At 44.2% G+C, this 72,089-nt stretch overlaps 1 protein-coding gene across 1 annotated transcript; it reads left to right on the forward strand.

Annotated features, from left to right (window-relative positions):
• The first annotated feature begins 12,955 nt into the window (after positions 1–12,955).
• Positions 12,956–52,660, forward strand: LOC126210103 (gamma-interferon-inducible lysosomal thiol reductase-like). Its single transcript, XM_049939238.1, has 6 exons — positions 12,956–13,104; positions 19,171–19,320; positions 31,369–31,539; positions 45,114–45,260; positions 49,906–49,965; positions 52,518–52,660. Exons 1-6 carry the CDS (start codon positions 13,045–13,047, stop codon positions 52,542–52,544), a joined length of 615 nt encoding a protein of 204 aa, XP_049795195.1. The 5' UTR covers positions 12,956–13,044; the 3' UTR covers positions 52,545–52,660.
• Positions 52,661–72,089: the final 19,429 nt, after the last annotated feature.

The following is a 72,089-nucleotide window of genomic DNA, read 5'->3' on the forward strand; positions in this document are numbered from 1 at the left end:
TTTTTTTTTGCGTCAAACAAATCTCGCGCAGAAAAATAGACCTTTGTTTAAGTTTGGAACTTTTATCGTTTCTAGCAGGAACGAGAGCATCTTATGGTCTCCGTCTGGTCCTCTAGGAAGCGTGCAGTATTACTGGAGTTTTGCCGAATATTATTTCATTCTGTTTAAAAATTAAATGACATTCGAAGCTATACTGTTTCTGTGCTAGTGTCTTTTTACGTCGTAACTGCAGCTGCAGGTCACGTGGACCTGTTAGCTGACCTTTGCTAGTGTCTTTTTACGTCGTAACTGCAGCTGCAGGTCACGTGGACCTGTTAGCTGACCTTTGCTCTCCAAGTTACATACGCCCGTAAAGCTGCTGTCCCGTCGATGTGCGCATAACGCACACCAAAAAACTTATCCTCATTATAGTACTTGACTGTGTACTCGAGACAGCGTGGCTTCCGCTTCACGTGAAACGAAATCCAATGAGTTTCTAGATAACGCGGAATAATACACGGTGTAATGTTTACATCAGGTCTATTCTTATGGTTAACACAATATACAAGAAAACAGCCATATAGTCACAAATACATCTTTGAACTTTCATGTCTGCAGGAAAAAATTTCAACTGGCAAAGTTTTTTCCAAAGGCAGATAACCCTGAAGATCATTACTGAAGACAGACCGGTTTTCCTCAATTATATAATGTCAGTTTAAAGTGGTGTTATCGCCATTAACCGAATGGAAGGTCCCTGCGTGATTTCTTTTTCAGGGCACAAACTTCGTTTTTCAGTTTTCTAGTTTTTCCTTTTACAATTTCCTATAATTTAGCTGCTTACTGGCTAATTAGTTAGCTTCATATTCCATGGACCATTTGCACGTTAAATCGTAATGAAGTGCAACGAGTCGTTCTACATTCACATCGCAATTTAGTTCTTAAATATTGCTGCATGCTGAATGGTTGGTTCAACTGGCTCTGAGCACTATGGGACTTAACATCTGAGGTCATCAGTCCCCTAGAACTTAGAACTACTTAAACCTAACTAACCTAAGGACGACACACACATCCATGCCCGAGGCAGGATTCGAACCTGCGACCGTAGCGATCACGCGGTTCCAAACTGAAGCGCCTAGAACCGCTCGGCCGCTGCATGCTGAATATTTACAATTTTTTTTAACATACAGATGTGAGGTACTGATCACTACCAAGCACCTTCTTCTATACATTACAATAACAGAAATTCATCTGCGAAATACGAGCTGTCAAGGAGAAACATTTTCAGTTTGTTTTCAAATTTTAATTTGCTGTCTGTTGTCACTGTATAAGTTACCAAAAATTTTGTTTTCAGCATTGTACATCCCTTTCTGAGACAAAGACAGCGTTAATGTGGAGTAATGTATGTCATTTCTCCTTCTGATGTTGTAATTATGTACATCACTGTTTATTTTGAACTATTGTGTATTATTTATAACAAGCAGTACTCAGAATACCAACTCCTTTAAAAGATGTCTACAAGATGATCCTGGGTGAGCACCTTTTTCATGATTCGAAAAGCAAATGGCGCTGAACTAAGTTGTTTTACGAGTTGCAAAATGTGCTTTTTCCAGTTTAGATTATCATAAATGTGGACACCTAAGAATTTTGAAGTTTCCATGAAATTTATTATTCGCTCGCCAGCTCTTACACTTACCACTGAGTAGGCAGGACTGCATATGTTGTCTTTTTAAAAATGAGACTAAGACTATTCGCAGAAAAACGATCGGTGGCGGTATTAAGAACAATGTTTACCATTTCTTTTGTTTCTGTATCTATGCCTCGATTGATTACAATACTAATGTCATCTACAAAAAGAAATAATTCTGCTTTTTTCTATATATTTAACTTAAGATCGTTAAATCCATATGTGATTGTTCCCCAGTCAGAATAACGTCCCTAGATCACACAAGTTGTATTACTAAGTACAGATTTGTGCATTATCTTGGTTACATATGACATTATCCATTGGTTAACTGTACCATCAATCCCATTAAACCAAAATTTATACTGATGAGCGCTGTGATACACACAGCCCAGTGCCTTAGATAACACCCTAGAAAATACCGACTGGCGCTATTTATTATTAATTGTTTGTAAAGTTTGGTGACTCATGTAAATGGCGTTCTCAGTAAAACAATCCTTCATAAATCCAAACTGTGATTTGCCAAAGATATTATTGTTGCTTAGGTGAGATACTAATCTAAAGCACATCACCTCAGAAATTTTGGAAAATATCAGTGGTGACACAGGTCGGTAGTTATTCACTTCTTTCTCATAACTTTTGTTAATGAGGGGTTTGACAAGGGTACATTTCAGTACCTCTTGAAAAATGCCTAAGTCAGTGATACATTGCATATTTAAGATAAGACAGGGCTTATTGTACAGGGACAAATGTTTAGTACCCTATAGAAAACACCACCAAACCCAGATGAGACTTCATTGTTGAGCGTATATACAACGTTCTTAAATGCAGAAGGAGAACTTGGTGATAGATTCACATTACTGAATTTTGTGAGAGTTGCTTTTACAACACAGTGATTTTTCTCTTGAACTGTGTTTCCCTATACTTTCTAATATATTTACGAAATGATAATTAGTTACATTTCCTACCTGTGACTCATCATTTATAGCCCTTCCATTCAGTTTGGTAGTGACGTTACACCATTCTGTGGCTGGTTGTCCTGTTAGTCATTTCCTTACATTCCATACAGCCTTAACTCTGTCGTCAGATTAATGATTCCTGACATTATGTATGTATTCCTTGATTTCTTAATGACTTATCTTAGTAATTTTGATTTGTTTTCGTAGTTTGCAACTACCATAGGATCTCTACTTGTTCTTGCCAACACATACATTTCCCTTTTCCTTTCATAAGCTGCTTTAATCGCTTTAATGATCCACAGTTTTTTTATGTGGTTGTTTAATGTCTTTCCTGATCAGCTTATGTGGAAAGCTAATTTCAAACTATATGTAGTTATCATTAAATAGGTTAAATTTTATGTTATTATTTGGTTAATTATAAAGATAATCTCTTGCAAAGTATTTTCAAGGACATTTGTCCTAGGGTCATTAATTATTCTGATTTCCACTGAGGAGTATCTATACTTCAAGGCATTATCTTACTTATACTAACTGCGAATCATAATCAGAGAGAGTGTTTATTACTGAATAAACAATAATTTTCTTACTTTGAGCTTTAATGAAGAAAACATAACACTTAAGGCCCTACTGTCTTTATCCATCGGTTGGAAAGCTAATTACTGAGCTTAATTTTTAGGACCCAAATAAGGTTTCCATATCACTTTTCCTATCAGAGCCCTTTAGAAGATCTACACTGAAGTCACCACAGACTATTAACTTCTTGCTGTTGTCTGACAGACAGCGTAGTAAAGAATCTAGATTCCTCATAAACTGTTCAAAATTTCCCAGTGGGGATCGACATGCAGTTACAATCAAAAGTGAATTATTTTTCAGTATTAATTCACAAGTACACACTTATATGTCCTGATCACCACAAAATCTACTTTTCTCTACGTTTCTGAACTTGTGTTCTATGTAAATATGTAACATCACTTCCTTCTCCCACATTAGTTCTGCGTGAGTACACCGCTACAGTGTAATCTTTTATGTGTAAACCCATGATTATGTGTTGCTCAGATAGGCATAGGATTTCTATTTTTCAGAGATCTCTAAATTTTCCTAGTAGACAAAAAGCTCTTCTTACCCAATCTTCTAATATTTTGACGAAATAAACTAACCTTACTTCTCTGTACATTCTTAAGCATTTTTGGAGCTCCCCTGCTATTCTGAATTATTTTAAAACATAATGCCTAAATACTGATTCTAACCTAAAAGGTAGCTCTCTGGCACCAGTCATTTTAGATTCACGTCGCAAATTAATTCGTAAATATGGCTATTTGCTGAAAATTTTAGTTTTTTAATATACGGATTTGAGTTAGTAATAGTCTCCCATATTAAATTTCAAGCATCACTAAAATAGAAAGTCTTTTACAAAATAGCAGTTGTCAAGGAGAAACTTAACTCCGAGTATACCTTACTATTTAGGCAATTAAACAGTAACTTATGTGTAATATATCGTCATAAAATTGGATTATTTTCATTTTTGTCCCCCTTTGTCAGATACAAAATCAAATAATTTGAAACTTACTGGATTAAAAGGCTCCATTATTAAACTCAAAAGTAACACAATTTTCCTTCCAGAAAGTTTAATAGACAGCACATTTTTTATTGAATAGGTCTGCTTCTACCTGCTTCGACTAAAAGCTTTTAGAGCACGCAGATATTATGGTGGAGGGGAATATATTGCTTCTTCTTACACTATTTTGCACTAGAATAAGTTTCAGCAATTTATTTTCGTTATGAAAGTACCTACGTAGAACTTATTTTACAATACATTTCCCCTGTTCTACAAAAAAAACTTAACTTGTTTCCATTCTGTACAAAAAACAGTCAACTCGAACCTCACTGAGGTGGAAGGACAAGCATCTATTGATCTATTGTTGCCTCTTGGTTGAAAGCTGTACATACAAACACATATACAGGGTGATCAAAAAGTCAGTATAAATTTGAAAACTGAATAAATCACGGAATAATGTAGATAGAGAGGTACAAATTGACACACATGCTTGGAATGACATGGGGTTTTATTAGAACCAAAAAAATACAAAAGTTCAAAAAATGTCTGACAGATGGCGCTACATCTCATCAGAATAGCAATAATTAGCATAACAAAGTAAGACAAAGCAAAGATGATGTTCTTTACAGGAAATGCTCAATATGTCCACCATCATTCCTCAACAACAGCTGTAGTCGAGGAATAACGTTGTGAACAGCACTGTAAAGCATGGCCGGAGTTATGGTGAGGCATTGGCGTCAGATGTTGCATTCAGCATCCCTAGAGATGTCGGTCGATAACGATACACTTACGACTTCAGGTAACCCCTAAGCCAATAATCACACGGACTGAGGTCTGGAGACCTGGGAGGCCAAGCATGACGAAAGTGGCGGCTAAGCACACGATCATCGCCAAACGCGCGCGCAAGAGATCTTTCACACGTTTAACAATAATTTTTTATTTTTTTTTTTGTTCTAATAAAACCCCATGTCATTCCAAGCACGTGTGTCAATTTTTACCTCTGTCTACATTATTCCGTGGTTTATTAAGTTTTCAAATTTATACTGACTTTTTGATCACCATGTATATCCACTGAGGTGACAAAAGACGCGAGATAGCTATATGCACGTATACAGATGGCAGTAGTATCGCGAACACAAGGTATAAAACGGCAGTGCACTGGCGGAGCTGTCATTTGGACTTGGGTGATGCATGTGAAAAGATGTCCCACGTAGTTAATGGCCACTCAGCGGGAATTAACAGACTTTGAATGCTGAATGGTGGTTGGAGCTAGCTAGACCCATGGGAATTCGGAAATCGTTAGGGAATTCAATATCCCAGATCCACAGTGTCCATAGTGTGTGCGAATTACTGCAGATTTCAATGCTGCGCCATCCACAGGCGTCGGCGTGCGAAACATTCAACGAAACATCATCTATATAGGCTTTTGGAGTCGAAGGCCCACTCGTGTACCCTTGATGACTGCACGACACAAAGCTTTACGCCTCGCCTGGGCTCGTCAACACAGACATTGGACAGTTGATGACTGAAAATATGCTGCCTGGTCGAATGAGTCTCGTTTCAAATTGTATCGAGCAGATGGACGTGTACGGGTATGGAGACAACTTCATGAATCCATGGACACCGCAGATCAGCGGGGGACTGTTCAAGCTGGTGGGGGCTCTGTAATGGTGTGGGGCGTGTGCATTTGGAGTGATGTGAGACCCTTGATACGTCTAGATACGTCTCTGAGAGGTGACACGTACGTAAGCATGTCTGATCATCTGTATCCATTTGTGTCCATTGTGCTTTCCGACGGACTTGGACAATTCCGACAGGACAATGCGACATGACACACGTCCAGAATTGCTACACAGTGGCTCCAGGAACATTCTTCTGAGTTTAAACACTTCCGCTGGCCACCAAACTCCCCAGACATGAACACTATTGAGCATATCTGGGATGCCTGGCAACGTGCTGTTCACGAGAGATGTCCACCCACTTGTACTCTTACGAAGGACAGCCCTTTAGGATTCATGGTGTCAGTTCTCTCCAGCATTACTCCAGAGATTTGTCGAGTCCATGCCACGCCGCGTTGTGGCACTTCTGTGTGCTCTCGGGGGCACCATACGATATTAGGTAGGTGTACCACTTTCTTTCGCTCTTGAGTGTATTATGTAACATAATAATTCAGAAATATAATGGGGATGACACAGAAAACTACGACGTTACGCAAGGACGCCGGCCGTTGTGGCCGAGCGGTTCTAGGCGCTTCAGTCCGGAACCGCGCTGCTGCTACAATCGCAGGTTCGAATCCTGCCTCGGGCATGGATGTGTGCGATGTCCTTAGGTTAAGTTAGGTTCTAAGTCTGGGGGATTGATGACCTCAGATGTTAAGTCCCATAGTGCTTAGAGCCATTTGAACCATTTGATGTTACGCTAGGTATTAGGTCTGCAACTTCGCTTCCGCCGTTTTTCAATAGACGGCAGTGGCGGCAAGTTGGGTTCGGGTGGTTGGTCATAGGTGTAATACAGTAAGCTTAGGCATCTGCAAACATAATGCCATAAAACATCAGTCGATTTGTGATTGCATCATAAGGTTATTCTCGATTAAGTACGTCAATTTACGTGCCAATTTGTCGCCATTTGCGGGAATTTTTAAATTTCTGCTTTAACATGAAGAAATAAGCGGCTGTGGGTCGTAAAATGCTGGGTAAGACCAATGGTGATGGAACTATCAGTGGAAGAACGTGCAGAGAATGTTTTCAACGCCTTAAGAACAGTGATTTTGATGTCCAAGACCAGCATGACGGTGGAACACAGAACGTTTTCGTAGCTACTGAAACAGACGAAGACAGTCACAGGACATAATTATCGAGAGCAATTGATGCGTTCGAGCCCAGAACTGAAACACAAACGGCCACAATACAGCGATAGACACGTACAGGTAATTTTTCAGTAGGTCGTGCACGACCCCATGTCGCAAAACACGTCAAAATTTACACGGAAACGTTGAAATGAGAAGTCCTATCCCTCCCGCCGTATTCTCCATATGTTGCTGTCTCAGACCTTTTTCGGTCAGTGACATAAAGTCTGGCTGACCAGCACTTCCGATCATATGAACAAGTGCAAAATTGAATCGATTCATGGATCCCTACAAAACACGCCCAGTTCCTCCGCCACGGGATTCGTATGCTATCCGAAAGATGGGAGAATGTAGTGGCCAGCGATGGGCAATACCATGAATCATAAATTTGTTGTACGGTTTTCACAATAAAGCCCCGAACTTCGAGAAAAAACTGCGGAAGCAAAGTTGTAGATCTAGTAGATACACTGATTTTGAAGGACAGATGGAAGCTGAATCTGGTGGTCGGTGTTCAAGCAGACAAGACGTTCGTCTCCAGAGCAACACGGAGAGTCCGGTCAAAGTGAGTACAAACAGTCTCCTCCCAAACAGTCGAGGCCCAGTGTTTTAGAAGATACTGATGACAGCGTACTAGAGAACATTCATATAGACTGTTGAATCGTAGTTTTAAATTCCTATAGCCAACTAATGAGGCACTACAAGTCCTTTAAAAGTAAATCAAATTGCAGATTATTTTTAAATTATGCGGCTAGCAAAAGGCGAGCAGGAGATCGTTTCAAAGGAAACTAACTGTGACTATTACAAACCGTAAAATAGCGTGTAATATCCAAATTTGATAGAGCAAGATGGTATGCATCTACAATATTGGCATCTGCAAATGTGGGCACTAGAAGCGTCTAAAATGATTGGCTTGGACAATTTCAAAGCTTCAGTTTGTTTTGTCGTCAGCCTTAAAGCTGAATATGGCAATTGATCAGGCATTTTACTACCTTTGGCACCCGCAAGGACATAGAACACAATGATAGCATACGTCAGAAGTCACAACAGTCTGTAGAGGCAGTGATCACGTTTCTGACAGAGCAGAGTGTCGAGAAAGGAAATGTTTGGAATGATGACCCGAGTCATCATTCCAGTACGAAAGATCATCATCAGCACTGTCTCATAGAGGAGGGGAAACTGCAGCTAGTTAGTTGCAGTCTGTGCGTAACTCTGAACACAACTACACAATTGGAGTGATAGAAAAACTGACAGACAAGGCGTACATCCGCTTTCAGGAGGGATAAGGCACTTTGCCCGAATGTTTCAAACAAACTTCAAACAACCTGCCCGTGAAACATTCATGTGGCGGCAGGCAAAATTGGGAAAATGAATAAAGAACACAGTAAATGTTTTCTAACTTCATTCCTTGGCGACCATGCCACAAGTTAAAAGTGCCTGTTGTTGTGTGATTCCTGGTCGGATACAAATTTTACGAACAAACGTGTTACGCTGAAGATACTGCCACCGAAAACAACAAAATATTGCCAACACTGACGTTTACTTCTTTCGCCAATATAAGATCTATATCAGGAGGACTGCTGATTTTGTAACGCTACAACGCGCCAAACCACAAGTGAAAATACATGATCGTTATTTCATAATCAAACTTTACTCTCTGATTTACAGTCCATTTTTTGCAGCAAAGAATTCGCAATACGTCTGTCGAAAGGCTGGTAATGACATTGACATACCCGTATCATGATTTGAAAATGTAATTAGTCTGGCTCTTGCTATCGGACTACTTGCTTGCGAAATTAACCTCAAATGTAAAAAATGTGGCTTTAGTGAGTTGTGGACATTGTTCTCTTCCACTTCATCGAAATTCCACATATGCTCCACGAGGACTAATATAAGCACTATCAGGTGTGTAGGATATGTGTGTTTCGTGCTATTATAATTACTTCAAGCAAAGATCTTAAAGTCAGCGACAGCTTGTAATGGTACTTAAATTACGTAACCATTACGGCACCTCAACTCAACCTCTCGATACCAGCAATATTCTACTGTGTTTCTGTAAAATAGTTAACATATTTCTGTGACAACATTCAGATTCGATTTCATTAATGTAGAGGTACTTCGATACATCGATATGTATGTATTGCAATGGTATTATTCTTACGTGTATTCTTTCTTTTATCACTACGATCACTGACGTACTTGTAACTCTGACTTTTGGGCGCGTAAGCGGTTATTAGAGAGTCAAGTTTTGGTCGTCATGTTAAAAAGACGCAATTTGTAGTCAGTTTATGAAATGTGAACTTTAACAGTGAGGAAGATATTTTCAATTATGTTTCATATTGTGAAGTGATATTTTGGAGCGAGTTACGTGATATTGCAACAAAAGTAATAAAAAAAGAAGTGTAACTTAAGTTCGGAGTGCTGATTACTTTTTTACATCACCATTGTCCTAACTTGCAAAAGTTTAATCTTCAAGAATGGTTTATGAAACACATCTATAAAACTTTTGAAAGTCGCAGAATAGCACCTAGGCCTCTTTGCATCCGAGCTTGGAATCATCACTACCTAGATTTTCGACGATTGAGCCATGAGTTCACAACGAGACCAGCGTGGGAAACACGAAAAGATGAGTGCCTAGTTTATCCATTATTTCAAGAAATGACTTTATTAACTGTGCTCTAATGACACCTGCCACATAATATAACTTTGTTGTTGCCCGAAAATGCAATATTTAGCAGCGTGAGCAACAGTACAATTATAATTAATTTTTGACCTTTGTTATGGTAGGGTCTTTAGAAGTTGCAATGTAAAGTTAAAGCAATAAACATCCCTCGGTGGCAAAATGAAGTCTTTTTAACCTAGGTTTCGGCCACTTCTAAGAGTGCCTTCATCAGAAATAAAACATTGAAACTGGCCTGTAACATAAGTACAAAGTTCTAGGGAAAAAAATGTTTTTTACAAGTTTAAATACTGACTAGCAGTATAAAAAGAAAAGGCATATTACTTACATGTCACGTATAACTATCAAGCGATAAAGCTTTAGTCACAGAATTTTAAAATAGAAAACATAGAAGGCAACCAACTGTGCGCTGCTCACAGCTGTCGAGCTCCGGTAGCATCATACTTAGGCGCCAGGCAGGTGAACATTACACCAAAAGTGCCATTAGGAGCCGCAAATACAAACAGGCTACTTAACAGTCAAAATATAGACAGGCGAATATTGTGATGAACATTATCTGATAGATGAAGTAAGAGGCAATACTTGATCTGTCAGCAGCAGACATGGTAACAATTTGTCTACATAATAGCTTACAAGTACTGTTCAAAGGCTGAAATCGCCATTACAGAATTACAAAGGGAGCTGAATAACTCAGCGAGTAGAAATAACGATATAATATGGAATGTAGATAAGATAAACCATTTAATGAACAAGAAATTATAAATCTACTTAGAAAAAACATTTCGGTAACTGCACGAAGGAACACGAAATCAAATATCAAGCAACAGCTTCATACCGTTGAAGAAGCTTCTATTATGTAGTTGTAGCTGCTCATTAAGAAGGAGGCCATCATTTCGAGAAAGATGTTTTAAAATTTTCATTAACTCTCTAAAAGTAAAACTCTTCAACCGTTTCTCAGCTACAGCGATAGGCATTCTCTCTTATTTCAGATATGTCGATGATATTTTAGTCATCTACAAAGGAGTTTTTGATGGCATTAACCGTATTTTCAATCTCTTCAAAGAACGAGAAAATATCCTTCACCAGCGAATTCGAAAACGAGGCCCTTCAGTTGAATTTTCTTGACTTAACGCTTACGGTAGAAGAAAATAAAATCTCAGTTAATATTTTTCATAAAGAAACAATCACCGATCGGATCGTGCCTGAGTCTTCTATGCACCCACGATTTCATAAGAACGCTTTCTTTGACCCGGCTATTCACGGAGCTGCTTCTGTTCTATTGTAGAAAGAAAAATTCGAGGAAGGAATTAATTTAATCAAAACGATAGCAGTTAATAACGAATACGAACCTGCCATAGTGAATAGCATTCTTAAAAAGAAAACTGTTAAAAGAGTTACTACACTCAGCACCTCTATCACTGAGTCCAGTCTAAAGAAGAAATTTTTTTCTATTCCTTTCTTGGGGTCCATCTTCTGTCAGATACAACTCCTTCTTCGTAATAAATACAACTGTAATGTTGCCTTTTCAACCAAAAATAGTTTGAAAAAAATGTGTTCATAATTTAAAATCGACCGGTTCCCCTTTGAAAGACTCTGGTGTCTATAAAATTCTTTGCGACACCTGCTCTTCTTACTACGTGGGACAAACAAGACGTGCTTTTACAGTCAGATACAAATATCTTTAAAGAAAAAATGGTACTAGCACTCAGAATTAGTCTTTTGCCGACCACGTTCTGATTACAGGTCACTCGCCTAAGCTGTTCACGATATCAACATTCTGCACACTGAGAAGAAAGGCGTAGATTAAATGTTCTCGAAGAATTAGAAAGTTTTCAAACATCTTTCTCGAAATGGCTTCCTTCTTAATGAGCAGCTACAACTACGTAATAGAAGCTTCTTCAATGGTATAAAGCCGTTGCTTGATATTTGATTTCGTGTTCAAATGGTTCAAATGGCTCTGAGCACTATGGGACTCAACTGCTGAGGTCATTAGTCCCCTAGAACTTAGAACTAGTTAAACCTAACTAACCTAAGGACATCACAAACACCCATGCCCGAGGCAGGATTCGAACCTGCGACCGTAGCGGTCTTGCGGTTCCAGACTGCAGCGCCTTTAACCGCACGGCCACTTAGGCCGGCTGATTTCGTGTTCCTTCGTGCAGTTACCGAAATATTTTTTCTAAGTCGATTTATAATTTCTTTTTCATTAAATGGTTTATATTATCTACATTCCATATTACATCGTTATTTCTACTCGCTGAGTTATTCGCTGAGTTATTCTTTAATGGCGTTTTCAGCCTTTAAACTGTACTTCTAAGCTCTTATGTAGACAAATTGTTACCACGTCTGCTGCAGACAGATAAAATATTGCCTCTTACTTCATATATTAAATAATGTTCATCACAATATTCGCCTGTCTATATTTCGAATGTTAAGAAGCCTGTTTGTATTTGCGGCTACTAGATGGCACTTTTGGCGTAATGTTCACCTGCCTGGCGCCTAAGTATGATGCTACTGCAGCTCGATACGTGTGAGCAGCCTACAGTGGGTTGCCTTCTATGTTTTCTATTTTAGAATTCTGTGACTAAAGCTTTATCGCTTAATATTTACTTTTTACATGACATGTAAGTACTGTGCCTTTTCTTTTTATACTGCTAGTCAGTACTTAAACTTATAAAAACATGTCTTTCCTAAAACTTTGCGCTCATGTTATAGGCCAGTTTCAATGTTTCATTTCTGATGAAGGCACTCTTAGAAGCAGCCGAAACCTAGGTCAAATAATTTTGCGACCGAGCGCTGTTTACTGGTTTAATTTTAAGGAGAGGGTTTTTTGGCACCGTTGATTGGAAAATGTAATGATACACTGACGTCATTGAGTAATGCATAATTTTCCTCGTCTGGTACTGATATATTGTTACTTTGTTTGTCTCTGCTAAGATGTCACCCGTGGCAGAATGCAAACTTTTCTATGCAAATGACACAGACCAGTGTCTTTTTATGATCGGGTGTTATTCTGTGGTTTTTTCGAGCTTCCGTTCTGGCTTGCCTAAAGGACGGTGCGGTCTTTGATCGCGTGAGTCTGCCGGTTATCCGCTCCGCAATGGAATAAGTCTGCTGACCGCTGTAGCGGGGTATGCTATTGCCTCGCGAGACATTACAGGTTTTCCTGCTTGACCCGGAGTCACCTCGTCGCACCTGCGAGTCGCGGGTCAGGGTCTGCACCCGCGTTACTGCGCAACACCCGTCGGTGACGTTTTGTTTCCTTTCCGACGCACACCAGCCGGCGGGCAGCGTATAAATGGACAGAGCTGCCGTCCCCTGGACTGTCACCACCGCCACACCGCCAAGATGTTTCTGCCACGGGGTGTTCTCTCTGCGTTCGGTCTCGCCATCTTGTTTCACGCACAAGTAAGTACCTCCCAATGTCTTCCTTCGTTCCTTAGCAGGAAATTCGAGGATCACTATAAAAGTGATGGGCGCTTGTTTCTCCATACAATTTTATCAAGACAATGAAAAAAAAATTTACAAGATACTTGATGCCTAACAAATGGGTCCTCATGGAATCGCATAATCAAATTTACTTCCTACAGAATTAGATTAGTGCCCATACATCTATTTTCTAATGCAGTATGCAACAGATCTCAAATGAAAAAGAACACTACTGGCCATTAAAATTGCTACACGAAGAAGAAATGCAGATGATAAACGGGTATTCACTGGACAAAAATATTATACTAGAACTGACATGTGATTATATTTTCACGCAATTTGGGTGCATAGATCCTGAGAAATCAGTACCCAGAACAACCACCTCTGGCCGTAATAACGGCCTTGATACGCCTGGGCATTGAGTCAAACAGAGCTTGGATGGCGTGTACAGGTACAGCTGCCCATGCAGCTTCAACGCGGTACCACAGTTCATCAAGAGTAGCGACTGGCGTATTGTGACGAGCCAATTGCTCGGCCACCATTGACCAGACGTTTCCAGTTGGTGAGAGATCTGGAGAATGTGCTGGCCAGGGCAGCAGTCGAACATTTTCTGTATCCAGAAAGGCCCGTACAGGACCTGCAACATGAGGTCGTGCATTATCCTGCCGAAATGTAGGGTGTCACAGGGATCGAATGAAGGGTACAGCCACGGGTCGTAACACATCTGAAATCTGACGAACAGTGTTCAAAGTACCGTCACTGCGAACAAGAGGTGACCGAGACGTGTAACCAATGGCACCCCATACCATCACGCCAGGTGATACGCCAGTATGGCGATGACGAATACACGCTTCCAATGTGCGTTCACTGCGATGTCGCCAAACACGGATGCGACCATCGTGATGCTGTAAACAGAACCTGGATTCATTCGAAAAAATGACGTTTTGCCATTCGTGCACCCTGGTTCGTCGTTGAGTACACCACCACAGGCGCTCCTGTCTGGGATGCAGCGTCAAGGGTAACCGCAGCCGTGGTCTCCGAGCTGATAGTCCATGGTGCTGCAAACGACGTCGAACTGTTCGTGCAGATGGCTGTTGTCTTGCAAACGTCCCCATCTGTAGACTCAGGGATCGAGACGTCGCCGCACGATCCGTTAAAGCCATGCGGATAAGATGCCTGTCATCTCGACTGCTAGTGATACGAGGCCGTTGGGATCCAGCACGGCGTTCCGAATTACCCTCCTGAACCCACCGATTCCATATTCTGCTAACAGTCATTTTATCTCGACCAACGCGAGCAGCAATGTCGCGATACGGTAAACTGCAATCGCGATAGGCTACAATCCGACCTTTATCAAAGTCGGAAACGTGGTGGTACGCATTTCTCCTCCTTACACCAGGCATCACAACAACGTTTCACCAGGCAACGCCGGTCAACTGGTGTTTGTGTATGAGAAATCGGTTGGAAACTTTTCTCATGTCAGCACGTTGCAGGTGTTGCCACCGGCTCCAACCTTGTGTGAATGCTCTGAAAAGCTAATCATTTGCATATCACAGCGTCTTCTTCCTGTCGGTTAAATTTCGCGTCTGTAGCACGTCATCTTCGTGGTGTAGCAATTTTAATAGCCAGTAGTGTAAATAAAATGAAGTAAAATGAAAGTATGGAAAAGTCGGAATTGAAGATTAAAAGATTTCCTATCACTGCTAAGTATCCAGCAACCAAAATTGGCGATTGGTTTCCTGATCAGAAATAAAGAAATACGTGTTTTAGCAATTGTGGAAATTTAACTCCTATGGAGGTAAATGGAACCGTCGTGTGACTAGGGCCTCCCGTGGGGTAGACCGGTCGCCTGGTTTAAGTCTTTTGAGTTGACGCCGGTTCGGCGATTTGCGCGTCGATGGGGATTAGATGACGATGATAGAGACAACATAACACCCAGTCCCTGAGCGGACAAAATCTCCGACCCAGGCGGGAATCGAACCCAGGCCCCTTGGTATGACAGTCCGTTGCGCTGACCACCCAGCTAACGGGGCGGATTTGCTGTGGAGGTCTAACAGTGAATGAAAGCTTTCTTGAAATTAAATCATTATTAAAGAAGTACTACAGCAATTTAAATCAATGAAAATTGGAGTTTGACTTGTAAGTTAGAACTAAAAAATAAGTCTGTCGAGAAGGTATTAGTAAGAGAGAACTTAAACACATGCACTCTTAAGGCTATAAGGTTCTGCATTTAAAACAAGCTATAACGTCAGATCGTTGCGGTATCCGACCTATTACTCGTATGGAATGCAACGCTATTACTATCTCCTTGTAAGAAACGTATTTCCAGCGCATGACATACGTTCTCCTTGCAGGTTTCTCTAAGCTAAACTACGGTGAAAAACTATGAAATGAAAAACTGCTTCCTTAAAACTTCGATTCTTTGTGATACGTGTACAATATAGCTTTCCATAGTGTATAGCGTCCACTGTTCTCGTCCGATCACGAATCAGAAACTGCACTACGCTCGCCAAAATGTTCAAATGTGTCTAAATTCCTAAGGGACCAAGCTGCTGAGGTCATCGGTCCGTACACTTACACATTACTTAAACTAACTTACGCTAGGAGCAACACACACACCCATGCCCCAGGTCGGACTCGAACCTCCGGCGGGAGGTGCCGTGCAATGCGTGACAAAGCGCCTCAAACCGCATGACCACTCCTCGCGGCTACTGTGCTCGTATAAAATGATCGTTAGTAACGGAGAACACCTCACACAAAGAATGAGATGATGCGCGTTCATGTTACGGCGCGCCAAACGGCAATTTTTTCATAATGGAGTGGTTGCGCCGGCCGGTGTTGCCGAGCGGTTCTAGGCGCTTCAGTGTGGGACCGCGCGACCGCTACTGTGGTGTGCATACTGTAAGACCTTCAGTACACACACCAGCAGATTATTTGAGTTGTCGCTCTAACGAAGTAGGCGAGTGTCAGAAATATGTCTCGTGGTCTTATCGTGGCGTGTTTATCTTCCGCCGTTAGGTCAGACGATTGAAATGCCACTTGCAGCTTAGAGTAGCAGATTGATGGTGACCAACTTTAAACAGAACTTGATTAATTTTCACACACATTTATTAAAATAATAAAAAGGCATAGATATTACGTAACTTGATTCTGGATGCTGTTTACAATGGACAATCTGAAGTTCCTTTGGTCTTGGTACGTTAATCTTATCCTCACATATATCTCTGATAATTGACAAAAGTGTCTATACATTTATCTTCATGGCTATGTGCAGGAATATGGTAATCTTATTAGGCACAAACTGAAACTTGACTATAGACTGGTACAGACAAATGTAGAACTCGTACAGACTGGTACAGACTAATGCAGAGTGGTACAAACAAATGCAGACTCACTAATCACTAATCGGAGGTCTGTACACTCGTTATAATACCTCGGGCGTTCATGTATCACTCCGCGAGTGTGATCCACGAGGAGAAAAGGTTCTACGTTAGCAGTAATCTCATTGGCTGCATTACATATTAATACGCAGATCGGCGGAAGCAGAATTCGGTCCGTCTCTATGGCAGTGCCATCTCGTAGCGCGGAGACGGACGAGCGCCGCACCTGCGCTGTTGTGCTTAGCGGGGCGCGCTCTAGTGGGAAAGTTGTGTACGCGCTGACTACGCGCAACTATGTACACAACAGCTACGTTCGCAGGTTCGAATCCTGTTCAGAGTAATTGGAACCATTTTGGAGAGGTTGCTGACACACAATGTTACGGCTCTCTGTTGGTCAGTACCTCGTGTCCTGTGAATTCACATCACTGGAAATATGAAACCACGATTTGTCGCTGATGATGTAATGAAATGAAATGAGCGTTTGGCGTCACTGACCGGGAGGCCCCTTTTGGGGCAGGTCCAGCCGCCTTGGCGCAGGTCTTACTACATTCGACGCCACATTGGGCGACGGGAGAGCAAGATCGGGATGAAATGATGAAGACAGCACAACACACAGTCCCTGAGCGGAGAAATTCCCCGACCTAGGCGGGAATCGGGCCCGGACCCGTAGGATAGCAATCCGTCACGCTGACCACTCGGCTATCGGAGCGGACACTGATGATGTAATAGAAAGGGTCTGACAAACCATCGATGATGTTGTTCAAAAGCCACGTGCATTAATCTACACGTTTCTGACTCGTCCTCCCGTAACTGCTGCACAAGCGTCACAGGAGCTGGCTTCAGATTAAGACTTTTCAACATCTGCTGGCAAACGATCCTAGTTACATGCGTCAGTTGCGCCAATTTACGTGTCGACTGCTTTGGACTCTGGACAATTCTTCTGCGAATATCTGCAATAACTTCTGGTGTGCAAACTGAAGGAATTCTTTGTCGTTTTACATTTTGCACAGATCTGTAGGTGCACCAGTTTCTACACGGACTCTGTATTGCTCTCTTTGCTGGTGGTCCTTCATCCGGATAGCATACCATGAAAATTTCGCGAGTTTCCTTAACCGAATTTGTTTTCGCACATGCTTCCACAGTTCTTCATTCTATCGAGAAAGTCATTTTGCAGACCGCAAAGAGGAATTTCCAGTGTCGCTAATGAAAAAGCTGAAATGCTGAGAGAAGAATAGTAGCAGTCGATTATTGCATAAAACAATCCATTGTTGTAGCTCTTTGCTCTGTTTCAGAATTCGAAATGCTGCATTCGCGTCTCATACCTAATGTCGCTAATGAAAAAGCTGAAATGCTGACAGAAGCATAGTAACAGTCGATTCTTGCATAAAACTGTCCATTGTTGTAGATCTTTGCTCTGTTTCAGAATTCGAAATGCCGCATTCGCGTTTCATATCTAATGTCGCTAATCAAAAAGCTGAAATGCTGACAGAAGAATAGTATCAGTTGATTATTGCATAACACTGTCCATTGTTGTAGCTCTTTGCTCTGTTCCAGAAGTCGAAATACTGCATTCACAAATCCGGGGAGGACCGCTTTTAACTGCACTGCCCTGTAAATGGGGTGCCGTGTCTTCGGTGACACACCTGGCATGTAATATGGCGAAAAATATAAGCCTCTCATCAACACTCCCTTAGTGTGTGTGTGTGTGTGTTGTGTGTGTGTACTGTGCCGCGCGGGATTAGCCGAGCGGTCTAAGGCGCTGCAGTCATGGACTGTGTGGCTGGTCCCGGCGGAGGTTCGAGTCCTCCCTCGGGCATGGGTGTGTGTGTTTGTCCTTAGGAGAATATAGGTTAAGTAGTGTGTAAGCTTAGGGACTGATGACCTTAGCAATTAAGTCCCATAAAATTTCACACACATTTGAACATTTGTGTGTATTGTGTCTGTTGAACAGGGACCTAGAAACAACGGAGAGGCTCCGTCCCACCATAACCCTCAGTGGTCCACAACCCCACAACAGTCCACCCACCCTACTGCCGCCCTACACCAAACCGAGGGTTATTGTGTGGTTCCACCTTCGGCCCCCACTGGACAACCCATTCCCGGGAACGTTACATACCAGACGAGTGTAGCCCCAAATGTTTGCTTGGTAGTGTACATATGGTGTGCGCATACGTGGAGACAGTGTTTGCGCAACAATCGCCGACATAGTTTAACTGCGGCGGGATAACGTGAACCAGCCCGCATTCGCCGCAGATGGAAAACCGGCTTAAAAACCATCCACAGGCTGGCCGGCGCACCGGACCTCGACACAAATCCGCCGGGCGGATTCGTACCGGGGACCGGCATGCCTTCCCGCTTGGGAAGCAGCGCAATAGACCGCGTGGCTACCCGGGCGGGCTCCCTTAGGGTACTTCCACATCTAATAATTTTGCTCCGTTTAGAGCGCCGTGCAAAGTTGTATCCGCTAATAAGTCCTGAATCCATCACAACTCTGGCCGACATTATTATTTTGTTCACTAAGCGACTGCTGTACACGGCTTTTACCTATGCCAGGGAATTCACAACCAGACCCTTGCCTTTGACCGTCTTCAGTGCGTTTTATCGTGTAAGGCAGCTTCATCATGTATCTGTACTGCCAGTCGTTACGGAAGATATTATGTTACAGGTATTTGCTGATAACACAGCCACAGTTGGCGTCTACTATGAAACGCTAAGCCCAGAGTGCAGAGAATTCTTCATAAACCAGCTGCTTCCGACTTATAGACATGCTCCAGAACGTATCACCGTTACACTGGTCCCATTTGGCAACACTGTGGTAAGTAACACTTCCTCTCTACTTTCTACTGTTTAAGACGATTGAAATACAGTAAACTACACATAAAGCTTTATTTCACACCATTCATCAGTGTTATATTACACACACACATACACACACACACACACACACACACTCGCACACGCACACACACACACACACACACACACACACCTGCTGCAGAGCACATTCTACTCTATACATCTACATCTACATTTACATCTACATACGTAGCCCGCCAACCACCCTACGGTGCATGGCGGAGGGTATCTTGTACCACTAGTACTCGTTTCCTTTGCTGTTCCACCCGCAGACAGAGCGCTAGAAAAACGATGCCTATATGCCTTATAGTATTCCCAAAATGAAAAAATTCGACACATTTCAGTCTTAGCATCATAGAAAGAGCTCATTCCTTATCAAGATCAAGCTTACGCCAGAAACAGACATCTTAAATAACAGTTGCTAGGAAATCAGCTGGAACGTTTTGTATTTCCTTTTCCTTTTTAAAAAAAATTAAGGTAACAAATATCTTCATATCACAGCTTAAAAGGCAATTCCTAAAATACACAGCGAACAGCGCCACAAATAAAAGCAGAAGAAATTGCAAAGCATGAAAATTGGTATTACCCACATAATCAGCCATCTTCCCAATACCAAAACACCTGACTAGTCAAGAAATAAATTACTGTCCAAGGCAAAAGTGGATCCAAACCCTTTTCCACAGCATAACGACGCTCCAGGAGGCTCTACGCTGGGACGACCACTAGCCCAGACATATCTCACTACAGCCCGGCAAATGCCAAATCCAGCTGCCCGGCTGTACGAAGAAGCACTCCCTGTGTCTAACCACTTAGCGTCGAATGGCGTTGCCACAGTGGTAACATCGGTTCCCACCGGATAACCGAAGCTTAGCGCTGTCGCACTTGGCTACCGCTCGGGTGGGTGACCATTTGGGGTCTGTCGAACACTGTTGGTAAAACAGTGTGCAATCAGCCTGTGAGGCCAGTGTGGTGTGCGTACTGTAAGACCTTCGGTACACACACCATCAGATTATTTGACTTGTCGCTCTAACGAAGTAGGCGAGTGTCAGCAATATGTCTCGTGGTCTTATCGTGGCACGTTTATCTTCTGCCGTTAGGTCAGATGATAGAAATGCCGCTTGCACGCTTAGAGTAGTAGATTGACGGTGACTAAACAGAACTTGATTAATTTTCACACACATTTATTAAAATAATAAAAAGCATAGACATTACGTAACTTGATTCTGGACGCTGTTTACAATTGACAATCTGAAGATCCTTTGGTCTAGGTACATTAATCTTATTCTCACATATATCTCTGATACTTGACAAAGTGTCTATTCATTTATCTTCATAGCTATGTACAGGAATATGATAATCTTATTAGGCGCAGACTGAAACTTGTCTATAGACTGGTGAAGACAAATGCAGACTGGTACAGACTGACTAATTGGAGGTCTGTACACTCATTATAATACCTCGCGCGTTCATGTATCACTGCGCGAGTGTGATCCGCGAGGAGAAAAGGTTCTACGTTAGCAGTAATCTCATTGCCTGCGTTACATATTAATACACGGATCGGCGGAAGCAGAATTTGGTCCATCTCCAAGGCAGCGCCATCTCGTAGTGCGGAGACGGACGAGCGCTGCGCCTGCGCTGTTGTGCTTAGCGGGACGCGCTCTAGTGGGAAAGTTGTGTACGTGCTGACTACACGGAACTATGTACACAACAACCAGTTTAAGAGCTGCTTGACTGATAAGTAGCGGCTCTGGTCACGAAAGCTCGCAACGGCCGGGAGAGCGGTGTGGTGACCAAATGCCGCTCCACATCCGCTTCCAGTAACGCCTAACGGCTGAGGATGACACGGCGGTCGGTCGGTGCCGCTATGCGTTGAGAGGCATGTTCATACGGAGTTAGAGGCTATTCGCACCCGCCACCCGTACTCGCCATCTTCCTGTACATCAGCAAACAGTAGTTAATTGCTGCTCACCCTGTTCGTTGGGACGTTTTTGTGTGTGGAGAATAAGAGTGGTCCACGTACTCTTCCATGGGGGACTCCTGACCATACCCTCGTCTCTGACGATTCGAGAAGCTGGACGTTCCTTCTGCGATATTTCATCCACTGTACATAATTATTGGCAGCGCTGGTCACGAGAATGTACGACCATGCTCTGGACAGCCACTTGGCACTACCGAGAGGGAAGACCATCGTGTTTGGGGTATGGCTATGGCGCATCGTACTGCATCTGCAGCAGAAATCTGAGCAGCAGTTGGCACAACAGTGAGACAACAAACCGTTACAGATCGGTTACTTGAAGGACAGTTCCGATCCCGACTCCCTGTAGCGTGCATTCCACTGACCCCAAACCACCGCCACTTCAGTGGTGCCAAGTGAGTACTCATTCGAGGGCAGGGTGGAGGTCTGTTGTGTTTTTCGATGAAAGCTGGTTCTCTCTCTCGGTGCCAGCGACGGCCATTCATTCGTTAGGAGGAGGCCAATGGAGGACTTTCAACCAGATTGTCTGCGAGCTAGACACACTTTACGTACACTTGGAGTTACGGTCTGGGGTTAGATTTCAAATTACAGCAGGAGCACTTCGTGGTCATCCCACGCACCCTGACTGCAAATTTGTACTCAGCCTGGTGATTCGACTGTGTAAAACTGGCGTGGAACTCCATCCTACAAACTGACAACCGCACGTATACAACACAATGCATGCATGTTTGCTTGCTTGCGTTGAACATTCTTGCAGTTACACCTGTTGTTCATGCACCTGCTTTCACAGTTGCAATGGCTTATCTCGCGCTTATATTACCTGTGATCTAGCAATGTTAATCACTTAAATTGTTACCTATACAAATGTGTTCCCGAAATATCGTTACTCTATTTTTTGAGTTCTAATTTTTTTCCGCCAATGTATCGTCGTGGACAGTGGTAGATAAAACTTCACGATCCGTGGAGGTTTCTTTTGTCTTTAAAGTCAACTTCACCAAAGATATCCGTGCATATTGATATCTGCACAGACATCAAATCACTTGTTTGTGGCCTGGTGTCTGGTGTTAACCAAATGACATATAGGAAACTTGTAACAGTTACGTAACGGCCTTGCCGCAGTGGATACACCGGTTCACGTGAGGTAACCGAAGTCGAGCGCTGCTGGGCCTGGCCAGCACTTGGACGGGTGACCATCTACATCTACATCCATACTCCGCAAGCCAGCTGACGGTGTGTGGCGGAGGGTACCCTGAGTACCTCTATCGGTTCTCCCTTCTATTCCAGTCTCGTATTGTTCGTGGAAAGAAGGATTGTCGGTATGCTTCTGTGTGGGCTCTAATCTCTCTGATTTTATCCTCATGGTCTCTTCGCGAGATATACGTAGGAGGGAGCAATATATTGCTTGACTCTTCGGTGAAGGTGTGTTCTCGAAACTTTAACAAAAGCCCGTACCGAGCTACTGAGCGTCTCTCCTGCAGTCTTCCACTGGAGTTTATCTATCATCTCCGTAACGCTTTCGCGATTACTAAATGATCCTGTAACGAAGCGTGCTGCTCTCCGTTGGATCTTCTCTATCTCTTCTATCAACCCTATCTGGTACGGATCCCACACTGCTGAGCAGTATTCAAGCAGTGGGCGAACAAACGTACTGTAACCTACTTCCTTTGTTTTCGGATTGCATTTCCTTAGGATTCTTCCAATGAATCTCAGTCTGACATCTGCTTTACCGACGATCAACTTTATATGATCATTCCATTTTAAATCACTCCTAATGCGTACTCCCAGATAATTTACGGAATTAACTGCTTCCAGTTGCTGACCTGCTATTTTGTAGCTAAATCATAAGGGATCTATCTTTCTATGTATTCGCAGCACATTACACTTGTCTACATTGAGATTCAATTGCCATTCCCTGCACCATGCGTCAATTCGCTGCAGATCCTCCTGCATTTCAGTACAATTTTCCATTGTTACAACCTCTCGATACACCACAGCATCATCTGCAAAAAGCCTCAGTGAACTTCCGATGTCATCCACCAGGTCATTTATGTATATTGTGAATAGCAACGGTCCTATGACACTCCCCTGCGGCACACCTGAAATCACTCTTACTACGGAAGACTTCTCCCCATTGAGAATGACATGCTGCGTTCTGCTATCTAGGAACTCCTCAATCCAATCACACAATTGGTCTGATAGTCCATATGCTCTTACTTTTTTCATTAAACGACTGTGGGGAACTGTATCGAACGCCTTGCGGAAGTCAAGAAACACGGCATCTACCTGTGAACCCGTGACCATGGCCCTCTGAGTCTCGTGGACGAATAGCGCGAGCTGGGTTTCACACGACCGTCTTTTTCGAAACCCATGCTGATTCCTACAGAGTAGATTTCTAGTCTCCAGAAAAGTCATTATACTCGAACATAATACGTGTTCCAAAATTCTACCATCCCGGCCGCCATACGCTGTTGCCATTTTTGGGATGCACTCAGCCTCGTGATGCCAATTGAGGCGCTACTCGACCGAATAGTAGCAGCTCCGGTCGGAGAAAACAATTATAACGGCCGGGAGAGCGGTGTGCTGACCACACGCCCCTCCTATCCGCATCCTCACCTGAGGATGACACGGCGGTCAGATGGTCCCGATGGGCCACTTGTGGCCTGAAGATGAAGTGCTATGCTATAACAGTTACGCCAGGCGAAAACTGTTTTCCGTGCATAAATTTACCAATTAATCTTATTAACTTTTTAATTAATTAAGCCGTAGGCCTGTAACTACATAACTGAGATCGTGACTATGCATGCAGTAAGAATCCGCGATTGGGAACAAGGTGTATATTTTCTTAAACTCTCTTTCTTTGTTAAGTGTCCCGAGTGGAGAGAAGCTGAGGCCTTTCCACGCGGTTTATACGCCTGAGGTATGTCTGCGTTTCACACGCCGACTTCGTTTACTGCATGTAATTCATTACCACATGAGTGGACAAACGCTCTTCCTCTTTTAAAGACAGGAAAGTGGGAAATCAGCTGTCTCAATCCTCATCCCATCTTCCTGCCCAAAATTTTTGAGAGATGAATGCATTCTCACTCTTTTAACAAGAACATTGTAAATCATTTAACCCAGTCTCTCTTTGTAGTTAAGCGTTCGTACAAAGCCTCTCCCTCTAACTGCCACTATCCACATATGCCCCTTTCCCACTGTTTCCTTTACCTCCCATTGATTTACAGTATATCCCACTATCACTCCTATCTCTCTTTCTCTCTCTCCCTCTTACAATGTCTCCTTCTGTCTTTCTTTCCCACTACTATTGTCTCCACCATAAGTTGGTAGCTTAATAATTCTGAGTAGTCCAGCTCCTGCACACGCATCTTTAAATTTTCGGTCCAAAATGCGCCCTCCCCTATTTTACTCCCCAATTTGACGGTCTGGGAATGTCCAGACCCCCAAGACTATGTATGATCTCCACCAATCTGTATTTTTAAGTTCCACTGTCTGGTGTCTCTTTCGGTCCCAGTGCTCCATCTATTTCTCGTTCTCTTTCACTGACGTCTTTTTCTCCCCCACCTCCACCGCCTCCTTTCCCTTCTTCTCACACTGCCACTGCCTCCTCTCTCTGCCGCCGCCACCGTCTCTTTGCTACTGTGTTCCAGCACAAAAAGTTTTGGGAGGAAGACGGAATGGGTACTGACTTCCCTGTCAGTCTTTCTGAGAGGAACATATCCGCCATATCTGTGCTCTGACAGGAGTATTTTTCTGCTACTCCCCTTCTTTTCCTTGCTATAGTAGTGTGTGCTGCTCATATAAAACGAATTATGTACGTCACCAAAGTTTTGACTGTTTATTTATGTGCTTGGAAATACTGTACACTTTAATACATAATACATAAAAATGACAAATAAGTTCGCATCGTAAGAGATTAAGACAAAATAGTTTGCTTTGCATTTCTTCTGGATACTTTGCTCACCGATCGTAGTTCATCGAAAATTCGCAGTTAATGATTTGTAAAGATGTTATTAGAAATATTTCACTGACTTTTCAGTCATGCCAATTTCATAAAATTTCTGGCATTGATTTTAAGTTCAGTTTAGGTATGTTAAGACCTTTTTCAGCACATTTTTTCCACCACCACGCTGGGCATATTTGTGCAGGCATGAAGTGTCCACCAAAGAGACAGCAAGTCACAAGGTTTTATTCGTGAGGAGATGCCGACTAAAAACTTAGTTTGGTGACGTCTGAACTATTTTGATGAGCCTATAATCCTCGCCATGTATTCACTACGTCAGTTAAAATTACATTTACGCCTAAGACCGAATTCAGGCGCATTTTTTATGCGCGTAAAGTCTGTAATATAGAACATCCGGATCTCGGAAACGGATAATGATTTCGAAAAAAGTTTCAAGGTTCTCAGAACATTGTCTTAAGGATTTATGGTACAAATTTCGACGATCTGCTATGAATATCAATCATAAAAGTTGCCATTCCCTCAATTGGTACTTTTCCTACTCGAAAATCATGGTTCTTTTAGTGGTTTTCTCACGGACCGCTGATGAATAAATAGCGCCTAAGGTCGGTCTTAGACCGCTCCTAACGCAGAAGAATCAATCGATCTGCCCAATTTGGCTCGACTGGAGAACGTATGTAATGTTTAAATTTTGACCCTGTAATGCAGAACACCTACAGTACGCCCGTTCTTCCGATATGTATACAATCGGTCGTTAGGCTAAGGGTTCTCCAAAACATATGACCGCTTACCTCTGTTATGAATAGGAGCCAAGATATGAGACCCTGAAAAGTCGCATCTTCACGCACAGACCGATACGTACACTAGCGGAAAAAAAATTAGTACACCCTTTCAGGGATTTCCAATTCACTCAAAATTTATTGTTGCAACACTGTATATGGAATACACGAAATGATTACATGGCGCTGAGCACTATGGGACTCAACATCTTAGGTCATAAGTCCCGTAGAACTTAGAACTACGCCGGCCGAAGTGGCCGTGCGGTTAAAGGCGCTGCAGTCTGGAACCGCAAGACCGCTACGGTCGCAGGTTCGAATCCTGCCTCGGGCATGGATGTTTGTGATGTCCTTAGGTTAGTTAGGTTTCACTAGTTCTAAGTCCTAGGGGACTAATGACCTCAGCAGTTGAGTCCCATAGTGCTCAGAGCCATTTTTGACTTAGAACTACTTAAACCTAACTAACCTAAGGACATCACAGAAATGATTACATTTACACATCAATAGCACAGGCGGTTCTGAGGTGTGAGGTATCGAGCCATCCTGAATCTGGCATCCAGTCGATCGTACAAAGGGAAACGTTATGCCACGACTGCTCGGCGTGTTCACGTAGTTCTGTAATAGTTGTTGGTTGATGAGCCGCTCCAGTCACTCCTCGTCCCATCGTAGCCCACACGTGCTCGTTTGCAGACAAGTCCGCAGATCGTAGTGGCCAGGGAAGCTGCGGCGCGTCTTGCACAACACGGGCAGCGTGTGGGCGGGCATTATCTTGTTGGAGCAATACATTACCTTTCTTTTTCAAAGAAGACAGAAGAGTGGGTATAACAACATACTGCAAGTACCGAGCGCTGATTAACGCCCCCTCCAAAAACAGCACATGTGAGCGACAGTTGTAGCTTAGTGCACGCCACACCATAAGGCCTGGGTTTGGGTCAGTATATCTTGGACGAATGCACTCTAAGAGACAGCACTGACCAGGTCTACGTCGTACGCGCAAGCGACCATCACTTTCGTGCAGTTAGAACCTCTACATCTACGTATATACTCCGCTAGCCACCAAGCGGTGTGTGGCAGAGGGCACAATTCGCGCCAAAGTCATATTCCGCCCCCTCTGTTCCACTCGCGGATCGCGCGAGGGAAAAACGACTGTCTGAACGCCTCAGTACGAGCTCTAGTTTTCCTTATCTTTGAATGGTGATCACTGTGCGATTTGAAAGTTAGTGGTAATAATATATGCTCTACATACTCGGTGAAGATCGGGTTTCGGAATTTAGTGGGCAGCCCCTTCCGTTTAGCGCGCCTTCTATCTGCAAGTGTGTCCTACTTCAAACTTTCTATGAGACTTGTAACGTTCTCGCGATGGATAAATGTACCAGTCACGAATCTTGCCGCTCATCTTTGCACCTTCTCAATCTCTTGAATCAGATCCCACTGGTAAGGGCCCCATACAGACAAATAATACTCTAAGACTGGACGAACTAACGTATTGTCCTTGTTGAAGAACTTCGTCGCTTCAAGATTTTACCAATACAACGCAATCTAGAGTTCGCCTTACCCATTACTTATGTAATCTGATCATTCCATTTGAGATCATTTCGAATAGTCACACCCAGATACTTGACGGATGTTACAGCTTCCAAAGACTGGGCATTTATTTTGTACCCGTACATTAATGGGGATTTTCGCCTTGTTATACGCAATAGGTTACACGTACTAATATTGAGAGATAACTGCCAGGCATTACACCACGCATTTATTTTCTGCAAATCCTCATTGATATGTTCACAACTTTCGTTTGATACTACTTTCCTGTAGACTACAGCATCATCGGCAAACAGTCAATTCCATCAACCAGATCGTTTATATACATCGCAAAAAGCAGCGAACCTATTACGCTGCCCTGGGGCACAGTTGAAGTTACGCTTGTTTCTGTTGAAGTCTCCCCGATCAGGAGGATATACTGTTCCCTGTCTGTTAGAAAACGTTCTATCCAATCTCATACCTCATCGGATAGACCGTGAGCGCGCACTTTTTGGAGCAAATGACAGTACGGAACTGAGTCGAACGCCTTTCGAAATTCGAGAAATATGGCATCAACCTGGGAGTTGGTATCTAGAGCCTGTTGTATATCATGCACAAAGAGGTCCAGCTGTGTCTCGCATGACCGCTTTTTCCTAAAACCGTACTGGTTTCTGCAGATCAGCTTCTCAGAGTCTAGAAAGGTCATTATGTCTGAACACAAAACATGTTCCATGAATCTGCAACAAATCGATGTCAGTGAAATGAGCCAGTAATTATGTGCATCCGGTTTTCTACCCTTTCTTATAGATTGCTATGACTGGGCCTTCTTCCAGTCCCATGGAACCTTCATTGCTCAAGACCACGGCGCACAATTTCCTATCCCGAGCGATCTTCTGACGACACCACGCGAATCGTGTACCTCTCCCCACTGCTAATAAACAGTTCGCAACAGTTCTTGTTGACACGTCTGGGCTCACAAGCTTTCTCATGAGCCACTTGGTAGCTGTACCATTTGCCTCTGCTGCCCTTGCAATACCACGATCCTGGTGGGCGTCTGTGCTGCGTCAACATCCAGAACGACACCTACGGTTTATGAGAACGTTCACGTGACTGAAATATCCTGGCAGATTAAAACTGTGTGTCCGACCGAGACTCGAACTCGGAACCTTTGCCTTTCGCGGGCAAGTGCTCTACCATCTCAGCTACCGAAGCACGACTCGCGCCCGGTCCTCACAGCTTTACTTCTGCCAGTATCTCGTCTCCTACCTTCCAAACTTTACAGAAGCTCTCCTGCGAAACTTGCAGAACTAGCACTCCTGAAAGAAAGGATACTGCGGAGACACGGCTTAGCGACAGCCTGGGGGATGTTTCCAGAATGAGATTTTCACTCTGCAGCGGAGTGTGCGTGGACATGAAACTATCTGGCGGATTAAAACTGTGTGTCCGACCGAGACTCGAACTCGGGAGCTTTGCCTTTCGCGGGCAAGTGCTCTACCATCTCAGCTACCGAAGCAAGACTCGCGCCCGGTACTCACAGCTTTACTTCTGCCAGTATGTCGTCTCCTACCTTCCAAACTTTACAGAAGCTCTCCTGCGAAACTTGCAGAACTAGCACTCCTGAAAGAATGGATACTGCGGAGACATAGCCACAGCCTGGGGGATGTTTCCAGAATGAGATTTTCACTCTGCAGCGGAGTGTGCGCTGACATGAAACTTCCTGGCAGAATAAAACTGTGTGCCCGACCAAGACTCGAACTCGGGACCTTTGCCTTTCGCGGGCAAGTGCTCTACCATCTGAGCTACCGAAGCACGACTCACGCCCGGAGTGAAAATCTCATTCTGTTCACGTGACTGATGATCTCAGCATCGTTACACAACTGACGCAGCACGTCCAACGTGTATGGTAATCCTCCAAAAGAACCATCCCGCCACAATCTGATCCCCGTCACTCACGCTCATTTGGCTGTAGGTGGCACGAGTGCCTGTCCGTGGCATGGTTGCCTGCCTGCTTCACACTTTTGCACCATACTGAGCCTTCTGGGTGGGAGCATTCCCGATTAAAGTGTAGACACAGACGGCGCTCTCGTAGCTACGCCACTTACTGTGGGATAACATTCAGTGTCACTCATGCTCATAAATTAAGGATAACTGAAGAATGTGGTGCCACACAACGTGGCACTATGCAAAACTGGCGCTGATAGCATAGGCACCTAGGGAATACACACGACACAGATCTGTAAGTCCACGGTATTGGTGATAAGTTGAGAAAACTGTCCAGAAACACATGTGCTACGAAACGCCACTGTTTCCTAAGCGTGTACCCCGACATCAATATGGGATATGATCACCATGCACACGTACACAGGCCGCATAACGGGTTGGCATATTCTGGATCAGGTGGTCGAGCAGCTGCTGGGGTATAGCCGCCCATTCTTGCACCAGTGCCTGTCGGGACTCCTGAAGTGTCGTAGGGGTATGAAGACGTGTAGCGATACGTCGATCGAGAGCATCCCAGACGTGCTCGATGGGGTTTAGAACAGGCAGGCCACTCCATTCGCCTGATATCTTCTGTTTCAAGGTATTCCTCCACGATGGCAGCTCCGTGGGGCCGTGCGTTATCATGCATCAGGAGGAAGGTGGGACCCACTGCACTCCTGAAAAGGCGGACATACTGGTGCAAAATGACGTCCCTATACACCTGACCTATCACAGCTCCTCCGTCAAAGACATGCAGGGGTGTACGTGCACCAATCATAATCCCACCCCACATCATCAAACCACGACCTCCATAAAGGTCCCTTTCAAGGACATTAAGGGGTTGGTATTTAGTTCCTGGTTCACGCCAGATGAAAAGCCAGCGAGAATCACTGTTCAGACTATACCTGAACTCGTCCGTGAACATAACCTGGGACCACTGTTCCAGAGACCTTGTACGGTGTTCCTGACACCAGGGGTCAGTGGAATGCACCTTGTAGGTCTCTTGGCGAATAAATTATGTCTGTTCAGTCTTCTGTAGACTGTGTGTCTGGAGACAACTTTTCCAGTGGCTGCGGTAAGGTCCCGAGCAAGGCTACCTGCAGTACTCCGTGGCCGTCTGCGTGCACTGATGGTGAGATATTGGTCTTCTTGTATACTGCGGACGTCCCGTACTGTAGCGCCTGGACATGTTTCCTGTCTGCTGGAATCGTTGCCATAATCTTGACATCACACTTTGTGACACACGGACAGCCTGTGCTACGACCTGCTGTGTTTGACCCCTCCTAAAGTCTTCAATATGTGCTCTTTGAGCCATTTTCAGCACACAGTCACCATTAGCACGTCTGAAAACGTCTGCACACTTATTCGCTGCACCGTACTCTGACATGCACCAACACACCTCTGCATATGTGGACTTCTGCCAGCACCATCGTGGGACGACCGCAGGTCAAATGCACCGCATGGTCTTATCCGGAGGTGATTTAAACCCGCAAAGCGCCCACCAGAGCGTTGTTTCATCATGTATCAGCATTATCTTCAATTTATGAGCATGAGTGTATCCCAGGTCTCATATGCCGTCATGGATGGAAATCGACGTCGTCTTTCCAGGTGTGTGAATTTTTTTCTTTTTTTTTTAGCAGTGTACAGAAACTCAGCTACAGATTCGATGACTTGTTACTAATTAATGAAAAGCACCAAGAACTGACGGAAGATTCTCTTAAATTTGTTACTAACTTATGCAGTTTTTACTTGCTTGTGTTTATTACAGACTATGTGTGTCAATTGCTTTTACTTTCACAGGTTAATAGCACGAATCCTCTCACTTTCATATGCGACCACGGTGAAACGGAGTGTGAAGGACTCAAAATCCACTCGTGTGCCGTAGCCCTCGTCGAAGACCAGACCTCGCTGCTAAGGCTGGCGGAGTGCACGATCCGCGACCAGACAGACCCAGAAGCAATTCTCACTGAGGTAAGCCAGCCGTGAATTCGCATCGATTATCGTTCAGTCGACTCAGATTAGCTGAGCTCGGGCGGTGAGAACGACATAACCAAGCGCTCCCCGCCTTTGCAGCCTTGCAGATATTGCTTCTTATTTTTATAGTTTTTTATCTTGTAATTAACCAGCTGCGGGCACGTAATAAATTCAGACCCTCTCCTTTCCTTGTATTCTGTTATTGCAGTACTCCTTCACCTTCTCCCTATGTTGCCTTCTCCTTTCTTCTTTCCATGTTGTTCCGAATTTCGTATTTTATCTCCACTGAAAGCTTTCTGACTGTAGTATTTTATTGTTAAAAAGATTTCGTTCTGCTATTTCCGATTTTTTATTCTAATTTTTTTCTACTCCTTTCCTTATTTCTATAATTCATGCTGTTGTGGTTTCTTCTTCCAGAAATACAGAAACATTTATTTCGCGAGCCTGTTCTCATTTATTCGGTAGAGGTGTCCAAAAAAGATTAATCTTCTTGTAACCATTGCTTCTGATATTTCCTTTGAATTTTTGTCGATCTCCTCACTACTTGTCATTTTCCAGGTATCTGTAGTTTGTATTGCGTCCATCATTTTTTTCAACAATGCATCTTACAGGGACCTCTATCCTATCCATTTATAGTTAATTGTTAGGCATTCAGATCCATATAATATTCTGGTAGTATTATTGTGGTAATGTAATTTAGTTTTGTTTTTCTAGATATCTAATTCTTGTTGTAAATATTCTTTGTCAGTTCATATGCTCCCTCCTTATCGTTACCTCTTACATATATTTCAAAATTTTCTAGTCCCTTCTGTTGTATAGCTTCTCCAAGATATTTAAATTTACTTACTCGCTCTATTTTACCTACCTGTTTTTCTATGAATTTTGGTGCATTTTTTTATATTTGTCATGAATTTGGTTTTTTTTTCAGCTAAAATTTTGAGACCACATTTTCCACTATTCCTTCCAGAAGATTTATTTGAATAACTGCGTCTCTTGTGTTCCAAAATCGGCTCCAAAGGCCCGGCAGTTTACCTTAATTCCATTTGTCTTCCTTCATGGAATTATTGATTCAATTTTGTGATCTTTCTAGCTCCAAATTCCAGATCCTTACTACACTACAGGCCATTAAAATGGCTACACCAAGAAGAAATGCAGATGATAAACGGGTATTCGTTGGACAAATATGCTATACTAGAACTGACATGTGATTATATTTTCATGCAATTTGGGTTCATAGATCCTGAGAAATCAGTACCCAGGACAACCACCTCTGGCCGTAATAACGGCCTTGATACGCCTGGGCATTGAGTCAAACAGAGCTTGGATGGCGTGTACACGTACAGCTGCCCATGCAGCTTCAACGCGATACCACAGTTCAAGAGTAGTGACTGGCGTATTGTGACGAGCCAGTTGCTCGGCCACCATTGACCGGACGTTTTCAATTGGTGAGAGATCTGGAGAATGTACTGGCTAGGGCAGCAGTCGAACATTTTCTGTATCCAGAAAGGCGCGTACAGGACCTGCAACATGCGGTCGTGCATTATCCTGCTGAAATGTAGGGTTTCGCAGAGATCGAATGAAGGGTAGGAAAAAATGGTTCAAATGGTTCTGAGCACTATGCGACTTAACTTCTGAGGTCATCAGTCGCCTAGAACTTAGAACTAATTAAACCTAACTAACCTAAGGACATCTCACAGATCCATGCCCGAGGCAGGATTCGAACCTGCGACCGTAGCGGTCTCGCGATTCCAGACTGAAGCGCCTTTAACCGCACGGCCACACCGGCCGGCAATGAAGGGTAGAGTCACAGGTCGTAACACATCTGAAATGTAACGTCTACTATTCAAAGTGCCGTCAATACGAACAAGAGGTGACCGAGACGTGTAACCAATGGCACCCCATACCATCACGCCGGGTGATACGCCAGTATGGCGATGACGAATACACGCTTCCAATGTGCGTTCTCGGCGATGTCGCCAAACGCGGATGCGACCATCATGATACTGTAAACAGAACCTAGATTCATCCGAAAAAATGACGTTTTGCCATTCGTGCACCCAGGTTCGTCGTTGAGTACACCATCGCAGGCGCTCCTGTTTGTGATGCAGCGTCAAGGGTAGCCGCAGCCATGGTCTCCGAGGTAATGGTCCACGCTGCTGCAAACGTCGTCGAACTGTTCGTGCAGATGGTTGTTGTCTTGCGAACGATCCCATCTGTTGACTCAGGGATCGAGACGTGGCTGCACGATCCGTTACAGCCATGCAGATAAGGTGCCTGTCATCTCGAGTGCTAGTGATACGAGGCCGTTGGGATCCAGCACGGCGTTCCGAATTTCTCTCCTGAACCCACCGATTCCATATTCTGCTAACAGTCATTTGATCTCGACCAACACGAGCAGCAATGTCGCGATACGATAAACCGCAATCGCGATAGGCTACAATCCGACCTTTATCAAAGTTGGAAACGTGATGGTACGCGTTTCTCCTCCTTACACCAGGCATCAGAACAACGTTTCACCAGGCAACGCCAGTCAACTGCTGTTTGTGTATGAGAAATCGGTTGGAAACGTTCCTCATGTCAACACGATGTAGGTGTCGCCACCGGCGCCAACCTTGTGTTAATGCTCTGAAAAGTTAATCATTTGCAAATCACAGCATCTCCTTCCTGTCGGTTAAATTTCGCGTCTGTAGCACGTCATCTTAGTGGTGTAGCAATATTAATCGCCAATAGTGTGTTTTTCCTAGAACGCAGTGAAACAGTAAACGGGACGAACCGTCCCCTTGTCTAATAGCAACTTTTATTTCAAATGGTCGAGGTAGTGCTCCTACAAATTTATCTTTAGACATCGTCAATGTTAGTGTTTCAAGAATTGTGTTCGCTGATTTTGCCTTATAGTTTGTTCACTTAATTTTTTGAAAACTCAATTTCTTGATTAATGTAATCATTTGAAGGATGGTTTGATAGTGAAAAGTTTGTATCAACAGTTGTATAACATCATATTTCATTGTATTTTAGTGCAATAAAAGAATGGGGGAAAAATAACTCGCTGACGCACACCAGTTGGGCGGCACTCCGCTCGGAAGTAAACCGATTCAAATCCTGGAGGTGGATGAAATTTTAACTGCCAGTATCTGGTGGCCAGTAAAGGGGAGGACAGGTCGTCGCGTAAATTTTCTGATCATCAGAGTTTGCGCCAATGACCGATATTAAATTCCAAAACCGTGTGTAGTGTCTTATCAAGTGAAGGCATGCCACACTGTTGATGGTACAAAGACTTCTTTTCGTTGTGTAACCACAACTGTATATGCCCATTTTCTCAAAATGGAGTAAAATCGCAACAGTTGGTGAACCAGTAATATTTTCTTGTTTATTGCGAACAATAAAAAAAGGACTGGGTTAGATAAAGCAGCAATCAGTCGTAGAATTAAGTTGCTTTAATACGACATTTATTGTCACAACGCAGACCAGATTTTTTTTTTTCCTTTATTGTATTTCAATTCCCCATCGGGGCAGGCTGGCAGCAGCATAGGCGCTGCTCTTCAGCCGAAAGACATAGAACAAAACAATAGAAGACATTTAAAAACAGCAAAGGAGAGAATAAGGTGAACATAGATATAAAAAAGGGGAACATCATGGAAGGCAATAGACAAAAAACGGGGTGACTGTAAAATGGAGACAAAAAAGCTGTTTAAAAGTAGCACACACAAAAAGCCACACACTGCGACGGTTAAAAGAACACAAGGCACAGTATGACTGGAGCATAAAGGTAGCGACAGCTGGCATAGCACATAACGTAACACTAGCAGCGAACCTCAAGGCAGGACACAATTAAAATCACACCTCTTGACGCACACGAGAAACAGCACTAAACAACACTGATGTGGCACACTATTGAAGAGCAACACAGAGGATCTGCCAGGCGCTAGGAGATGAGGGAGACCTGGAGAAGGGAGGGAGGGGAAGAGATGGGGGAGATGAGCGGTGGGCGCACGGAAGAGGGCCAGGTAGGGAGGGATGTGGGAAGGAGAGAGGCAAGTATGGGGTGCAGGGTCTCAGGGGATGGGGGGACGGAGGAAAATCCGCTCTGGGAGAAGGAGGAAAGAGGAAAAGGGGGCCCTGGGGAGGGGGGCGGGGAACAAGGCCAGGTTATAGTTGGAAGGAAGGGTAGATGTCACGGCGAAGTTCGTCATCTGGGAGGGGGAGGCGTTGGAAATTGCCCTGATGAAGGAGATGGAGGGTGTGGAGGTGGAGAGAGGGAGCGATACAGCGATAGAGGCACGGCAATGGGTGGGGGGTGGAGAGGAAGGAGGAAACCAGAGGGTGGGGGGGATCAAGCCTGCGAACAATGTAAAGGATGCGGAGATGTTGGAGGAACAGGAGGAGGTGGGGGAAGGGGATCAGTTCATACAGGAGCCGTGTGGGGGAAGGAAGGCGGATACAGAAGGCAAGGCGGAGCGCATGGCGTTCAAGGATTTGGAGGGCCTTGTAAAAGGGGGTGGGGGCGGAGATCCAGGCAACACTGGCATAACAGAGGATAGGATGGATGAGGGATTTGTAGGTGTGGAGGATGGTAGAAGGATGCAATCCCCATGTCCGGCCAGACAGGAGTTTCAGAAGGCGGAGGCGGGAATGGGCATTCTGCTGGATGGTCAGGAGATGAGGGGTCCAGGTGAGGTGTCGGTCAAGGGTGAGGCCAAGGTATTTCAGGGTGGGGGTGAGTTGGATAGGACGGCCATAAAGGGTGAGGTAGAAATCATGGAGGCCAAAGGAGCGAGTGGTGCGACCTATGATGATTGCCTGGGTTTTGGAGGGGTTGAGACGGAGGAACCACTGGTTACACCAAGTGGTGAACTGGTTAAGGTGGGTTTGGAGGGTACGTTGAGACCGTTGAAGGGTAGGATAGAGAGCCAGGAAGGCGGTGTCATCAGCATACTGGAGAAGGTGGACTGGTGGGGGTGGCTTGGGCATATCAGCTGTATACAAGACATAAAGGAGAGGGGAGAGGACAGAACCCTGGGGGACGCCAGCCGTGGGATAAAAGATACGGGAGTTGGTGTTGTGGAGGGTGACATAGGAAGGACGGTGCGAGAGGAAGGAAGCGACCAGACGGACAAAATTGATAGGCAGGGCGTAGGTTTGGAGTTTAAAGAGGAGACCGGGATGCCATACACGGTCATAGGCATTTTGGAGGTCAAGGGAAACAAAAATGGCGGAGCGACGGGAGTTGAGCTGGAGGGACAGAAGGTGAACAAGGTTGAGGAGTTGGTCGTCAGCAGAGAAGGAGGGTCGGAAGCCACACTGGGTAAGGGGGAGGAGGTGGTGTTGAGCAAGGTGCTGATGGATACGGCGGGAGAGGATGGATTCAAAGACCTTACTGAAGACGGAGGTGAGGCAGATGGGACGATAGGAAGAGGCGGCAGAAGGGGGTTTGTTGGGTTTGAGGAATAAGAGGACACGGGAGGTCTTCCACAGGTCCAGACCAGATTTCGACCTGTGTAAGGTCATTATCAATGCTAAAAACAAATACAAGAGTATATATTACAATGTGATTTACAAAAGTTATAAGTCCATCACATCGTTGTCTTTTAATGTTAACATTACATGCCAGTGCGGAATTGTAGCAGTTATTCGTGCTCAAGTGAATGCTTACACAGTTCAACCATTACTGTCGTAAAATTATATGTTGGTTTCACAGTACACATCGGTTTTGCGTATGGCGCCCTCTACGAGCTGCGCCTGAAGTTTACAGTTTTGACGAAATTTTTTGTAATATTTATATTGTATAATAACTAAGTGTCAACATGAAATTATTATGAGTAAAACTATGTAAAATTACAATTCTTACTTTTTCTCATGTCTGTAATGTGCTAGATGTTTAAAATTAGTATAGCACGTAACAGTGACATTTTACGCCTCATGGGCTAAAATTAATTATAAAATTGCTATGGCTATGTAAAGTACGTTATAGGAAGTATTGCATATTTTGTCGTGTTGGGACCTGTCTTAACTTAATTAGTTGTTACTTAACGAAAGATATAACGTGAACTTATTTACAAAATGCACTTTGTTGGCGCTAGGAATGCTTGTAAGCATCATTTCAATACGTCGCACTTAGTGGCCGAGAAATAAAACACAAACTCATGAGGGTAACTATTAGCAACAATTAATACGTAAAACTGTCACTTTTCAAAATAAGTGTTCAAAAGATCACGCTTTATCATATGAGAAAAAGTAAGAATTGTAATTTTACATAGTTTTACTCTACTTAGTTATTATACAACATAAATATTACAAAAAATGTCGTCAAAACTGTAAACTTCAGGCGCAGCTCGTAGAGGGCGCCATACGCAAAACCGATGTGTACTGTGAAACCAACATATAATTTTACGACAGTAATGGTTGAACTGCGTAAGCATTCACTTGAGCACGAACAACTGCTACAATTCCGCACTGGTATGTAATGTTAACATTAAAAGACAATCACATTGTAATATATACTCTTGTATTTGTTTTTAGCATTGATAATGACCTGACACAGGTCGAAACCTGATCTGCGTTGTGAGAATAAATGTCGTATTAAAGCAACTTAATTGTACGACTGATTGCTGCTCTATCTAACCCAATATAACCACAGTCGTTGCGTGCACCCACCCCATGGAGGGCAACCTGATGAAAATAGCACTGGTTTAACAACTGTTATGGTTTTCGCTGTTGAATGTGATCCGCCCCTCAGATAATGACGTCAACACTTCTGCTACCGGGATTATTTTACACCTTAGGGATACCAAGGGGGTAATACACTAAAGTGACAAAAGTCACACTATAGCTCCTAATATTGTGTCGGACCTCTTTTTCCCGGCGTATTACAGCAACTCGATGTGATATGTACTAAACAAGTCGTTGGAAGACACCTGCAGAAATAATGAGCAATGCTGCGTCTTTATCAGTCCATACTTCCTAAAGTGTTGCCGGTGCAGGATTTTGTGCACGAACTGACCTCTCGATTGTGCCCCATAAATGTGCGATGGGATTCACGTTGGGAGATCTAGGTGGCCAAACCGTTCGCTCGAATTTTCCAGAATTTCCTCCACACCAATTGCTAACAATTGTGGCCCAGTGACAGGGCGCATTATCACGGAAACATGAAGTCCGTGTATGGCTACAAAGGGTTTCCAAGTAGCCGAACATGCCCATTTACACTCAACGATTGGTTCAGTTGGACCGGAGGACCCAGTTCATTCTATGTAAATACAGTGCAAGACATTGTGGAGCCAACACCAGCTTGCACAGTGCCTTGTTTTGTCGAGCAAAACAAGGCCCATGGCTTTGTGGGGTCTGCGCTACACTCGAACCCTGTCATCAGCTCTCAGAAACTGAAATCGGAACTTACCAGACAGGGCCACGGTTTCCTAGTCGTCTAGGATCCAACTGATATTCACAAGGCCAGGAGAGGCACTGTAGGCGATGTCGTGCTGTTAGCAAAGGCACTCGTGTGTGTGTGTGTGTGTGTGTGTGTGTGTGTGTGTGTGGTTTGAGGTTTTCGGCCGCTAAACAGCATGGTCATCAGCGCCCAGACGCATAGAAACAGGAACAAATGCGGTGAAGGGACGAAGACGGACATCGAACAAGGAGAAATGCTAAAAGACACAACCTGACGCAGTTCCAAATCCTCACATACAGAGGCAAAACAAGAGGAGAAGAAACGCACTAAGAAAGGAAAGGAAACACAAGGAAAAGAGAGCAGAAATCGAAGTGAAACAAGTAGGTAATCGTGACTGGCGGACCTCTTACCTAAAACCTGGTAGAGCCAGTCACCCAGCAGCACATTAAAATCCTCTTCCTAAAATCCGAGGCAACGAATTGGACAGGACACAAAACCGTAAGACCTTAACCACAGTCGTTGTGTCGTCTTGCAAAATAGAGGGCAAATCCGGCGGCAAGGAAACCACCGCCCTCTGGTCAGACAATAAAGGACATTCAAGTAAAATGTGGCCGACAGTAATCTGGACGCCACAAGCACTGCAGATTGGGGGGTCCTCCCGCCGGAGTAAAAAAAAAAACATGCGTTAAGGGACTGTGCCTGATGCGGAGGCGAGTGAGGAGAACCTCATCCCGCCATGGCCACGTGGTGGCCTTGACCAGACACAGCTTATTTTCACCGACTGCCAGCCACTCCTCTTCCCATTGACGCATAACACGAAAACGCAGGAGGGAGGTAACAGCATGGAGGGGGATGGCACATTCAACAACGTGAGGGAGGGAACATGCATCTTTGGCAGCCACATCCGCCAGTTCTTTTCCCCTAATACCCACGTGCCCCGGCAGCCAGCAGAAGGAAACCTCCTTCCCCTGCCGTTGCAGGTGGAGTAGGGCATCATGGATGTTCTGGACGACCGTATCCGCTGGGTACACAAGTGTTGCGTGGTCTGAAGGGCACTCAGGGAGTCAGAACAGATGAGAAACTTAAGACTGGGAACACATCTCATCTGCTCCAATGCCCGCAAGATCGCAAACAATTTGGCATCAAAGATGGTAAACGACGCAGGAAGCCGTAACTTGACGATTCGATCAGGGAAAACAACAGCACAACCAGCAGAGTCCCCCTGTTTAGAGCCATCCGTAAATACTGGTACATGGTCAGGATGCTGGTGTAAAATATCGTAAAATAAGGAGGTAAAAACAAACGCAGGAGTGCAGCTCCTCCTATACTCTGACAAGTCTAAAAGGACGCTGGGCCTCTGGAGCAACCAGGGAGGCAGGTGGGTAGAACCCTGAAGTTGGGGTGCCAAACGCTCCACACGAAGGGAGTCAAGCAAATGTTTGGCACGAATCCCAAAAGTCTCGTTGCCCTGGGGCGACTGGGAAAGAGACGTTCCACAGGCGGTCGGGCAACGGTAGGGTACACAGGGGAGGTAGGACAGGCAAGGAATTTGGACACCCATCGCACCATGAGGAGGCTTACTCAGGCAAGGCACTCACGTTCGTCATCTGCTGCCATAGTCCATTAACGCCAAATTTCACTAGAGACGGGATTCGTGACTCCCTGTCCAACAAGAATGATGATGGCGTAGTGGTCTGCCTAGTGAGCAGCAGACCTGGATTCGAATCCAAGTCTTGGTATAAAATTTTCATTCGTCGCTTCAGTCTGCATATCTGAGATGGATATCAAGAAGGGACCTCTTATCGGAGAAGCAAAATTCTCGGCGCGAGCGAAAACGTTCTACAATGTCTAAAAAATCCGCTTCTGTAGTTTTGTGTTTTACAATAATTCACTTCATTCTGCACATGCTCGTGTCGACTTGAATGTTGTTCGTATCCGACAGGAGTGAACAACAGCACTGAATGCAATAGATATGAATCTTCTGAAAACAGATCTTCCATCGTTATGTGGAAATAACACTGACCGGAAAAAGACACTTTTTTTTAAAAATCTCGTAGCTGGGTATGTAATGCCTCACAAAGTTCCATATCCGAAATTTCAAAGGTATTTTAAGGAACAACATAGTCGCCGTTGACTGTATAAAATATTTATTGTTACTATTGCAATTTCGGCCTTATGGCCATTTTCAAGTAACACTGCAAAGTCACCTAAAGTCAAAAACACAAAAGTGAAGCACAGGGTGTATATACATAACTAAGCAAACATTTCATTAAGAAAGTAGCTCAATTACAAAAATTCGAGAGAGATATACATTACTTACATTCTGTCAAAATGTCGTCGTTTTTTTTCCTTCTTTATTGTGATTTCATTACCCTGCCCCATATGGGCAGGGGAGGGCTGTCAGCGGCACAATCTGCCGCTCTTCAGCCGAGTAACATGACAACTTAAACTGAGAATAAAATGTTATATACATAAGGCGATAAAGGGGAACTTAAAACAGAATAATGGGAGAAAATGGACGTAAAAAATAGACTAACACAGAGACGTTCATGGAGGACAGTTAAAAAAAAAGGTCACCAGAAAGTTAAAAAACACAGTCGGCGATTCTTCAAAACTCAGAGAAGATACTGTATGGACATGCACACGTTAAAAGTCGGCCACAGTAGTGAAAACACTCCAGAATAACACACTTAAAACCCATTTGGAGCACACACGATGAAGAATAAAACTGCCAGGCGGGTCCTGCCGAGGGAAAGGGCAGAGAGGATGGAAAAGGAGGGGAGAGCAAGGGGCAACAGGGGAAGCGGCGGGATGAAGAGAGGAGGGGCATCAGTGGGTACATGAAGAGGCAGGAAACATGTGGGGCAGGAGATGAAGAGGGAAGACAGGGCAGGAGAGAGTCCAGAGACACTGAAAGGAGGCAGAAGAGATGGAGGAGAAGTAGGATGGGGAAGCCGCTCAGGAGGAGGGAGGGGGAGGAGAGGGAGCCCTGAGGAGGAGGCACGAAGATGGGGTTAGTTGGTAGGAAGGGTAGATGTCAGGGCGAAGCTCATCATCCGGGAGGGGTAGATGGTGGAAGTTGCGTAGGAAAAGGAGATGAAGGGTGTGGAGATGGAGAGAGGGTGGGACACAATGGGAAAGGTGCGGCAACTGGTTGGGGGTGGAGAGGAAGGGAGACACCAGGGGGTGAGGAGGATCAAGGTGGCGGCAGACAATAGTGTGCGGATATGTTCAAGGAAAAGGAGAAGGTGGGGGAAGGGGATGAGGTCGTAGAAGATGCGCATGGGGGACGGAAGGCGGATGTGGAAGGCGAGGTGGAGCGCATGGCGTTCGAGGATTTGGAGGGCTTTATAGAACCGGGGAGGGGCGGAAATCCAAGCTACGCTGGCATAACAGAGGATCAAGGATTTGTAGGTGTGAAGGATGCAGACCCCACATCCAGCTGGACAGGAGTTTCAGGAGGCGGAGGCGGTTGTGTGCTTTGTTTTGGATGGTAAGGAGATGGGGAGTCCAGGTGAGGTGGCGGTCGAGTGTGAGGCCAAGGTATTTGAGGGTAGGACTGAGGTGGATAGGACGGCCATAAATGGTGAGGTAGAAATCAGGGAGGCGGAAGGAGCAGGTGGTGCGACCTATGATGATCGCCTGGGTCTTAGAGGGATTAACATGGAGGAACGATTGGCTGCACCAAGCGGTGAATTGGTCAAGGTGGGTTTGGAGGGTACATTGGGACCGTTGAAGGGTAGGATAAAGGTCTAGGAAGGCGGTGTCATCAGCGAACTGGAGAAGATGAATAGATGGGGGAGGTTTGGGCATATCAGCAGTGTACAGGAGATAGAGGAGAGGGGAAAGGACAGAACCTTGGGGCACGCCGGCAGAGGGAAAGAAAGTACGGGAGTTGGAATTGTGGATAGTCACATAGGAGGGACGATGGGAGAGGAAGGAAGGAAGCAACGAGACGGACGAAGTTGATGGGGAGAGCATAGGTCTGGAGTTTGAAGAGGAGCCCGGGATGCCAGACATGGTCATAGGCGTTCTGGAGATCAAGGGAAACAAAGACAGCAGAGTGACGGGAGTTAAGTTGCAGGGAAAGACATGTCGTCAAAATGCAGCCTTTTGACTGTGAGAGTCCCACAAGATCCGATGAGTACAACACTTATTACCTCGTAATATGTTGTTAAATATATACTTAACTGCCGATGTTACCATCGTTCTAATAGTCTATCACACATACAAGTTCAGACACACTGACAACATGTGGAGCTAAGTCAGTTGGCGCGAAAATACATTTACTAAAGATACTGCCTGTGCACGTAGAAAAGATAGTGCACACCAAGGATACAACTTATAAGCTTTATATCGTAAAGTCTTTTCATCTGTCGACATCATACAGCTTACTAAATAGTGCTATGATTGCAATGGGCAGTAAGATAGGATGGGAATATTTATTTATAACATAATAGAGGATAATACATGTGTTATCAGTTAATACGCTCTCACATTGACTTAAGTGCCCGTAAATGAGATGTAGACAGAGCTCTGATATACAGGGTGTTACAAAAAGGTACGGCCAAACTTTCAGGAAACGCTTAATTTCCATGTTAGAGCTCATTTTAGTTTCATAAGTATGTACTGTACTTCCTCGATTCACCGCCAGTTGGCCCAATTGAAGGAAGGTAATGTTGACTTCGGTGCTTGTGTTGACATGCGACTCATTGCTCTACAGTACTAGCATCAAGCACATCAGTACGTAACATCAACAGGTTAGTGTTCATCACGAACGTGGTTTTGCAGTCAGTGCACTGTTTACAAATGCGGAGTTGGCAGATGTTCATTTGATGTATGGATTAGCACGGGGCAATAGCCGTGGCGGGGTACGTACATCGAGACAGATGTCCAGAACGAAGGTGTCCCGACAGGAAGACGTTCGAAGCAATTGATCGGCGTCTTAGGGAGCACGGAACATTCCAGCCTATGACTCGCGACTGAGGAAGACCTAGAACGACGAGGACACCTGCAATGGACGAGGCAATTCTTCGTGCAATTGACGATAACCCTAATGTCAGCGTCAGAGAAGTTGCTGCTGTACAAGGTAACGTTGACCACGTCACTGTATGGAGAGTGCTACAGGTGAACCAGTTGTTTCCGTACCATGAACAGCGTGTACAGGCACTATCAGCAGCTGATTGGAGTCCACGGGTACACTTCTGCGAATGTTTCATCCAACAATGTGTCAATCCTCGTTTCAGTGCAAATGTTCTCTTTACGGATGAGGCTTCATTCCAACATCATCAAATTGTAAATTTTCACTATCAACAAGTGTGGGCTGACGAGAATCCGCACGCAATTGTGCGATCACGTCATCAACACAGATTTTCTGTGAACGTTTGGGCAGGCATTGTTGGTGATGTCTCGATTAGGCCCCATGTTCTCCCACCTACGCTCAATGGAGCACGTTATCGTGATTTCATACGGGATACTCTACCTGTGCTGCTAGAACATGTGACTTTACAAGTACGACACAACATGTGGTTCATGCACGATGGAGCTCCTGCACATGTCAGTCGAAGTGTTCGTACGCTTCTCAACAACAGATTCGGTGACCGATGGATTGGTAGAGGCGGACCAATTCCATGGCCTCCACGCTCTCCTGACCTCAATCCTCTTGACTTTCATTTATGGGGGCATTTGAAAGCTCTTGTCTACGCAACCCCGGTACCAAACGTAGAGACTCTTCGTGCTCGTATTGTGGAAAGCTGTGGTACGATACGCCATTCTGCAGGGCTGCATCAGCGAATCAGGGATTCCATGCGACGGAGGGTGGATGCATGTATTCTCGCTAACGGAGGACATTTTGAACATTTCCTGTAACAAAGTGTTTGAAGTCACGCTGGTACGTTCTGTTGCTGTGTGTTTCCATTCCATGATTAATGTGATTTGAAGTAATAAAATGAGCTCTAGCATGGAAAGTAAGCGTTTCCGGACACATGTCCACATAACATATTTTCTTTCTTTGTGTGTGAGCAGTGTTTCCTGAAAGTTTGGCCGTACCTTTTTGTAACACCCTGTATAATACTTTGTATGCGTATAAATTCAGCACGAGTTATACTTTGTATATCCATGTGGATTTGTACATAAATGCTTTTATCCCTCAAGAAAATTTATTGTTGTTTATTGTTGGGTTTGTTTTCAGTGTGCCACGACCCTGGGGATCGAATGGAGGCCGATAGCGGACTGCGCCAAGTCGGCGAGGGGCAGCCAACTGCTTAAACTCAACGGAGACAAAACTAAAGAGCTGAATCCAGGAGTTGAGGAACTACCCACCATCACGTTGAACGGGGTAAGTGGGTGACCGACCACGACGGAAATTATCCTTTTTATTCCACTATTTGAACGAGGTTTTATTTTCGGTGAAATTGCTTGGTTACGATGATTACAACGATCATGTGTTGCTAATTAGGCAGGTCTATTACCGCACAACACAGCATTCTTTAAGGTTGAAACACCTGTTTGGGGAGATAATGCTGTGGAAAGAGACTTCCGCCGGGAATGGGGCTCTTGTCCCATAAGCGGCTTTTCGCAGATGGCAGGTTATTGTCAGGATCTTCAGTCACAAGAATGATTTGATGCAGCTCTCCAAGCTTCTCCATCATATGCAAGCATCTTCAATTCCAAATAACTGCTGCAACCTACATCCTTCTGAATCTGCTTACTGCATTCACCTTTCGTCTCCGTCTACGATATTTACGCCCCCCCCCCCCCCCCCCACACACACAGACACTCACACTCCCCTCCAGTACAAAGTTCGTAATCGATTAATGTCTCACAATGTTCCCTATCAATTCATCCCTTCTTCCAGTCAAGCTGTGCCAAAAATTTCTTGTCTCCCCAATTCTATTCAATACCTCCCCTTCAGTTACATGGTGCCCGCCCCGATAGCTGATTGGTCAGCGTGACGGATTGCCGTCCTACGGGCCAGGGCTCGATTCCCGGCTGGGTAGGAGATTTTCTCCGCTCAGGGACTGGGTGTTGTGTTGTCTCATCATCATTTCATCCCCATGTGAACATGTTCACTGATTCTGCTGTAACACCAAATTCGATTGTGATTTTATCTGTTGTTTCTCTATCTTGAAATGCTTTCTAGAAGTTATTTATTATAAAGTTATTTCTCATGCAGTGGCCTAGCCAATTTCTTTTGGTCCTCTAAACTGTTTCCAGTATTTGTCTTTTCTCGTTCAGCTTTTGTAACACAATAACACTCTTTGCTACATCTGCCCATTGCACACCGCCCATTCATCTCCACTTCTACATCTTAAAAGCTTCTACGTATTTCTACTCTCTTCACCGTATTGCTCATTTTTCGTCAGAATAGACGATAGCACTCCATCTAAACCAAATATCTTTTCTTTAACTGTTTATTTAAAGGACCATGGAAAATACACCTCCTTGTGTAAGACACAATTCTGCAATAGCAATCCTTAATTTTATTTCTTGATTAAACATCATGTTTCTAGCAATTTTGCAACCTATATACCGAAGTTATGAACTTGTTCCACTACCTCATCGCTAATTTTTACTTTTAATTTTCGTTGATTGCCTTGTAAAAATCATTGCCTTAGTCTTCTTCACATTAATCTTCATCCATATTCCACACAGTTGGTGCCTAGCCTTTTTACTGCTCCAGAGCTGGCGCTGACTATTGTGGACACCCTGCACATTAAAAACCGGTCATATTACTGATTTTCATAACTGTCTTAAACTCCTGTTATCTTTCTATCCACCAGCTGTGTAAATAATTAAAGTGGAATTCCTCAAATTTCATATATCATCCGGTGGAGCGGTGCCTTGATTGGAAATACGGAAGCGTCCGATCCCGCCCGTCTGCTTTGACCCATGACGTCACAAATATGGCAGAAACGACCATAAACCATGAGTCCAATATGGCGCGTATAAAGTCGTTACGTACACATTATGAGGACGAAAATACATCGAAAAACAAACACACACACGTTCCACAAAACGCCTAATGACACTAACGGTACAAACGCGGGAAATAGGGGGTTTTAGGGTGGGGACATACTAAATATAAACAAATTTGGACACCCACCCCCACGCAAAACGACGAAAAAAACCGACATCACAAAATTCCCCAAATACCACTAAACACATCATCATCTGGAATCGGACACTTCCCTTGACCTATATAGCTCAAAAACATCTCCCGATACCAATACCAACATTCGCAGCCACACATTGGGATCGAACACTTCTCTTGACCTGTTATCCTTACGACGTCTCCACATACCGCCGGCCCTTGTCCGAGACGCCGGAACTTTAAGTAAGCCCCATTTCTTCACGACATACTGAACACGACTTCATCCAAATTTTGAATAGTTGAAGAAATTTTATTAGAGACAACGCACTGTCCCCCATCATAGCCGACCACCGAAAACTGTTGACCCTGTCAGTCATATCCATACCTACCAAAGACATAAAAAGAATCAATTTACCAAAATTCACACACGACACCACACTCGCAAACTAAACCAAAAACATCACCTAACGCACCACCAGAGAGCACCACCGATCGTATCAAAACGACACCTACAGACACGCCACTCTCACAAACAAAATTCCACGCCGTCGTAACGTCACACACCACAACAGCCTTACGTTACTGCTCAAAGCCGACAGGTGGGATCGGACGCTTCGGTCGACCTCCTTCATTTTACAGCGTCTTTAAAGTTCGATGTAACATACCTTCTTACATGCATGCATATCTGGAGGAGCAACCATATTAAACTATGAAATTCATTCGCCAATGGAGAACACGATTGTGCAATGGCTATACGATTTTCTAGTAACATATGAAATTTTGTACCAGACAGAAACATGAACCCCGATCTCCCACTACACGCAAGCGGTCACCTTAACCACCTACACTGTCTGAGGACATCTACAGGACCGAAATAACTTCCATGTGTCTTGGTGTCTACGTCCCTTGGTGCTCGCACACAAATCGTGTGATTCCCACACAGGGAGAGAATCTGTTTTTCGTCAGGCTGCTTGCTTTGCCATGAAATACAGTAGGTCAGTGTCTGTATTTTACATTGTCGGTATATTTTGACGCAATTTTACCAGTTCCATAGTGATATTACGAAATACAAAAATAACTCTGTCTTTTGTTTTCACGACTAAACGGCTGATCCAGTTCGATAAAATTTGATATCGTGATAGCATACAACAGTCTAATCCTAAGAGGGTGAAGTAGGCAATGGAATATCTTTCTTATATTAGTGAAGGTAAACCATGTTAAGAAATTATTAAATTTGTTGTATAGTCTAAGCGCTGTGTACTCCGTAGCTACTTCAATAGCACAATGCATAGACGTGCATTCCTGCCCCTAAACCCCTGCATACACTGGTCGGCAGCGACGACGTACGTGCTACCACGCCACGTGTTAGATCAGTTGACTGGGTGGGGGTGGGGGGATGCACAGGACAATCCATGCTCACCTGAGCAGGGAGACACTTGAGGACAGCTGACGTCACTGCACGTACAACTGCTCACTTGCTCACCATCACTCGCCATAACAAAACTACTAATGTTGGAGTGCAGCTATAGGTGACAGCTGATTCCAAATTTGTTTCATTGCAGACAGCTGATGGTGTTTTATATGAATAAAACTAAATGCAAATTTTGTTTTAACTACACACACAGAATTTAAACAACTTTAATAATGTTGTTCCCCCCCCCCCCCCCTATGAACCACAGACCTTGCCGTTGGTGGGGAGGCTTGCCTGCCTCTTTGATACAGATAGTCGCACCGTAGGTGCAACCACAACAGAGGGGTATCTGTTGAGAGGCCAGACAAACGTGTGGTTCCTGAAGAGGGCAGCAGCCTTTACAGTAGTTGCAGCGGCAACAGTCTGGATGATTGACTGATCTGGCCTTGTAACACTAACCAAATCGGCACTTGCTGTGCTGTTACTGCGAACGGCTGAAAGCAAGGGGAAACTACAGCCGTAATTTTTCCCAAGGCCATGCAGCTTTACTGTATGCTATTAGCGAAGTTCGGTGGCAGGAGGCACAAGACTTTTGGTCAGGTGAATACAGGGTTACAAATACAAAATCAAATAGGGGTAATGCAGTAGTAGGTTTAATAATGAATAAAAAAAACAGGAGTGCGGGAAAGCTACTACAAACAGCATAGTGAACGCACTATTGTGGCCAAGATAGACACGAAACCCACGCCTACTACAGTAGTACAAGTTTATAGGCCAACTAGGTCTGCAGATGACGAAGAAGTTGAAGAAATATATGATGAGATAAAAGAAATTATTCAGACGGTAAAGGGAGACGAAAATTTAATAGTCATGGGTGACTGGAATTCGATAGTAGGAAAAGGAAGAGAAGTAAATGTAGTGGGTGAATATGGATTGGGGGTAAGAAACGTAAGAGGAAGCCGCCTGGTAGAACTTTGCACAGAGCATAACTTAATCATAGCCAACACTTGGTTCAAGAATCATAAAAGAAGGTTGTATACATGGAAGAAGCCTGGAGATATTGACAGGTTTCAGATAGATTACATAATGGTAAGACAGAGAATTAGGAACCAGGTTTTAAATTGTAAGACATTTCCAGGGGCAGATGTCGACTCTCACCACAATCTATTGGTTATTAACTGTAGATTAAAACTGAAGAAACTGCAAAAAGGTGGGAATTTGAGGAGATTGGACTATTTGAACCATCTAATATCGTATTTGAAGTTTCTCCTTCTTCAGTATTTGTCATTCTTTCGATTTTAGCCCGACACTATGCTTTCGTGGCCAAAACCCTGTTTCACTTCTGTGAAGCATATACAGCAGATATTTTCACATTATGAAAATTATTCATTCCTTTTCTTTCAATTTATTCTTGACACTAGCTTACACTAGCGGTGTTTGTAATCATCTTCAACTGACTTCCTGTTTATCTGCTTTCAGAGCCAGAACGATGAATCACAATTACGCACAAACCTCTGGAATGAGATTTGTAAAGTGTTGGTAAGTACTATATATGAAATAATATTAGTGAACACTTGTTTCATAACCAAGGTAGATTTCATTTGCTTAAGTTTATATTAGACTTACGTTATACTGCTGAGAATATTTAACTGAAATAGACAAATAACAGTAATAAGTCGATTTTATTGATATTCCCATTATCAAGTGGACTTATTTCGATCAAAATACCAGTATACACACACACACACACACACACACACACACACACACACACACACACACATCCTCTTCTTATCCTCTTCTTATCTGCATTAGGGACCAGAAGGTTGTCCTCCAGCGTCAGTGTCAACAAACAGGGAGGATATTCGGATCTGCCTGGTGCAATTGGTGTCATGTAAAGTGGGGTAGGTGGGGGCTGCCACAGAGCTCTGTTCTCGGTAGCGTTTAATGTGAGCACATGGCTTTCGGAGAACGGATCAAGTCTTAACAGCCACAAAATGCAGTGCACGCATTTTCTGGCACATAGCTCTTGTAAAAGAAAAAAAAATATTGTTCCAAGGTGACCAAAGAGTCAGTGAAATCTACCATTTTAAGTTCTTAGGACTGTGAATAGATCAAAAATTTACTTGGGAGCTTAGGTTCAAGACCTTGCGCAGGTGCCGAATGCTGCAATCTCCACTATGTCTCACACTGAAGCATTCTAGCTCCTTTGCTTAATTTTACTATCATACTATTATTTTCTGTGGTATCAAATGTTCGAACAACTCTGTGCACCCATCAGGACTATTCTTCGGGCAAAAAAATGGTATTCAGATTGGTCTAGCGCGTCAGTTCACGAACTTCATGTAAGACATCGTTCGGGTGCCTCTGAATTATAACTCTACCATCTCTGTACACATATTCCATCACAGGGTTTGTTGTTCACAGTACTGACTTAACTGGGTGAAACTGCAACATGCATTCAGTGAATTCTAGGCACTCAGACAACACTTGCATTTAGATACTTCTTTAAGTACTGTACAGAATGCTTTCAGTTTCAATAGCCTTCCAACACAACTGAAAAAATTGAAAAAATTTAATAGTACATCCTAAGCCTTCAGATGTAAGCTGTAAAACTTCCTTGTGAATAACTTCTTCTATTCTGTACAGGAGTTCCTTCTGGTAGATATGAACTTTCCTTTGTAATGTCTTGTTTATTTCTCTACTGTCACAATTTTTCTCTGTTTTTCTAATTCTTTAATTTTATGAATATTGCTATTTGTAAATTTTCAAATCAATATTTTATCGTATACATACTGTTTCATTCCATAACGGTGTATCATGGCTCACATTATCCATGCCACTTTAAAAAAAGGGTCATAAAATAAGTATATAATGTAATATAACTAACAGACCCAGTAACGCAGTTGCTAAAGATGTAGGAGAATTCGATACACGTCCTATTCTCCTTCTTCTCCTCTTTCTGTACACCTCCTGCTCCCCCTCTCTCTTTACATTTCCGACTTCCTCCTATTTATGTCCATTTCCTCCCCCTGCCATCTCTGTCCACCTCCTATTAACACCTGTCCTAGACTCTGAGTCTTGTTTATTGTTATTGAAAGTTCAGATTCCGTAGTAGTATTCTAATCATATGCCGATAAGACATCAATACAAGTTTCCTGTTCTTTGTGAAAACCGAATGTGAGGAGGAAAACAAAACAACAAGTTGTTGTGGGCACAATTTTTGCTTAAAATATGTATAGCGAGAAAATATATGTACGGGAGAAACATTTTGTTTGATGGTTGAAGCGTCTGCTTTTGTAGTTAAAACTAACTGCTAAAAATAAAACAAAACCACACGTTTTCACAGCAGAGCAGAACACTGCACAACATTCTCTTTCTTGCAGTCGCTTTTAATAGAGTGCCTGTACACTGTTGTTTCAAAAAATGTAGTCTATGTTCGACTGAATGATTATTACAGTATCGTGTCAAAATTTTCAGTAAATCGGTCAAGAACTTCTCGAGAATTTCGGTAGCAACACCTCTGTATAGTTGTATATATTTCATATATATATTTGTATGCCATATACATTTAAAAATATTTAGCTTAGGTCTACCTGAACACTTATTAGACTATTGCGTTAAAATTTGAAGTAAATCGGTCAAGAACTTTTCGAAATTTTTCATAAAAACATTTCCCCTTTGTGTAGTGCATTTAACTTTATACACCACATATATTTTAAAATGTGTGAGCTATGTCTGTCCGAACATTTATTACAATATCATGTAAAAATTTGATGTATATCACTCAAGAACTTTTCCAGATATTTGCTAACAACTTTAAACAACAACTTGTCTTTACATGGTATTATACATAACAATATTAAGAAACGATTAAAAGTGTTTCATATATTTATCAGATTTCTGTCATTGTTACGGAATCGAAGGGGAGATTAGTCTGTTAACTCATTAGACTGAATGAATATGTTAACTCCATCAGAATCAGGCAAAGAATCTTTATGTATACACCAAATCTCATTATGTATTGTTATTGTTTGAGAGAACTCTAATGTGTGAAGTACGACTAATTGACAATGTGCAAATTGTTCCAGGAACCGAAGCCTTCAACTTGTCCATGACTTGAATCACGCTCCAGTGGCTAACACTAAGGAATAGAAGACTATGGCAGAGCACGGATTCTGATTGTCAGCCCACATTATATTACTGTATAAAATAAAATTTTATTATGAACATATATAGTCACTGTTTCATTCGTTGCTAAATACGGAATTATTCATAAGACCCAAAAACATTTCGTGACCATTCAAATTTTAAATATGATACAAGTAACTGCTTACAATGATCTTAACCAGGACTGAGGAAAGATACCAAACTAAAAAAGAACACACGGAGTATGACAAGTGAGCAGTACACCATATAATCCTTTGAAAATGTTACACTGAAATCATTATTAATAGACTAGTTCGAGTCACTGGAGCTAAGCCTTATGTCTCCCTTCACAATTATTACCCTCCCCACTTGCCCAGTGGCACCCACTACCAAACTGTCACATTTTAAAACGCTCCGTCACACCTCAGTATGTGCCCTATCTCTTTGTTTCCCTTTACATTTTTATTGAAGGCCACCCATTCATTATTTTCGAGAAGCACGTGTGAAAACTGCATGCACGCTTAATATACTGAAACTTGTTGAAAAACCTTGAGCATAATACCATGTAACATCATATCCATAACGTCTTGGGAAGTAGCGTCATAAAACTCTTTCTCACTATTTAGATTAGTAGATCTTCTATTGTTTCTCAATCTACACGTATAATCTTCAGTAGTCATGTGTAGCATCATATTTAAAACGCTTATGTTGTCATTTTGTTCGTCCTATTTGCTGTCCACATTTTACTTAACATATTAGACTACATTTGGTATTAAAATTACACTTTTAACAAAACATTTTTCATTTATTATTTATGTATACATGTTTCGACACCTATGTGTCATCTTCAGTGGGTCTAGCTTTATTCCTGTAAAATACTTCACAAAAGATTTGACTGGTTTACTGTTTTAGACCTTAAAATATGACTTGTGCATTCCTATCCGAGCAAGGTGACATAAGTCTACACACCTGTTACATACATTCAAAAGAGACTTCGTAACACATAAACCACACTGCAGTTGTAAGAGTCGAAATACCTTAATGGAAAGCATTGGCTGAGATGGGAGTGAGTCACGGCTGTGGCCTACCCCTGATGTTATTCACTTTGAACACTGAGCAAGCAGTTCAGGAAACAAAGCAGAAAACTTGGAAACCGAATTAATTTTCTGACAGAAGTAACAGTGACTTGAAGATTTGCTGATGACATTGCAATTCTGCCAGAGACGCAAAAAGAATTGGAGGAGCGGTTTCACGGAATGGATAGTGTGTAGCAACGGAAAGGATAGTGTGTAGCACAGAAAGTATTCCGGCTGCCACGTTTCACGTCCGCTTGAGCCATGGGCTGTTCTCACCGATACACCTGTTGGTTGATTCGGCCTTATGTCACTGCAACACGGAGGAGGACATCGACTGTGTTACTGTGACACCACCGGCAGCAGACATCATCTTCCTATCAGTGTGACGTCACTAATCGCACTGCATCGAGAAAAATTTCACTTTTTGGAGATGAACGCATCATCGTTTAATTGTTCTGATAAACCATTGTAAACATTTTGTATGAGTCTTACTACTGGCCATTAAAATTGCTACACCACGAAGATGACGTGCTACAGACGCGAAATTTAACCGACAGGAAGGAGATGCTGTGATATGCAAATGATTAGATTTTCAGAATTCACAGAAGGTTGGCGCCGGTGGCGACACCTAAAACTTGCTGACATGAGGAAAGTTTCCAACCAGTTTCTCATACACAAACAGCAGTTGACCGGCGTTGCCTGGTGAAACGTTGTTGTGATGCCTCGTGTAAGGAGGAGAAATGCGTACCATCACGTTTCCGACTTTGATACAGGTCGGATTGTAGCCTATCGCGATTGCGGTTTATCGTATAGCGACATTGCTGCTCGCATTGGTCGAGATCCGATGACTGTTAGCAGAATATGGAATCGGTGGGTTCAGGAGGGTAAAACGGAACGCCGTACTGGATCCCAACGGCCTCGTATCACTAGCAGTCGAGATGACAGGCATCTTATCCGCATGGATGTAACGGATCGTGCAGCCACGTCTCGATGCCTGAGTCTACAGATGGGGACGTTTGCAAGACAACAACCATCTGCACAAACAGTTCGACGACGAACGCAGCAGGATGGACTATCAGCTCGGAGACCATGGCTGCGGTTACCCGTGACGCTGCATCACAGGCAGGTGCGCCTGTGATAGTGTACTCAGCGACGAACCTGGGTGCACAAATGGCAAAACGTCATTTTTTCGGATGAATCCAGGCTCTGTTTACAGTATCATGATGGTCGCATCCGTGTTTGGCGACAACGCGGTGAACGCACATTGGAAGCGTGTTTTCATCAGCGCCATACTGGCGTATCACCCGGCGTGATGGTACGGGGTGCCATTGGTTACACGTCTCGGTCACCTCTTATTCGCATTGACGGCACTTTGAACAGTGGACGTTACATTTCAGATGTGTTACGAGCCGTGGCTCTACCCTTAATTCGATCTCTGCGAAACCCTACATTTCAGCAGGATAATGCACGACCGCATGTTGAAGGTCCTGTACGGGCCTTTCTGGATACAGAAAATGTTCGACTGCTGCCCTGGCCAGCACATTCTCCAGATCTCTCAATTGAAAACGTCTGGTCAATGGTGGCCGACCAACTGGCTCGTCACAATACTTCAGTCACTACTCTTGATGAACTGTGGTATCATGTTGAAGCTGCATGGGCAGCTGTACCTGTACACGCCATCCAAGCTCTGTTTGACTCAATGCCCAGGCGTATCAATGCCGTTATTATGGCCAGAGGTGGTTGTTCTGGGTAGTGATTTCTCAGGATCTATGCACCCAAATTGCGTGAAAATGTAATCACATGTCAGTTCTAGTATAATATATTTGTCCAACGAATACCCGTTTATCATCTGCATTTCTTCTTATATATATATATATATATATATATATATATATATATATATATGTGTGTGTGTGTGTGTGTGTGTGTGTGTGTGTGTGTGTGTGTGTGTGTGTGTGAGAGAGAGAGAGAGAGAGAGAGAGAGAGAGAGAGAGTGTTCTGTGTGTGATGAATATGATTGGATGTACCTTTCAAAATCTAACATAATTAAATTATAACATATCAAATATTTGAGACTGGCTAAATGAATAATGTCTGAAAATAACAATAAAGGAAAAATGGCGGTCGGTAAAAGTAGAACAAGGATGATGTAATGGCGGTGAATGATATTAGACAGTGCCATGAGAATTAGACACACATCAAAAAAAGTTTTGCTTCACCTCGGTTCCGAGGGTGCCGGAACTTCCACAGAAAATTAGAATGGAGATCAACATAAACATCACTTCTGCCCTTTTTATTGGTCATGAAAACCACACATTGCATGTTGTACCACCATACAGCGAGACGTTCAGAGGTGGAGGTCCAGAATGCCGTACACACCGGTACTTCTAATACCCAGTGAGACGTTCTATTTCACTGATGTATGCCTGTACTCGTCGTGACGTACTATCCACAAGGCACTGTTGGTCCAGATTGGCCCACTCCTCAACGGCGAATCGACGTAGATCGCTCAGAGTCGTTGGTGGGTCACGTCGTCCATAAACAGCTCTTTTCAATGTATCCCAGGCATGTCGATAGGGTTCATGTCTGGAGAACATGATGGTCACCCTACTCGAGCGATGTCGTTATCCTGACGGAAGTCATTCACAAGATGTGCACGATGGGGACGCGAATTGTCGTCCATGAAGGCGAATGTCTCGCCAGTATGCTGCCGATATGGTTGCATCATCGGTCGGAGGATGGAATTCACGCACCGTACAGACGTTACGGCGTCTTCCAAGATCACCAACGGCGTCCATCGGCCCCTCATAATACCACCCCGAAACAGCAGGGGACCTCCAACTTCTGCACTCTCCGGACAGTGCCTAAGGCTTTAAACCTGACCGGGTTGCCTTCAAACACGTCTCTGACGATCGTCTGGTTAAGGGATATGCGACACTCATCGGTGAAGAGAACGTGCAGCCAGTGCTGAGCGGTCCATTCGCCATGTTGTTGATTGATCTTGTAATTTTCAATTGGAGGCGCAGTGAAATCTCTATTATTACCAGTTACCACAGATGATTAATTCTTCATGTCAGAATGTATGTCTGTTTTGCTATTTTTATTTCCCAATTTAGAAATTGCTTTTGTTGTTCTGGTTTCTTTGAAGCCAATAATAAAGGTCTACGCTGTCTAAGATATTACATGGTGTGTCTGTTCTATGTACGTCGCTCGGATAAATTTTAGACCATTCCAGAAAGCATTTGTTCTTTCCGAACCGCTATGTACTAATGTGAATACTGATGAGCTTTCAATATCATCCATGTATCCTTGGGGCTGTTCTAATGGTTTGCTGCAAACAAATTTTTTTTTATATTACCTTCTTATTGCTGCAACAACTTTTTTTTAAATATTTGTAGTTGGTTTGTTAAATCTTCTGGTTAACTCATTAAAAAGCAGTTAACTTTTATGGTGTTGGGTTAGAGTTCAGAGTAATTAATTCTTTCCTGAGACTTACGAGGGTTGTCCAGAAAGTAAGTTCCGATCTGTCGCGAAATGGAAACCACTGGGAAAATCCGGTAAAGCTTTGCACAGGTGTGTCGTGCAGTGTCTCTAGTATGCCCGTCGATCGTGTCGCGTCGCTCTTTTCAGTTTTGAATGAACAGTGAGAACGTAAAGACGCGTATCGAATAGCGTCTCCCGCCAAGTTTGAGGGCCTGGTTAGAGATTTCGCCTGTGTCATGCAGCCCACATAACACAACTGTCGAGCAGTTCCTTCTCCATGCCAATTCTCGGCGCACACTGCAGGGCAACGAAGACGCTCCTGCAACGTTTCCGACCAGAAGTATTTGATCACCCACAATACAGTCCGTAATTGGCTCCCCCTGAGTCTCATCTCTGCTCACAAGAACCGCTGGCTATGAAGACCAAATTTTTCCACAGACAACGAGCTGCAGACCAGTGCAGATAACTGGCCGAAAGCACAGGAGGCTGCTTTCTATGACGATGGTATTGAAAAGTTGATAAAACACTACGACAAAACTCAAAGTTGGAAAGGCGAATATATAGAGAAGTAGGAGGAAGGTGTACATAACTACTCCAAATAAAACGTTTCTGGTTTGCACTGTGGTTTCCATTTCGCGACCGATCGGAAGTTACTTTCTGGACAACCCATGTATCTATTTGATGCACAGCTGTGTGTTGAAATTCCGCCTAATTAAAATTATCTGTGCTGCAGGGAGATGTCGTTAGTAAGTCCTCCACTGCTCGTGCGTGCTACGCAGGGTCGGACCCCGCTTACTTACGCCCCGTCGGCTTGCTTAGGCAGGCTCTTCACGTCATCTGGCGTGCGTATGCTCAGCAGCCCTCGCCGGTGTCTGTCTTTCGCGCTGTTTCCTCCAACTGCTTACTGTCGCTGTTCAAGTGAAATTTATACTTGGAATAATTCTGGATTTGTACCCGTTAGCTTTTGACCTTCACCTTAAGCAAATAATGACCTGTGTTGGGGTGCCAACATATACCTTAATCTGTTGTAACTTAATTATTCTTCTGTTTTAGAAAAAAAAAGAGTTTAATCTTCAATTGATGTGTGTTCCTCAGCTTAAAACTGTCATGCCTAGATACTGGAGCTAAATTGTTTTCAAACGCTTAATTTCCATGTTAGAGCTCATTTTAGTTTCATCAGTATGTACTGTACTTCCTAGATTCACCGACAGTTGGCCCAATTGGAGGAAGGTAATGTTCACTTCGGTGCTTGTGTTGACATGCGACTCATTTCTCTACAGTACTAGCATCAAGCACATCAGTACGTAGCATCAACAGGTTAGTGTTCATCACGAACGTGGTTTTGCAGTCAGTGCAATGTTTACAAATGCGGAGTTGGCAGTTACTCATTTGATGTATGGATTAGCACGGGGCAATAGCCGTGGCGCGGTACGTATGTATCGAGACAGATGTCCAGAACGAAGGTGTCCCGACAGGAAGACGTTCGAAGCAATTGATCGGCGTCTTAGGGAGCACGGAACATTCCAGCCTTTGACTCGCGAATGGGGAAGACCTAGAACGACGAGGACACCTGCTATGGACGAGGCAATTCTTCGTGCGGTTGACGATAACCCTAATGTCGGCGTCAGAGAAGTTGCTGCTGTACAAGGTAACGTTGACCACGTCACTGTATGGAGAGTGCTACGGGAGAACCAGTTGTTTTCGTACCATGTACAGCGTGTGCAGGCACTATCAGCAGCTGATTGACCTCCACGAGTACACTTCTGCGAATGGTTCATCCAACAATGTGTCAATCCTCATTTCAGTGCAAATGTTCTCTTTATGGATGAGGATTCATTCCAAAGTGATCAAATTGTAAATTTTCACAATCAACATGTGTGGGCTGACGAGAATCCGCACGCAATTGTGCAATCACGTCATCAACACAGTTTTTCTGTGAACGTTTGGGCAGGCATTGTTGGTGATGTCTTGGTTGGGCCCCATGTTCTTCCACCTACGCTCAATGGAGCACGCTATCGCGATTTCGTACGGGATACTCTACCTGTGCTGCTAGAACATGTGCCTTTACAAGTACGACACAACATGTGGTTCATGCACGATGGAGCTCCTGCACATTTCAGTCGAAGTGTTCGTACGCTTCTCAACAACAGATTCGGTGACCGATTGATTGGTAGAGGCTGACCAATTCCATAGCCTCCACGCTCTTCTGACCTCAACCCTCTTGACTTTCATTTATGGGGGCATTTGAAAGCTCTTGTCTACCAACCCCGGTACCAAATGTAGAGACTCTTCGTGCTCGTATTGTGGACGGCTGCGATACAATAAGCCTTTCTCCAGGGCTGCATCAGCGCATCAGGGATTCCATGCGACGGAGGGTGGATGCATGTATCCTCGCTAACGGAGGACATTTTGAACATTTCCTGTAACAGTTTGAAGTGACGCCGGTACGTTCTGTTGCTGTGTGTTTCCATTCCATGATTAATGTGATTTGAAGAGAAGTAATAAAATGAGCTCTAACATGGAAAGTAAGCGTTTCCGGACACATGTCCACATAACATATTTTCTTTCTTTGTGTGTGAGGAATGTTTCCTGAAAGTTTGGCCGTACCTTTTTGTAACACCCTGTATATAGAACGTTCTCTCATAAAGGATATTAAGTCATCTTGGCTTAAAATTTTCTGTAAATTATTTAAACTTGCATTGGATTTTAAATGACGGTCTCAGTGCTTGGCCTTTCAATTAACTAACAAAATAAATGAAAGCTTAATTTGCTGCTATGTGATTGAAACTGTGAAATAAATTAGTGTTCTACCAGTGAATAAAGTGTGTAAAATCCCTACTGGTCCGGCCGTTACCGGTTTTCCTTCCTGACTGAATTAAGAGGCCGTAATCATCACCACTCCAACCCGTTCCTCATCGCCACTGTCAACTGTCCAAATTTTCTCTTCAAAAAATAGTTAAAGAAAACTATGTACTTTGCCCGATACATTTTGTATTTACGGACAGCTATGAAATTGGTGACCAAATTAAAGGCCTTCATATACCTCCCGACACGACAATGGAACCGTTACGTCTTAACAATTTATATGTACCGACGAACAAACTATCGTGATAAAAATATCTTATTACAGCGTAAAAAAGACAGTATAGGTGAAATTACAGAAGTAGTAGAATTTCACGACTTGGCACTTTATTTCATCCTTTTCATGTGTCACGACAACACATATCTACGGGTCGGGGGTTTTGCTATACGTAATGGTTTGTGTGGCACCACTGCAGGCATCTCTGCGAATAACTTTGAAATTAACTTTTTCCAAAATAATCCGTTAGTTAAAAACATGGCTCTTTACTATAAAAGACACACTGATGACGCAATAATGTTCCACGGGGATGAAGATGACCTCATGTTACACGATGCAGAAATGTGTACAGTGTACCACACACCAAAAATGCAGAATATCTCAAAAAAGCATCCTCAGTTATATTGGTTAAACCATCTCAAAATCCAGTGGTATAAAGAAATTCAGTGTATTCAGGCTACCTACATGCACCCGTAGTATAAAACTAAACTCCTCCCGAACATGCAATGAAGGCCCAAAGGTAGGGAGCGGCCGCCGTGTCATCCTCAGACCATAGGCGTCACTGGATGTGGATATGGAGGGGCATGTGGTCAGCACACCACTCTCCCGGCCGTATATCAGGTTCCGAGACCGGGCCCGCTACTTAAGTAGCCCCTCAGTTTGCCTCACAAGGGCTGACCGCACCCCGCTTGCCAACAGCGCTCGGCAGATTGGATGGTCACCCATCCAAGTGCTAGCCCAGTCCGAGAGAGCTTAACTTCGATGATCTGACGGGAACCGCTGTTACAACTGCGGCAAGGCAGTTGGCCACCGATAACGTAATCCACACGAAATCATACTATTGAAAACGGTACAGTGAAACAAGTTTCATTCCTAGTCGTGTAGGGTGTTACGTATGCGTTCATCACAGGACGGGACTGGTAACGACATTGAGATCTGGAAGTACACGATGACCTAAGTGTTGTTTACTTTTGGAAATGCACTACTTCGCGCGGAATAGCCGCGCGGTCTTAGGCGTCTTGTAACGGTCCGCGCGGTTCCCTCCGTCGGAGGTTCGAGTCCTGCCTCGGGCGTAGGTATGTGTGTCGTTCTTAGTGTAAGTTAGTTTAGGTAGTGTGTAAGCTTAGGGACCGATGATCTCAGCAGTTTCGTCCCATCAGACCTTACCACAAATTTCCAAATTTTGCACTACTTCAAGGAATAATGTAGATAGAGGTAACACCTGACACTCACGCCTGCAGTGACACGGGGTTCTATTGAAACCGAAGGCGAGGGCAAAAAATCAGCCAGCAGATAAAGCCCCACGAGAATCGAGTACGAGGTGTGTTCAAAAATTTCCGAAATTTTGTCCACACAATTTTTCTGCCCTTACCTTTTACTTATTGTGCATGATCTCTTTCGAAATACTCCCCTCCGCAATTGATACACTGCTGCTAACGCCGTTTCCACTCCCGGAAGCAGTCTTGGTACGCCTATTTCTGGATCGCGCGAAACTCCGTCTGCGAATCTTCTATTATCTCGTCTGTCGTTGCAAATCTTCGTCCTCTCGACGGGCTTTTCAACTTTGGAAACTAAATAAGAAGTCCGCAGGGACCAGGTCTCGAGAGTACGGATGATGAGGGAGCATGGTGATTTCGTTTTTTGTGCCACAGTCACTCACCAACAGGCATGAATGTGCGCGTGCGTTGTTGTGATGCAGGGGCCATGAAGTGACTTGCCATAGTCTGCCTGCTTAGCTGGGTGGTAACGTGCTCGCCTCCCCTGCAAACGGGCCCGGGTTCGATTTCCACCAGGGTAGGAGGTTTTTCTCCGCTCTGGAACGGGGTGTTGTGTTGTCCTCATCAGCATTTCATCCTCATCACCGTCGAGGACAACATACTGTGTTCTGTTGTTTAAGAAGTCTTCGATCCACTCACATATCTACGAACTTTCTTCACACGCTCGTTTCCATGCCCATGTCCACGAGTGCATCCAGAACTCTTCATCCCTTGATTGTAGGTAGTGTTTGAAGGGCTTCGCTGGCTTCTAAAATAGTGTAGGCGGTCTCTCTGATACAAATGGTTCAAATGGCTCTGAGCACTATGGGACTTAACTTCTGAGGTCAACGGTCCCATAGAACTTACAACTACTTAAACCTAACTAAAGGACATCACACACATCCATGGGGATTAATCGAGCGGCCTAAGGCGCTGCAGTCATGGACAGTGCGGCTTGTCCCGGCGGAGGTTCGTGTCCTCCCTCGGGCAAGGATGTGTGTGTTTGTCCTTAGGATAACTTAGGTTAAGTAGTGTGTAAGCTTAGGGACTGATGACCCTAGCAGTTAAGTCCCATAAGATTTCACACAGATTTGAACATTTCAACACAATCACGCCCGAGGCAGGATTCGAACCTGCGACCGTAGCGGTCGCGCGGTTCCAGACTGTAGTGCCTAGAACCGCTCGGCCACTCCGGCCGCCCTCTCTGAAACGTGTTGCCACCATGAAATTACTGCTCTCCGACAATCTAGGGTGTTCTTCATATCCGGTGCTGAAATTACGTTCCGTCTGATCTATATAAAACCTCTTGCATTCGCTACATTTAATTTTGTAGATCCCAGACCTCGAGAAGGCATTCCCTTCTTTGTTTGTGTGGCGCGTCAACTTACCCAGTGTGTTCAAAATGTTCAAATGTGTGTGAAATCTTATGGGACTTAACTGCTAAGGTCATCAGCCCCTAAACTTACACACTACTTAACCTAAATTATCCTAAGGACAAACACACACACCCATGCCCGAGGGAGGACTCGAACCTCCGCCGGGACCAGCCGCACAGCCCATAGCTGCAGCGCATTAGACCGCTCGGCTAATCCCACGCGGCTACCCAGTGTGTGCTCAGTATGGAAGCAACTGTTTGAATCCACTAATAATAAATGGAATTAGATAAATTAAAGAAAAGTAGAGCGAGAGCTCACACTAACATTACCTTGGCTGTAGAAGATGCAGTAGTGAAGAAAACTAAACATGCCTCGGTACCGTATACTTGTTAACATCTCGAATAGAACCACTCGGGTTTTTAAAAGAAGATCAACAGTAAATATCAGCTACCGTGCCTCTCATCCAAACTCAGTTCCACTTGAGTTCCAGCCCGATCAGCGCCAGTGTTGTTGTCACAGGTGCAGCCCTGTCTACTGTACACTCGCAACTCAAATGGAAATTTGTTAATGTGTTAATGCATTTTCCGAGCATGTATTGATTGCAATTTTCCTCCCACCGCTCTTTGTCCATTTCCTCCCCCTCCTCTCTCTGTTCAAATCCTCCTCCTCCTCTCCCGTTCATCTCTACCTCCCGCCTCTCTCTGTTCATATCCTCCTCTTACCTCTTCCCCTCTCTCTGTCCTTCTGCTCCTTCCCCCTCTATGTGTCCATCTTCCCCCCCTCCCACTCTGTCTGTCTGCCTCTTCTTTCCCCTTCCCTCGCCACACTACCACACTCATCCCAATAGAATAATGGTGGTTCTTACCCCCACAATATTTCCTCCCAGATGGGAAGTAACTTTTGTACCACATTTGGTTGAAATCGTTTTGAGAAAGGGTGACCTTCTTAGCAATGGCATTGCCCACATACACACAGATCAAAGACAAACATCAAAAAAAGTTTTGCGTCACCTCGGTTCCGAGAGTTTCGGAACCTGTACAGAAAATTGGAATAGAGATCAACATAAACATCATTTCCGCCCTTTCTATTGCTCATGAAAACCACACATTCCATTTGTACCACCATACAGTGGAACCTTCAGAGGTGGTGGTCGAGGTTGCTGTACTTACCAGTAGCTCCAATACCCAGTACTATGTTCTCTTGCACTGATGCATGCCTCTATTCGTCGTGGCATACTATCCACAAGTCCATCAAGGCACTGTTGGTCCAGAGTGTCCCATTCCTCAACGGCGATTCGGCATAGATCCCTCAGAGAGGCAGGTGGGTCACATCGTCGATAAACACCCTTTTCAATCTATCCGAGGCATGTTGGATAGGATTCGTGTATTGAGAACATGCTGGCCACTCTGGTCAAGCGACGTCGTTATCCTGAAGCAAGTCATTCACAAGATGTGCACAGTGGGGGCGCAAATTGTCGTCTATGATGAAGAATGACTCGCCAATATGCTGCCGATATGGTTGCACTATCCGTCGGAGGATGGCATTCACGTATCGTATTGCCGTTACGGCGCCTTCCATGACCACCAGCGGCGTACGTCGGGCCCACATAATGCCACCCCAAAACAGCAGGGAACCTCCACCATGCTGCACTTTCTGGACAGTGTGTCTAAGGCGTTCAACCTGACCAGGTTGCCTCCGAACGCGTCTGCGACGATCGTCTGTTTGAAAGCATATGCGACACTCATCGGTGATGAGAACGTGACGCCAATACTGAGCGGTCCATTCGGCATATTGTTGGGCCCATCTGTACCGCGCTATATGGTGTCGTCGTTGCAAAGATGGACCTCGCCATGGCCGTCGGAAGTGAAGTTGCACATCATGCAGCCTATTGTGCTCAGTTTTAGTCGTAACACGACGTCCTGTGGCTGCATTAACTCAACATGTTGGGATCCTCCGAGCCATAATCCCTAGGTAGCAGTCATCCACTGCAGCAGTAAGTAGCCCTTGGGCGGCCTGAGCGAGGCATGTCATAGACAGTTCCTGTCTGTATCTCCTCCATATCCGAACCATCGGTTTCGTTCACACCGAGACGCCTGGACACTTCCTTTGTTGAGAGCCCTTCCTGGCACAAGGTAACAATGTGAACGCGATCGATCCGTGGTATTGACCGTCTAGTCATGGTTGAACTACAGACAACAGGAGCCGTGTACCTCCTTCCTGGTGGTATGACTGGAACTGATCGGCTGTTGGATCCCCCTGTGCTCATGCATGGTTGTTTATATCTTTGGGCTGGTTTAGTGATATATCTGGTCAAAGGGACAGTCATCGTCTATCTCCTCTGGAAACCAGGGTGATGCAAAACGTTTCCTAATGTGTGTTTATGTCATACGTATTAACATATTTTACATGTTTTAGTGCACACATATGGAGGGAAAAAATCGCAGTACCAAAAACTAATTAATGTAGAGAGATGAAATTTCGAGAACGCATTTGTCTAGGTAACAAATGTAAGTGGTTCCTATTGCAAGATCCCAGGTTAATGTAAGAGAGAGGTACGCTATGCTGGTAACAAATGTAAGTGGTTCCTATTGCAAGATCACAGGTTAATGTAAGAGAGAGGTACGCTATGCTGGTACATTAATAATCAGTGTAACCTCCAGAATGTTAAATGCAAGCATACAAACGTGCATACATTGTCCTGTACAGGTGCCGGATGTCGGTGTCTGGGGTAGAGTTCCGTGCCTGTTGCACTTGGTCGGTCAACGCAGGGATGGTTAATGATGTTAGTGGATGAGGCTGAAGTTGTCATCCGATGATGACTCATATGTGCTGGATTGGAGACAGATCTGGTGATCGAGCAGGCCAAGGCAACATGTTGTCACTCTGTAGAGCATGCTGGGTTATAACAGCGGTATGTGGGCGAGCGTTATCCTGTTAGAAAGTACTGCTAGTAACGCTTTTCTTGAATGGCAACACAACAGGTCGAATCACCAAACTGATGTACAGTTTTGCTGTCAGGGTGCTTACGATAACCACGAGAGGGCTCCCACTGTCATACGAAGTCAAACCCCAGATGTCGGTCCAATGTGCCTAGCATGCGTACAGGCTGGTTGCAGGCCTTCAACTGACCTTCTTGTAATAAACTCACGGAAATCACTGGCACCGAGGCAGAATCAGCTTTCATCGGAAAACACAAGAGACCTCCACCCTACCCTCCAGTGAGCTCTCGTTTAACAACTCTGAAGTCCCAAATGGCGGTGGTTTCACATCAGTGGAATGCACGCTACAGGGCATCTGGCTCCGAACTGTCCTCGAAGTAACCGCTTTGTAACAGTTCATTGTGTCACTGTGGTGCCAACTGCTGCTAAAATTGCTGCTGCTGAAGCAGTACAATGCGCCAGAGTCTTACCCCAAACACGATGGTCTTCCATCTCGGTAGTGCCACGTCGCCGTCTGGAGCCCGGTCTTCTGGTGTCCGTTCATTCTCGTGACCACCACTGCCACCAGGCATGTACAGCGGCTACATTCCTGCCAAGTCTTTCTTTCTGGAGTATCGAAGAAGGTGCATACTGTGGTGTCACTGCCAGACACCACACTTGCTAGGTGGTAGATTAAATCGGCCGCGGTCCTTAGTACATGTCGGACCCGCGTGTCGCCATTGTGTGATCGCAGACCGAGCGCCACCACAAGGCAGGTCTCGCGACTGACTCGAACTCGCCCCAGTTGTACGGACGACATTGCTAGCGACTAGACATACGAAGCCTTCCTCTCATTTGCCGAGAGACAGGTAGAATAGCCTTCAGCTTAGTCCATAGCTACGACCTAGCAAGGCGCAGTTAATCCATATCTGGAGAGAGACTCATTTGTATTACCAAGAGATGTACAAGAATATATTAAAGTTAAGTATATTATTCCAGCTACGTACTTTTCTTCATAGCATTAATTACGTATCCTGTTCCAGTACTTCACGCCCGTCTGCGTTAGTTTAGCGTGCATTAAGCCACCTCTATCTACAAGGTGTTGGCCCAGCTGCCGACACATCACATACAGTTTCTCGTAGCCCCATTACACGACCTCGTTCAAACTCAGTGAGCGATTTTTTTTTCTGTCAGTGTATTTCACCTGTCTCTATAGCGACTGTAGCCCTCGAGTTTCATTTTCATGCAGCTCAATGCCTATGACGACGTCTATCCTGAATTATTTGTCATACAATCACATAATTTTGAGAATATCTCCAGTGGTGTATGTACACTATGTGTTCAAAAATATCCGGACACCTGGCTGAAAAGGACTTACAAGTTCGTGGCGCCCTCCATCGGTAATTCTGGAATTCAGTATGTTGTTGGCCCACCCTTCGACTTGATGACAGCTTCCACTCTCGCAAGCATACGTTCAATCAGGTGCTGGAAGGTTTCTTGGGGGATGGCAGCCCATTCTTCACGGAGTGCTCCACTGAGGAGATGTATAGATGTCCGTCGGTGAGCCCGGGCACGAAGTCGGCGTTCCAAAACATCACAGACTTGTTCTATACGATTCAGATCAGGACTCTGTGCAGGCCAGTCCACTAAAGGGATGTTATTGTCGTGTAACCACTGCAATACTCCACCCGTCACTTACCTGGTTTTGGTGTGTGTTCACCCCAGGTAATTGACTAACAGATCAACAGAGAGTGCATAACTACTGCAATGTCAGATAACGCAAAGAAAGTAATAAGTCCCTGTGACTCCTGATTGAATGGCGGTGGCAGTGTCGACATTAATTAATTCAGAGTTGATCCCTTTTAATTAAAAGGGGTGCACATTGATGTTATATTCAGCTATTGAACACCAGATGTAAATGTTGAACATAAAATTAATTAAGAAAGTGACTTGGGATTTCAACTACTTGATTGAAAACAGATGCATTCGATTAACTCACGACCTTCAATCATCACATTACAAGACTCTCCTAACAGGCAGTGGTAATAAATTGCATTTGCGTGGAGTAAAGCGTGATAAATCAAAAGTAATTGCTATCGACTGGCCCAGGCGTAATGTGAAGTGCGAGAAGAATGCTACAATACATGGTCCACGAAACCCTCGTGGAAACTTTGCCGACGTGATCCAACAAATTAATTAGTGGCCGGAGCGGGCGCAATATCACCGAATTCAGCATGGCGGAGCGGTGTCGTTCTGCGGACGACGGCCGACCTCATGATGGTGCAAGGCTGCGCTCGTCTATTCACTCCAAGCTATCTTGCTCAGTACGTAGCTGAACCAAAACTTCCTATCTCCAGGCTCAATTGTTCCATTTGCTAAGTCCTAAAGTGCAGAAATGCTCACTCTTTCTCAGGCAAGCTGAGTAAAGAACACTACGTCTGCAGTCTAGGCAACCTGGGAATGGAAGACCACTACGGAGACTTCTCCCAGTCCGCTCTTCGCCTTGGTTTCCTCTCCAGCAAAATCACTTACGCCAATTGCAGCACAAGTCGCGTTAAATATGCGTCGCTTCCCAGCGCCGACCAATACCTGCTCTGGGAAGTGAACAAATTCCCACAAAATTTCCCTTCCTCTCAACGTCTGCTATTTAGCTCCTCCCAGGCCACCCATCAAGGTTAGCGTCTGCACAAACACCAATTTTTCCGGAATTCTGATTCCCAGGAGAGTACTTCAAATTCCTTGGTCCAACATTCCCATCAGAGACCGACGTATTTCATTCTGTCGCTCTCCACCTGATTTACTTCAGACTCTGCAGACCGTGAATTCAGCATGAAGTTGCTATAGTCATGAACATGCATATTTTGACCTCTGTTGACCGCTCCACTGTAGCTTTGCGCGGCTTTCTCACATGTTTCACTGAAAACGGGACAACGGACATTTATCAACAGGTGTACAAGTTCTCCGTCTGCTTACCGGTACACCAGCATGGGATCAACCACCCACTCACTGTCACTCATCTTAAGGCAGCTTGAGGCCGCGCCCTGTTACCGCTTTCTCAGAGCTTGAGCCGTCCTAAGCTGCCTATTGTTGCTTCCCTTCGACACTCCCCCGCCAACCACAGCCACTCAAATACTTCCCTGGGATAAACTAGCCTCCAGGAAATCGACGCGTTTCCACGAAGTTTTCATGTCGTGTGAATTACTTTAAAACCATCACCCGACATTAATTATTCCAATACGTCCATACTATACCATCTACAAGATGCACTGTGCCTTGTCAGTCATTTTTGTTCAGCCCTACTGTACGCTCAACGTGAGTTAGGTGATCTTTATGACTTCATGTAAGGGGCATAGTTCTTTCCATCTCTCGCTTCCCGCGCCTGGGTTCCTGGGTTCGATTCCCGGTGGGGTTAGGGATTTTCTCTGCCTCGTGATGACTGGGTGTTGTGTGATGTCCTTAGGTTAGTTAGGTTTAAGTAGTTCTAAGTTCTAGGGGACTGATGACCATAGATGTTAAGTTCCATAGTGCTCAGAGCCATTTGAACCATCTTTCCATCTTACACCACTCCGCCACAGGCCGTGCATTATGAACAGGTGCTCGATCGCGTTCAAAGATGCAAGCGCCATCCCCGAATTGTTCTTCAACAGTGGGAAGCAAGAAGGAGCTTAAAACATCAGTGGAGGCCTGTGCTGTGATAGTGCCAAGCCCCCTCCATGAAAAACACGAGCACACCATAACACCACCGCCTCAGAATTTTACTGTTGGAACTACACACGCTGGCAGATGACGTTCACTGGGCATTCGCCATACCCACACCATGCCATCGGATCGCCACATTGTGTGCCATGATTCGTCCTTGCACACATCGCTTTTCCACTGTTCAATCGTCCAATGTTTATGCTCCTTACACCAAGCGAGGCGACGTTTGACATTTACTGGCGTGATGTGTGGCTTATGAGCTCAAACATGAAAGTTTTCTCACCTCCCTCCTAACTGTCATCGTACTTCCAGTGGATCCTGATGCAATTTGTAATTCGTGTGTGATGGTCTGGATAGATGTCTGCCTATTACACATTGTGACCCTCTTCAACTGTTGACGGTCTCTGTCAGGTAACAGACGAGGACGGCCTGTAGGCTTTTGTGCTGTACCTATCCCTTCACGTTTCCACTTCACTGTCACATCGGAAACAGTGGACCTAGGGATGTTTGGGAATGTGCAAACCTCGCGTACAGACGCATGACACAAGTGGCACCCCATCACCTGACCACGTTCGAATTCCGTGACTTCCCCATTTGTGCTCTCTACTGAGGTCGCTGATATGGAGTACCTGGCAGCACAATGCACCTACTCTGAAAAACGTATGTTTTTGGACTGTCCGGATACTTTTGATCACGTAGTGTAGCTACTGTCTGTGAAACGTGTTCTGAATAGTGTTGGTATCAAACAAGTAATAAAAATGGAATGTTACGCTTCATGTTGCAGTTCTGATTCATGAACAGCGAAAATGTATCAAGTGATAAACCTTTAATCCATTCATCATTTGTGGGGGTTGTCAGAGAAATATCGTAAAATCTTGATATTGTGTGTAATGCTTGTCGCAAGTCACTACGTATTCTCATTCTCAAATACTGGATGAATAAAATGTGGGTATTTGCGCATAGTGGGCTACACTGTCTTTTCATCCCACTCCCACCTCTTTCATAGGCAGGTGGGTTTTACCCCTACAACAGTTCTTTCCAGATAGTAACTGATATATGTACCAAGTTAGTTAAAAATGGTCATGTATTTTCAGTGAAGATGTGGAATTTATATACATTTGTACATATATGCATCCATTATTATAATATGTGTGTATTCTTCCTAGCTTACGGTGTAGGCACAATAACAAAAATTTCATTATTTCCGTTCGTTTATAGAGTTGCAGTTCGAATGGCCAACAGAGCAGGTAAATCTGAATACTATTCTCTTGTCGCTTGTATTGGAGCTTCTGCATGAGGGGGATTGAACAAGAACAGCAGTGAGTGACGACAAGTCTGTATCAACCTGTCTGTGTACTACCGCTCAGAAGATTGATGCTGATTGAACTGGTCTTCACGTAAGGATAGAGTTCAAGCTCAAGAAAACCGAGCGAGGTGGCGCAGTGGTTAGCACACTGAACTCGCATTCGGGAGGACGACGGTTCAATCCCGTCTCCGGCCATCCTGATTTAGGTTTTCCGTGATTTCCCTAAATCGCTTCAGGCAAATGCCGGGATGGTTCCTTTGAAAGGGTACGGCCGATTTCCTTCCCCATCCTTCCCTCACCTGAGCTTGCGCTCCGTCTCTAATGACCTCCTCCTTCAAGCTCAAGAAACCAGTCGCGTCACTGATATGCAAAGACATAAAAGTGCTTCAGTAGTGCGAGAAGTCTCGATTTTTGTTGTGTGTGTGTGTGTGTGTGTGTGTGTGTGTGTGTGTGTGTGTGTGTGTGTGTGTGTGTGTGTGTTTCAGGCTAGTACTATTGTTCAGAACCAAGTCAGTCAAATTCTTTTATATACTTCTAAATTAAATTTTGAGCGAACCAAAAATTGTTCTGTTAGCAACTTCCAACTAAATTAGGAACGGTTCACTATTACATCAAAATATAGCAATGTGGTGGTGATTAGGAGGTTGTGGAGGCTTTATCACCGTTTGGGATTGTCTTGCAATCCTCGAAATGGTTTATGAAGCTTTGTCTTGCTTACACAGACGTGAAAAGCTGAAAAATAAGTTTAGACATTAAAAATATAGAAAAGTAGAGGTTTGCAGACAACTATGTGTTATTTTCCACATCTTTACTACAGAAGACAAATACGATAATAAATTAAATTTAGAGCAGTATTGTAGCTTACGAGAATGTATGTATACTGGAAACACAGTCACATGCACATTTTTCACGATGATAGTCCCAGTATCTCCGTATCCTAAGTCCAGCACAAACACACAGTTTGGCACTTCTTCGTCCTGAAAATGTGTGTTGAAGTGGCTCTCAGGATATGATTTCAGTAACTTCCGTATCAACGAAGACATTTGTTTTGTATCACGATGTCCCTGAAGTGGATGTATCATCACAACTAGGTAGCCACTGTGTAGTAACTGCTATCACAGGAACAATCTGTGTCCTGCGTCAGGATAGATTGTGTTATAGTATTACCAGCATCCTGGCAAGGTACTAGCTACTCCCTTCAGAGGAATGGGGGGGGGGGGCGGCGAAGGAGGGGGGATCATGTCAATGTAATGCAGCGACGCCATCACATTCACTTCATCCCCAATGATCGCCAAGTGTGGTGATGTCTTTAGAGTAGAGC

Source organism: Schistocerca nitens, chromosome 10, assembly GCF_023898315.1.
Source record: "Schistocerca nitens isolate TAMUIC-IGC-003100 chromosome 10, iqSchNite1.1, whole genome shotgun sequence".
NCBI classification, from domain to species: domain Eukaryota; kingdom Metazoa; phylum Arthropoda; class Insecta; order Orthoptera; family Acrididae; genus Schistocerca; species Schistocerca nitens.

What these genes read in the sequence shown, in the direction of transcription:
- LOC126210103 (XM_049939238.1), top strand. Translation starts at nt 13,045, where the DNA reads ATGTTTCTGCCACGGGGTGTTCTCTCTGCGTTCGGTCTCGCCATCTTG. An exon ending in CCATCTTGTTTCACGCACAA is followed by an intron (nt 13,105 to 19,170) that starts GTAAGTACCTCC and finishes ATTATGTTACAG; the next exon opens with GTATTTGCTGATAACACAGC. An exon ending in TCCCATTTGGCAACACTGTG is followed by an intron (nt 19,321 to 31,368) that starts GTAAGTAACACT and finishes TTACTTTCACAG; the next exon opens with GTTAATAGCACGAATCCTCT.